The sequence below is a fragment of the Falco punctatus genome (assembly GCF_963210335.1).
Source record: "Falco punctatus genome assembly, chromosome: 5".
Taxonomy (NCBI): domain Eukaryota; kingdom Metazoa; phylum Chordata; class Aves; order Falconiformes; family Falconidae; genus Falco; species Falco punctatus.
Genome location: NC_137584.1, coordinates 69,162,571 through 69,234,659, shown reverse-complemented (window position 1 = coordinate 69,234,659; position 72,089 = coordinate 69,162,571). Strand labels below are relative to the sequence as shown.

General features: G+C 35.4%; 1 long non-coding RNA gene across 1 annotated transcript; it reads right to left on the bottom strand.

Annotated features, from left to right (window-relative positions):
- Window positions 1–25,578: 25,578 nt before the first annotated feature.
- Window positions 25,579–51,465, bottom strand: LOC308064474. Its single transcript, XR_013928398.1, has 2 exons — window positions 39,700–51,465; window positions 25,579–39,637 (listed from the first exon to the last, which is right to left on the bottom strand). It is a non-coding gene; the product is annotated as an uncharacterized lncRNA (long non-coding RNA).
- Window positions 51,466–72,089: the final 20,624 nt, after the last annotated feature.

Below are 72,089 nucleotides of genomic sequence, written 5' to 3'. Positions count from 1 at the left end.
TTATTCTTGCATGCAAGTAACAGATCAGTTCAATATGTGAGCCAAATCACATCTCTTCAACATTTTTTTAAACTCCTGTTCTGAGTCTCACACTCCATAGTACCCTGACAAGAAGTTTTGGCCAGTTTTCCATATGAGAAAACTATCTAGTTGATATAATATCTCAAGATGTTATTTAAAACTAACTGTGCTTCTGAGCTATAAAGTAACCAAAAAATGACATTAAAGTAATATATTTATTTAAGATCTGAGACAGATGCAGAAGAAATGAATATAATAAACATGAAAAAATAATATTGTCTAAAAGCCTGGAAAATTGGATGCTACACTTTCACTAATATACTTTGGGACCTGGGATGGTCTTTTTTCTTTGCCCTGGGATCTCCCCTTCTAGTAAAGTAAACAGATACTGACTAGGTCTGGTAGATCTCCCACAAGGGAGTACTTCTCAAGATTCTCTGCATTTTACCCTCTGTGCCCGTTTGATGTGCCTTTAAGTCCTCTCTGGTCTTTATTTAGACTGTGTTTCTAATACTGCGTCTTTCACCCTCTGCCTTATGTACTGTTTTTCCTCATGTCTGGTTAAGTAGGGCATTCTTTCCTGGAGCTGTAGCCCTGTGTTTTACATCTGCACCTCAGTCCAAAGTATTGTGAAAGAGAAACACACTGACTTAGTCACAATTAGAAAAGCTGATCCCTTTCTAATCAATGGAGTGACCACACCCACCTACCCTCAACACCCCCCTGCCCCCCCCCCCCCCCCCGAACAACAACTCCCCTCCCCCAAACAGGTCTAGATTTTTATTTTTTTTTTTTAAGTAGTGTCTGTTTAAGTGGACTGAATGCTCATTAGCAGGTACAGTACTTTACGTGTTCCTGGAGTGAATCTTCCAGCTTAATCAGACAGAAATTGCTTTGCACTATCCAAGATGGCCTGGCAGCACGAATCAAATTGTAGTACACAGAACAATTAGAAAGTTCACTACAGAAGTGCGCACCTGATCCAAACATAATTGCCAATAAATATATAAATGTGGAGACAAGTACAGCAACATAAAATGTGTTGGTTTTCCATTTCTCTGTCACACATCTTTTAAAGTTCACTTATGTCTTCTGAAGCTAATGTTACAATTAAGAGATTTCAATGAAATCAAGTCATTTTGCCACTAAAAATCTCAAAATTTCCAAGGAGTTTTCTGCATAAACTTTAGAGAACAGTACTTGTACTTTGTCTCAATGTTTGGGGTTTTTTTCATTTTTTCCGTGCTGTTAGGTCTTCGGCTACAAACATGGAGACAAGTTAGCTTTACCTTGTCACCATTCATTCTGTTAAAATGGTAGTCACCCAAGACAAAAATTTCTTTGCTCATCCCTCATGGGCTCCATGGCACATCAGGCACAGTCTTTACAACATACAGCTGATTCTATGTACCTGATGGTATACAGAAAAATGAAACTGAGATTTGATGAAAATTCGTTGCCTGTAGAAATATAGATTTCCCCCTGTTCTACTTAGAAGAGTGGTGGTTTCTCTCTTATTTCAAAACTAGCTGAATTCTGCTGCTGTAGCAACCAGATGTTAGTCACTTTGTCAAGTGCGTGAACAGAAAGAAGTAATACATGGAGTAAAGAATTAGTAGACAAGAGTAAAGAGTTATGCATGGCCCTTAGCTGGATGCTTGGTCATATAGTGATGTGTGGATAGGATGGGGGTCAGAAAGTGTCAGGAGATATGGTTGTACTATGAAGGAAGAGCTGGAGAACAGTAATGTAATGGAAGAAAACTAGAGATAATGCTAAGGTAATGGCAGTAGGTTAGTGCTTAGTACTAAGACATAAAAGACTAAGTACCAAGGGAAACAATGCTTGGCAGGTAAGAATCACATGAATTGCCCAAGAATTACAGGCACCACCAAATTATTTTATACAAAGCTAGCAAATCAGTGTAACATGACTAACAACTTTCAGTCATTACAGCTAAAAGCCAGGTTTCTGTACATAAATAATCTGCATGTTTATACTTTTATGAGGATGGGACTCTTAGTGTTATGTGTTATGATATGTCTATGCATTATTGGAAATTATGTCATTGCCAGTTTAACGGATTTGTTGGATCATTCTCTGCATGACTTTATATGTTTAATTTCTGTATTTTATTTTACTTCCAAAGAAACAAAATATCCTCATAGGCAATACAGATAATTGAATTTCTGTTCTGGAATCAATACAAGCTTTAACCGTTCAAGCATAATTCCTCAAATAGCATAGATTGTTTAGCTCTTTCCTGAATCAGACAGCTTGGTAGAATAGCTCCTCTGATTCTAGTGAGCTAAGCAGATAAACAAATATAAATATTGAATGCCATTGCAAAATCATAGAAGAAAATAAAATTATATTAATTCCTCTTAAAACAACAGCAAAATTTCTTTACATTTCATCATAGTCTGCTGTATTCTCTACTACTAATACTCATCCACAAAAACTGCTCAGTGAATTCAGTTAGGGATCCTAGCTTTGCTGAAATATTGTGACGTGTTGCCTGGTCAGCTAATTATTTACCAAGAGAGAATTTGAAATGTCATGAGAGAATTATATTTTATGTCATGCACAATTTATGTAATAGTTCCTGTGTAAAGCTTTTCCCACAGAATAGGTGAAAGAAATTCACTTCATTGTCATGGATCAGCCCGACAGCATCCTAGACAGGTAACTGTTGATCTTATTGAATGTGGAAGTTAACAAGATGGAAAAGGCAAATACCAGAGTGAGTAACAACTCAGAGTGGATGACACTCAAAAATGAGTATATCTAGAAATCTTGAAAAGAAAACAGGCACAAAAATAGATCAAAGTCTCAGATCAAATAAAAGCACTTCTTAGCCTTTCTACACATAAATCCAGAGTGTCTGGCAAAATCTTACACAAATATGTTTCTTCAGCTGCTGCGTATAGATGGCCAAGGGTAAATCATAGAATTCAATAGGTTTTATATTTTAAATATGTTTCTTTTTACCTATATTATACTCATCATTTAGTTATTTATTATTTTAGTTATTTCCCAAAGTTCCATTCCATTCAAAAGATTTCTCTAAAATCTATTAATTTTACTCTCTATATTTTATATACTAGGGTACATGGTAAGCATTCTAGGTTTGGCAACGTTTGAGGAAGTATTTTCTAGTGCATGGTGTTCTGCAAAAAAACCCAAACAAAAACACTTACCGAAAATAAAAGGCAAACACTGCAAAGACATTTTATCTCAGGTCACCATTTTTTTTTTTTTCATTCTCCAGCATATATCCAGGATTCAAAATGTATCCAGCCATTCCTCAAACTGTCTAAGATTGTTTTACTTTTTTTTCAGTTAAAGAAAGGCACATACTAACACAAAATCAAATTCCTGAAGGAGCTCACATCTCAATAAATGGCTGTAGAGGAGTAGAAAGCAGTCTGTCCAATTACCCTAACTTCCTAGACATAAGTTTCAAAAGTTATATGAAGTCTATTACCTACCAGATAAAAAATTAGTAGTTCTCTTCATTTTCAGAAGTAATTAAAAATACTCTTCAGTTCAGAATTCCTACAGTTTTCCCTCCTGAAATATTTCATTAAACCATATGTAATAGCTAAAATTAAATTATTTCTAGACAGAAAGGAGTGATAAAAAATACATGGCAATAAATATAATGAAAAAGCCTATGCAGATAAATACTTGAACTGTTTCATGTGAAATTAAATGCACATTTAGTTTTGCTTTCCATCTGTCCATTGACATCACACAGTAACAACAAATGTCACACTGAAAAGATTTTTAAAAACTCAGGTCACTTACATGACCTAATAATCATCCTAGAGACCTGTGAGAATGTTTTTAAAATAACAGGCAAGGCATTACAGAAGGCAGTTTTCAAAAAAACTGTGCAGGTGTATGAAAAATGAAACCTCAGTCTAAAACACACTCAATAGTTTGAAACTGGGAGAAGGATCCTTACCAGCCTCAGGAAAGAGATGACATGTAAGGTTTGGCTGAATCCTTTGAAAAAGTTTCTTTGTTTTGCAAATATTATAAATGGCAAGAAAATTGTTACATTAGCCTTTTTTCCCAGTTTCACAAAATCAGGACATGATTTAACACCACTTATTCACATTTCCTATTCACACTCTTATTACTATATGTAGCATACAGTACTCTGTTTTTAATAGAGCATCCCACTAAAAGTTTCCTTTCACTTTCACCTCTTCTCTTTGCTTTAGAAGTTAATATTCTTTTTAACCTTCACAAGCCAAGGAGAATTCTTCAAAGACAGGCATTAGGTTGCTAAAACTGTAAGTACATTTAAATATGGAATGCACATTTAGCAGCAATTAGTAATTGTATTTAGTTCTGTCTTTGCCCCCCAAAAATCTTGGTCTCTCTTATTTTTTCTTTGCATCTAAGTTATTCAAGAAGTTAGCATAATAAATCACCTTAACTTTGTCTTGTAATGTTCTAGTTGTAGCCTATAATAGCCCTTAAGATAAGTGATTAGCAAGTATTAATTTTAATACATTTTTTAAGTGTTTTCCTCTTTTATGTTATTAATATATTGATTTTCATTTTAGAATCACAGATCTCTGAAAAAAAAACGTATCTATTAACTAGCAGTGAGCTAATGATACCCATGGCAGGTTTTCTTATCCTCCTTTGAATTTTTATTAAAGAACACAATATATCAATGAACAAACAGCTGTGAAGACTATTTCTGCCTGTGGCTTGTAGTCCCCTTGCACAAATTTCATCTTACAAAATGTAGATGTCTATAACACAGTGCTAGTCACTCTAAAAGATCTCTTTCAGTGAAAGTAAGGAATATTTCTAGGTTGTAGGTCTCCTCATCCTAAAGCAGACATCTGAAACTGAACAGTTTTCTTTTCAAAAAGCTTATTTTTCTCCATTACTTCTAAAGAAAGATTTAGTGGGATCTCACTCTTGAACCCTGAAAAATCATATCATAATTATGATCCATCAAGAACTCAATACACAGCAAGACTGCAGATTTTTATCCTGTTAGCTAGAGCTGCCTGGCAGAAAACTCAGGATTTTCTTATAGAAAGCTGTAACTTCAATTTTGTATTAATTATATATTTTTCTAGGTGGTGGTTTGGATGGTGGTTTTGAAGAAAATGAGAGAAGCAGCTGCTTTAACACTCTGGTTCAAGAAATCACCAACCACTAAATTCCTGAAAGTTGAAAGCTAGCTTTCACTAAGGAAGAAAAACAATATGCTCCTTTGCAAACAATATTTTGAAATGTTCTTTGTGTTCCCAGAAAGTGCTACTGAGCAGGACAGAAGATGAGGGTTTTTTGGTTATGGTTTGGGTTTTGGGTGTTGGGTTTTTTTTCATTGTGAAGAATCTGTTCTTACTAGCATAAATTCAGTTTGTTATTTTGTCCCCCCCTTATAGAAAGTTGTGTTTCTGGAAACAACATAATTACAATGAGGTAATTAAAATGCAAAGAAAGAATGCCACTTCTTCAGGGTTTTTTTGATGAATTGTAGTATTAACCTACTCAAGAGAAAAAGTGCAAGAATCATCATTTGGATTCTGAGTTGCTGCTAGTGTTAACAGAACTTCATTAGAGTCCAAACTTTTTTTGCTTTCGGTGTCACAAATATAAACCATCTGGTATGCCAGCTGCCCGTGTTTCTTTTTACATGTAGAGCAAGAGTGGGTGGAAAGGCTCCAAAGTTGCAGATATTATCCTCTTTCGGCTTATCATCATCATCATCATTATAATCCTCTTAGCATTTTAATATATTACTTTGTTTCTTTGTGGCCTCTGAGATCTGTCAATATGCTGTGGAATGGAGTTTTGTTTTGCTTCCAGTGAGTGCTCTGTGTAATTTAAGGGGGGCAGAAATTTTCAATATATCTTATTACAGCTTTGCTGTTTACCAGTTTCAATAATTTTATTCCAGATGTTAAAAACTTTCATTAATATATTTATCCATCTGTCTGTTTTTAGAAAAGTTGAATTTCTCAATACAAAACTATTTTAAATACAGTTGAAGGGTATGTTAAGTCTAATCTGAGGCTGATTTTTGTTCTCTGCATTTCATTTCACACAGAGTTTTGCCAGAGCTTCTCAAAGTTGTCTCTTCTGCTGAAGTTCTAACAGAGAAATAATTTGATTACAAGTTAGTTACAGTTTATTGTCCTTCTGCCTGAGAAAAGCAAAAAATGTAATTAGGAGTCAAAGGTGAATATCTTGCTCGTATAAGCAAGCTGTTCCATGCACAGTTTCACTTAGTTTAAAGGGAATCCCAGGACTCTGGTTCACCATTCTCAGTAATTGTCCAGGCTGTTATTCAAAGCTATTTCCAGACAATTCTTGAGAAGACAACTTTTCTCTATATAAGCATAAAGCTATTATATTCAACAGAACTTCTCATGTACATGCCAGGGGAAAAAAATATATCCAGATGGAGACTTACTTTTCTGTTAGTCATCCCTCTGGATAGAAACAACCCTTGTTCAAATGAGGTCTATGAATTTGGAAGGCCATCAAGGACTAAAAATTTGAAGATTGATTTCACAGGTAGTTGCTCCATATCTGGGAGCATAATGTGGAAAGAACTAAACAAGCACCACACTAGTCTTTCCTTCAGAAAATCCACCCTACCCCTGAAGTCACCAAGAGAACATTGTATGGCCGCACGTCAAAAGCAAAACATGGTTTAATCAGCCTTATTAGTAAAAGTTAGAGTAATTGTACTCATTAAGCAATACCTGCTAGTAGTTTGTTCTGTGCTTGCATACTTACAATCTTGTTAACCTTCTCTGCTTGGCAGAACCAGATAATTAACTTCTGAAGGTGACATCTCTGGCACCCCCAGCACAAGAGAGACATCGACCTGTTAGAGTGGGTCCAGAGGAGACTATAAGAAAGAGCAGGGGGCTGCAACTTCTCTCTTATGAAGAAAGGCTGAGAGAGTTTGGTTATTTAGCCTGGAGAAGAGAAGGCTTCCTGGAGGCTTTTTTGTGGCCTTTCAGTACTTAAAGGGCGTTTACAAGAAAGGCAGAGACTTTTTACCAGGGCCAGCAGTGACAGCAGAAAGGGCAATGGTTTCACACTGAAAGAGGGAAGATTTAGATTTGGTATAAGGAGGAATTTTTTTATTATGAGGGTGGTGAGCCACTGGAACAGGTTGGATTGGGCTTTGAACAACTTGGTATAGTGAAAGATGTCTCTGCCATGGCAGGGGGGTTGAACTAGAGGATCTTTAAAGGTCCCTTCTAACCCAAATCGTTCTGAGATTCTACAATTCTGTGATACTGGTGGCTGGATTGTTTAGGTTATGGGTGCAAGATCTGTTTATGAAAAAGAAAGTATGAAATAGTTTGCAAGATGTCAGTGTTCATGGTAGTAAGAAAAGGACAAGAAAACAGATTATCCATGGGAAGCCTTAACAGAAACTAGTACCACTGAGAAACTGGTACCACAATAGGTACTTTTAAAGGAGGGAAATTAATGCAGGTGATCTTTTATTACCTGGAAATTGCTCAAGACAGTAACAGAAACCATCTTCATTAGGGTAAAGATAAACATAGAAAATAAGTGACCAGCATGGTATCAACAGAAGCTCTCTAGATTATGAAAAAATGAAAAAATCTTTTAAAAAAGGAATGAACAGGGGGAAAAAAAAAAAGAAAAGACAAGAAAAAATAAAATAAAATAAAATAAAAGAAAAGAAAATAAAAGAAAAGAAAAGAAAAGAAGAAAAGAAAAGAGAAAAGAAAAGAAAAGAAAAAAAAGAAAAGAAAGGAAAAGGAAAAGAAAAGAAAAGAAAAGAAAAGAAAAGAAAAGAAAAGAAAAGAAAAGAAAAGAAAAGAAAGAGAAAAGAAAAGGTAAAACCATACAGCACATCAAACAGAAAGGCTAGTGAGAAATATTGTAATTAACAATGGTCAATAAAGACAAAGAGATATATAGATAAGCCAAAGAAGAGAAAAAAGTGAAAGATGTTATAGCCTCATTGTTTCCATGAAAAGGTAGAGGCACAGAAAATATGCTTTAGGCTGTAGTTCTTCACACATGCATGAAATTTTGTGATAAACAAATAATGAAAACAATTAAAATATGGTAAGAATAGGTCAGAAGGGATTTACAGAATAAGGGATACTTTTAGATAAATATAGATTTAAAGGTGCCTTAAGAAAGCAAGAAAGGAATTTTCAAACTTTCAATATGTATTTTAAAAATCAGTGATGTTTTAGAATATTAAAAGAGGGCAATAATAATTCTTTTACTTCAAAAGTACAAAGATGATGAAGTAGTCTAATTTTATAACTGGAAAGCTGGAACAAATTATTAAATATCCTATTTGCTAGCACCTAAGGGATAATAAAGTGTCAAGAAACAGACGAATTTGTTGAGAACAAATCATATCAAACCAATACTATTTATATCATTGACAGGGTAATTGGCCCAGTGGGAGTGATATAGCTAGATTGTAGTAAAGCTTTTGACACTGCCTCAGATAACAGCTCATCAGGTATGAAAATAGCGCCCAGATGAAATTCCTGTAAAGCAAGTGCACAGCCAGTTGCAAAAGCTCACTCAGAAAGCAGTTAAAATTTTTCAGTGTTCAAAATGGTAAAACAGATAAAGTTAATTGCCCTAACTTTGCTACTATTCAGTATTTTAATTAACTGTCTGAGTGATGGAAGATAGTATGTTTCTTACGTATAGTATGCAAAAACTGAAATAAGGAACGAGATGTGAGGCAGTAGCACAGTAGAAAAGTTGGAGCATTATGGTGAATCACACCCACCAAAAGACTGAATCACAAACAGCAGTACCTGCCTTTTTAAAATGAAAATACAAGAAATGCAGAAGGTCCAGTACAGAATGATAAATATAAAACAGTGAGAAAGTAGAACTTAACATGGAGCACTGGAAAGAGAATTTATCTAATACAGGAAACAAAGAACTAAATAAGAGAAGAACAGAAGTTTGCTTTCCTGATCTTCATGTGTTTGCTATATTTGTATGAAGTTTGTAATAGATTTAGCAACATGCTACAATATACTATTACTTTACTTTCTACTTAATGATGCCTGGAAGCTGCAGTCATAAGAGCTTTATAATAATAAGAGCATAATATCCATTGAGCTAGTCTTTTTGAAGCACAGACTTCAATAGTATTCAGTGGCCCATCCATCTAATTTGTTATTTTTATGATGCAACTGTAATTCACTGTTATTTTGGACACAGAAATGGACGCAGACACTAGATATAATAAATGATGTTTTGAAGCAATTCTGTTGGTGAATCTGAGCTGCTGTTTCTAATCAGGCTGCCAGCAAAATCTGAGTGTAGGATCTTTATGGCTGATCTGAGTGTGGGCTAGTGTAAAGCTCTTTGCATTTTTTGAGCATCTGACTAGTATCTTCTCTTGGTGTAGATGTCAGATTCCACTGATGGGTTTCTAGCAAATGCCAGAAATTGCATCATAAATCAAGATTAAAACCAGTGCTTCCAAGGAAGTAAAACATGGTTAACTATTCGGTTCATCAAGAGATCTACCTCCAGTTCCTTCTGGAAGCTGAATGGTGATAAATTGCCTGATGATCCATGCCTATCAATCCCTGGGAGTCTGAGCCATGGATGCCATAGGAGGAATCAAATAATAAACTGACCTTGAACAAGCCAGTGACTTCGCTGGTCACAGAAACTTATCAAGTTTCTGTGCATTATAGAGATGCAAAAAATTTTGAAGCAAATAATTTGTCTTCCCTATATTATTTCTATGAAAGGAGTTTTTGATGGTTTAGCTATCAGTATAGGATGATGAGATGAGATGTTTGGCAAAAATACACACCTTGATTTTGTTACTCATCTCTTTAGTTCTTCTACCAGTGTATTGACACTGCCTCCAAATGCATATTATAGTCCAGGGGTCCTCAAACTACGGCCCGCGGGCCGGATACGGCCCCCCCAGGGTCCTCAATCTGGCCCCCGGTATTTACAGAACCCCCGCCCCCCCACTCCCCCCACCCCCCACCCCAACCCCGGCCGGGGGTTGGGGGGGGAAACCAAGCAGCCGCAGATGACTGCCTGCCACTTCATCTGCGTGCCGGCCCCCTGTTTAAAAAGTTTGAGGACCCCTTATAGTCTTTCCTAAGGAACAGCAGTATTGGAAAGGTGTGGGAACTGGGGAAAGGGCTGGTTGACTGATGAGACTCACAGATAGTGATAGGTAAAATATTATGAAATTTTATCAGGAAGAATCGCACATTATGCAAAAGATGAAAAAGAAAAAAGCATCATTTGTAACATGCAATGCATAAAACATTATAGATATGACAATACATAGTTCAGTGATTGGCTGTAATCTTTCAATGCAATTGTGCATTACAAATGAAGCAACGTGAGATTGTTATATTTACCTGCACAAACATATAAGTAATCTGTTGGTAATGGAATGAAAATTATTAGAACTCTGCAAGGAATTAATTTTTTAATAAATATTGCATGTTTTTGTATAAACTCCACCATACCACCATGTACCTTTAATGATAACAATCAGAGCTTATCTTTTGGAGGTTAAACCCATGGTGCCATTTTTTTCCCTTCAGTGAACAGGATAGCACTTGCAAGAGTCTAGTCAGATAAACTAGACACTTGCAAGTGAGAGGTGAAGTGTATGATGCAGATGTTGACAATATTTGCACACTTCTAGCTTACTCTATAACTCACTATTGAATACTGCTCACATTCTGTTATTAATGTAGGCATTTGGGACGTAGATTATGAACCTGATAGCTCGTTATACCAAGAAGTGTTCTAAAGAGATAATTAGTAGTGATAAAATGATAACACTTTTGACTGAGGGAGAAACAGTTTGTAGCCAGCTCATGAATCATGTGTCACTTTGTGCTATATCTATAAGTTAGCCTGCCTTGGGAGACCCTAATTGTTTGGATTTTTTTTTATGAGATTGGGTTTCATTTAAAATTAATGACAGCAATTTTCACAATGGCTGCAGAACCCCTGAAGATAACAGTTAAAAATGCAGCAGTGAAGGGAAAAAAATTGAAAGGTTTCCTAAAATAAGAACTTTCTCCTCATTTATACTGACAGGAATTGCTAGAATTTGCTTTCCAGCACTTCTCCTCTGTCACATTAATATAAAGTTACTTTTAATGAAAGACTAGGGCTATGACATAATAGATTTCTATTTTCCTTAGACGTATGCCCAAAAGCTTTTAGATCCTCAAATCAATTTATTACTAGAATGGGAAGATGCTCCATATCACCTGTGCCAAAGAAAAAGAGGTAAAGCATTTTTTCTAGGTCTGATAAAAGATCAGTCTTAAAGAACAGCACAGGGTAGCCTGATGGAGAACTTGACAAAAATGCCAATGTTACAAATGCTAAATTATTTAATAATTCTGCAGTGGCCAACACTTACACTTGTGATGAAATTTAGTTTCATGTAGTCATTTAGTACAGGCAGAGCTGAGCAGTATCTTTTCAGTTTTTTAACACCGGAACTTCCTCATGTAAAACACTTCTTCCCATTACCTGGTTTTAACAAAGATTTCAGTGATTTTCATTATGAAATTGTAGAAAAATATTTAACTATGCTAATGGTTCTGAAAACCTACCTGCTTCCCAGAATCACTGCAAATATTTTACTTCAGTTTCCTTGAATACCAGTCTGTATTTGTAAAATAAAGATAATATTATCTCCATGCCACAGAAAGGAACTGCAAAAAGAAAGTTATCAGTAGCTGTGAACTGCCAAGGTACTTCAGTTCTGTGTTCCACAGAAAATGGTGTAGGGATACATTTCCTCAGGGTGAAATATATTCTTTATGTTTCATTTTGTCCACGCTAGTCACAGGTTGAATTCAAGGTTCACAAAAAATTAACACTGAATGGCATAATTACATGACTTTGTTCACCAGTGGCAAATTAAAATTGCATAGATTAATTGCTTAAACTAATTCTGGCATTTCTTATCTTCCAAGGGCTTGACCTTGTAATCTCAAAAATATTATATTCATTATTTAGTATATTTTTACTTACCTATATGTTTTATCTTTTCATAGCTATATTAAATAGATTGTTCCTTGAATGCAATTAAAATTTTCGTAGCATTTTTAAAATTTGGTTCTTCCTTATAGAAATTTAAATTAATGCCTTCTTAAATGTTTGTCATTTAAACTTTTACATATCCTGCTTTAATTGATGAGTTATTGTCTCTGTAGCTGAAAGATAAAAAAGAATATATTATATAGAATATTTGAGGTTATCATCATCTCTTTTCAGCTGTGCTGTACCAGTTCTTGTGGAAAGAAGCACCCAGTTTTTCAATATCCTTCCACTGAGAAGCATTGCTTTACCAAAGATTTGAATTTCTATCCTGGTCTCAGCTGGGATAGAGTTGATTTTCTCCTCACTAGCTGGGGCAGTGCTATGTTTCGGATTTGGTGTAAGAACAATGTTGGCAGCACACTGATGGGTTTGGTTGTTGCTGGGTGATGTTTATACCAAGCCAAGGGCTTTTCAGTTTCTGGGGTCCTGACAACCAGAGGGCTGGAGAAGCACGGGAAGCTGGGAGGGGACACAGCCAGGACAGCTGTCCCAAATAGCCAAAGGGATATTCCATACCATGGGACATCATGCTGAGTACATAAGCTGGGGGAAGAAGAAGGAAGGCGGGGGACATTCGGCATGATGGTGTTTGTCTTCCCAAGTAACTGTTACACAGGACACAGCCCGGCTTTCCTGGCCATGGCTGAGCACCTGCCTGCCCATGGGAAGTGGTGAATGAATTCCTTGTTTTGCTTTGTTTGTGTGTGCAGCTTTTGCTTTACCTATTAAACTGTCTTGATCTCAACCCATGTGTTTTCTCACTTTTACTCTTCTGATCCTCTACCCCACCCCAATGTGGGGGGAGTGAGTGAGTGGCTGCGTGGGCCTTAGTCACCAACCAGGGTTAAACCACAACACTTGACACTCTTCAAATTGTTGATCCTTTTCTTTTTGCCCTGATTATATTCACGCTTCATCTCCCTTTAGAGATAGTACAAGGAAGTCAACATCATAATACTGAAAAAATATTGAAGAAATGGAAAATATCATAGTAGTTTTGATGACCGGTTTGATGGGGAAATATAACATTACTGGGGCCTGCTTTCACTAGAGAAATGCTAGATTAAGAACTTGTAAACTTGTATAGTTTATATAATCACAATGGGGGAAATCAAGGCTTTTTTCTGTATACTCTCACTCTTTGGACCCTCATGGTCAAAAATTGAAAATGTAGCCATTAAAACATAATGCAGAAAACTGTTTTGGCTTGATGTTAACACAAAAAAAGGGAGGAACTACTATGAAATAAAAGCCAGACTCATTTTTATTCTGATATAGACCATGAAAATAATTTTTTTCATACTATTTCATGTGTTAGGCCTTGAGTTGATACTTATTCATAAGTTGTAAGGTACTAAAGAGAGTAATAGCTAAAACGAACAGAAGAAAACCTTTTTGTTAATTGACAGATTCCATCTTAATGGCAGAAAAAATTCATTATGGTAAAGAAAGTCTCCCAGGTAGGCAATAGATCATATATCATTGGTATACCAACTTTTTCTACTTGTTAGATAACTCATTTGACAGAACTGTTTTACTGGAAGAGAGAAAGATAGAGGCTTTATATTTTTAGCATGGTTAATAGCCAAATTCTAATGATTCCATGAAATAAGGAGGATAGAAGGAAAACCCATTGAATAAAAGAACAACTGAAACCGTATCTTAAATCAAAGCAGCAAATGACCCTGAGACAAAAATCATCCTAAGAAAAAATGTTCATTTAATAATAATTCAGTCCCTTGAATGAAGTCATTAATGAAAGAAAAATTTAGGAGTTTTTTGTTCATATAGCTGTATTATTCTTAACAGCTTTTTCTGTCATTCCTGTTATCCATGTTAGTTAAACGAGAATTTTGGACTAAAAGATAAAACCCAATAAAACATGTTTATAATATAGGTGAACAGGAATGAGGAAGTAAAAATCTGCCCCAGCATATAATTAAGGTAACCATTTTAATTTCTTTCTTATCATATTTGTGAATGTTGGGGGCACATGTTGGAGGTGGTCCAGAAAGGATATTAGAGACCTAGGAGGAAAACAGCGTGTAAGTATCAAAAAAGTTATGGGAAAGAAGGCCAGCAATGGAAGCTGAAGCAAATTGGACTGTAAGTTTGTGCAGATGCTTAAATCTGAGATAGGAGAGAGGGGAGTGCCAACTTGGGACCACTAAGATTTTGATCTGAGTTAGGAAACTGATCATTCATATTACTGTGTGAATGTGAGAGGAACTCTAACTTCTCTGCTGAAAGAGCATGGTTTCACATACTGCTATGCTGATCTAGCTGCTTTGCTTCACGTACTAGCTCTCCCAGCTTCCTTCATGTTGGCATTGACAACTGTCTGATGCTCAATGAGAGGTCAGAGGAACAGAGCAGAGAACTCGTTCAACAGGCAACTAAATAGTTTTATAGTGGTTTAGCTCCTGAACGAGACCGCTGATGAGGGTCAGAGTGTCTGTGCTGACACAGGGAAAGACAGGGAAGAGGGCAAACCCACTCCTTTTGGCACATTTTATGAGGTTATCTGTATCCTCAAGTTTCACTGATAAATCCTGACTCTACATGAAACTTTGATGGAGTTTTTTGCTCTCAAATTTTCTTTTCTCTTTCTCTCTTCTAGTGAAATCATAAGGACACTTTGGAAATGAATATCCTAGTTTAAGTATCTAATTTTAGGCTTATAATTAGACAATGTAAACATACACACACAAAACCACATCTATTTTGTGGGTTTATAGGTTAAACATTTAAGACACAGCTTGTGCAGTAATGAATTTGCCATCTTGTACTTTGCTGCAATGGTCCCATGTTACCCTGTTTCAATTCACCTGCTAAGTTCAATCAGCCGTTAAGCAATAAATCTTTAAAGCCATGTAAGGGACATGTGTGCACAAATCAAATTATTTATTAACAATATACCTCAGCAAAATGTCTATGTGGACTGAAGACCTCCTGCACACCATTTTAAAATTAAGCTCCCTGGAGCCCAACTGAAAGAAATTGATTGAGGGCACTAATGTATTCTCATGTATTCCTCTTGATGCTGAATTTATCCCATGCATGAAAGACTTTTCAGGGCATTACACAAGTTCTTTATTCCTTTCTCTTGAAGGTGTTAAGCTAACAGTTTCCAAGTATACCTAAGCATGTGCAAAAACCAACTCTTAGCAAATATTTCTGAGAAAAACTCATACTGTCGGGAGTGTACCTTTGCATTGTTCCGTATTTGCTTGAATAAGTCAGAACTGTTGAGTTGATTTGCAAAAGAACTTGTTGCACAGTGGCATACAATATCTGAGGTGAAGACAGAAGTGAGGTCTGTACATTTCAACCAAAAAGATGTTTTATCTCATTCCACTTTAACACATCTCCCAGTCTAGTTTGCCATTTTGATCTCATTTCTATTCAAAATCATTTCCCCAGATTGTCCCCATTTATTTCTGGATCCCTTATCTTGTTCTTTTCTCGATTTTAACCACTTCTATTCTCTCCATTCTCTCATTTGCTGTAACATCTTCCCCTTCGTGCCTTTTGTGACAAGGAAATGACAGATGCATAGTCTGGTTTCTAGCTAAGAAAAAAATATTCCAAATTAAAATTGAATAAAGACTCCAGTAACTGGGTAGCTTCATTTAGCCAAATAACAGCCTTTCAAGAGTGATATGTCTTTATGGTGTATGTTTCTATAATGTATGTTTACGTAAGCACAAATATATTTTGGTAGCATGTTACAGGAACGAGTAGGTATACATAATGTATGTTAAAATTTCCCCAAACAATCCCTACAAGCAAGCACTGAGGCAAGTATTAATTAGGCAGCTTCTGAACTGTTCAGCTTTGCCAAATACTTTCAATTTCACAAGGCAAGACATATGGCAAATGACATTGTGTCTGCCCTAATATAAAAAATGTGATTCAATTTTCATGTAAACCTATTCTGACAATTTCCTTATGTGATTTACATATGCATTTTGTATTAAACTAGTTATCCTGAAGCAAGCATTGTGGATTTTACACTATAATTCTATTAGCAAGGGGAATACAAAAATCATCAAACTTACCAGTTTCATGCTTATATTAAAATGCCCCTGTAAGGGAAACTTCTAGAGACTAGTTAATATTTTGTTTACATTATAAATTTTATGATGGTGGATTTTTTAAATTTTCTATAATGTAATTACAGCTTAGCTAAGAGAAATGAATGCCACCTTGTAGTTAAACACTATTCCGTTTTAGTCTACAAATAACTGTGAGAATCCTGGCTTGTTCCTATGCACTGAATGTTTTTTAATATATTTGCTTCCACATTTAAAAAGTTCAAAATCGATAAGAAAGCACAATTAAAAAATAATGGGTGAGATATATATAGGACATAACATAATTTCTATAACACAAAGTTTAGATCCCTGTAATTGCTCATAGGTGATCTGGGAAGGCTGGAGGTTCACAGGAGAAATTGAGAAGTTGATTAAAATCACCATTGCTTGATAAAGTAACAAGATTTATATTAAATAAATTTTGCAAAATGGAACTACTCTTTCTGTCAAATTTATTTCAAGCAAATGTAGTACAAAGCTTTTGCCCTTTTTTTGCCTTTGTGAAACTGGAATAATAAAATAAAAATAACTATGCATTTTTTCATAAGAAGTAATATATTTGAGGGCAGCAGATTCCTCAGAAACGGTATACTCCAGTTTCCCACCCTTCACTACCCTGAATCTTTCCTTTTCTCACTCTAATTTAACAAATTTTTCTCTCAATATTTCAAACAACTAGTCAAACCCACAAAGCTCAGCTGCTTTTTCAATTTTCCTGTAGTATTGAGCAGCTTTTTTAAAGAAAACGAGAAGCAGAAAATACTAATTAGTTTGGGTCTGCTGCACACAGCTTTCTTCTGTGGAAACCTGAAAAGCATTTGCATAATCCTTCAAAGGAAGCTTCCTCCCTCCACAAGGGTTCCTGGTCAGCAGTGAACCTCTTGTAGTGTCCCAGTTTAGCTCTAGCATCTTGATTTCCTGGTGATGCACATGCAATTCCACCTCCAGTCTTACACATTTAAGAAAAGCTGACTTCTAACTCTTTTTGATTCATAATAAATTAACCCCCCAGGCACTAATGCATTTGTATATATATACACTCTGCAACTCATATGGTTTGAGTTCACAGTCCTGTCAATATTTTCAGAACTTTAAAGCATCCTTTGTACCAATATTTCTAAAATCCAGTATGTCCATTTGCAGAAATATAGTGTATGATTTATAAAATAAAAAATCCAATTAAAAATAATTAAATATTTTTAAAAAGTACATTTCCAAATGTATTTTTTCACATCAAATTCAGCAAAAAGCTTCATATTTCTTAAAGGCTTTACAAAAAACCTGTTGAAGGTTAAAGGAAATCAGTATGTCTTGGATAATATCTTAGGAACATGTTTCAGTAAAACACTGAGGAACTTTATCAAGTATGTGCTTAAGTCCCTGTGATTTTTCTGGAACTTAGGTGACTAAATTGTTGAAATGTCTCTTTTCTTGTAATTAAGTTATGCATGATTTTAGCGATGTTTGATGGTTGGATAGAAATAGAGCTGTCTACCCCTGAAGTGTCTTTCATGTATAATTCTTTTATGTTTGTTATTGAAGTAGCTTTGATGCATTCCCTCACTATTGCAAGAACAGTATTTAGAAAATAGCCTCACTAATAAATTATTGCATTTTAAAAAAGTAAATTTATTTTAAGAAAGTTTCTTATCTTGATCACTTTATCACTGGTCACTTACTACAAATGGGAAGAGCTGGATTACTGGAGTAATTATCGGCTAGCTTGTTTCAGTCTATGAAATGAACTGTAGAAAATCTACATCACTATGCTCTACCAAAAAAAAAAACAAAACCCCCACCAAACTAAAAAGCATAAACTCTGAGATCTGGTAGGTGTTAATATAGCCCAGAAAGATGACATAGAAGGTGGAATGCATCTGTTACGAAATACAGATACAACATATCTCCTTTGATGTAATGAATACATAAGGTTCAAGCAGAGTCACAGGAATATTCATTGAAAGGGGCACTGAAGGTCATTTAATCCAATTGCCTCTTCAAAGTGGGACTATTATCAAGGGTAGATCTAGTCACTTTGGGGTTTGTTTTTTTTTTAGTTCAGGAAAACTTTTTAATATTTGGAAATTAATTATAAGAGCCTGGACTCAATCATCTTCTCAGAGCCTGAGTTGAGGATGACCAGCCTCAACCAAGTAGATGTCTGTAATGAATATGTCTAAACACAGATGAAAGGAATCCCATAGTTCAATCACCTTTAAGTGAAATGAGCTCAGACAAAACAACTTTTAATCTAAACATAATTTCAAAATTCTTAAATGCTTTTCTTGCAAATAGCCTCAAGCTACAGCCAATAGTTATATTTTCTCTTAAAAACCCCAACAATATTGTTTCTCCTAAGCAATATTTAGAAACTTTTACATCCAATCCTTCAACCCTAATTGAAATCCTATTGTCATCAAGCTTTCAGTCTTTGTAACAGCTGTTACAGAACAAAAAGACTGTCTAAATGAATCCTATTATGATCAAAATAGGACATCAATATAACTTGAAACTGCATTCCTTAAAAACTCAAACTTTGAATCATTTCACTTCCTAGAATTAATTAAAAAGATTCACGGTTATTAAACGGATGAACTAAAGTTCATAGATGCTGTTTTTCTACAGCCATCTCAACACAGTTGAAGCTCAGAAGACAGATTTTTTCCTGTACTTTTTCCTTTTACTGATGTCTACTTGCAGAGAAGATCACAAAGAGTTTCAATCATCATATATGTGTTAACATTAAACCAGAATATGAGGTGGTGATCCAAATGGTTTCTTGGATTGTATAAGCAGCTATGTCTTCAATATGAGTTTCTGTCTAACTGTAAAAATTAAGAAATGAGATAAAATTAGTGTATCTTAAAAGTTCTGAAAAGGCTTACTGTAGTCAACAGTGGGAATATTTCAGAATTGCACGTCCAACTAATACTTAATGGTTTGTCTCACTATTATGTTGGTAAAACATATGTGCTAACTGTGGCTTTTGCAGGCTGGAGCTTGAGGAAAAAAAACAAAAAGCTAGGACTGTTTGACTAACTAAAATAAATCCTGTCAGCTACTACACATAGGTATATATACATGCGTGTATGTATATATATGCAGACTTCTATACATACGCATATATATTCTATGTTATGTGTAAGAACAAAATGATCAGGTATTCTCTTTTCATATATGCCCTAAGATTGTAGAAAAGTTTCTGGAACTTCAGACAAGACACTGTTATTTTGCAAGAAATCAAACATCTAAATGAGAACTAAACCTTAAGGAAACCTAGAAGCCCAGCCCGGTCCATGGTCTGCAACAGTGACTTGTTTGCTTTTGGAACAACAAAAAAATACCCAACTTAGTAATATAGGGGCTATGACACTTCCTAGTATTGCATATAATAGATCAACTCCTTTTTACAGGTACTAATACTACTGAATGTTTCCACCTTGGGCAATCTTACCAAAACAAATATTGATTCTGAGGTATGGTAGTACTCATTGGCTATTCAGTCTTATTTTCATCTTCCTTCCCCCCACCCCACCCCACCCCCACTCGCCCTGCCCCACCAAGGAAGTATGTTTATTTTAAAATTTGGTTGAAACCTGAGTCATTGTCTATTTTACTGATTCAGAAGCAAAAAAGGGTTTATGTACAGTTGTCTACTTAAGTAGTCAGTTGTCTACTTAAGTAGTCTCAATTATAATCAAACAAAAATCTTAAGAAAAAAATGTACTTAGGATGGCTGATTTACTGTTGTTTCAAGCTTCTAAGTCCTCTTCTCTTACCCTAACACATTTCAAATATGATGATGAAATAACTCTTTATGAATTTAATTTGTTATGAAGAAAGTTCTAAGATAATTGGTTTTTGTCTTGCATTTTCTGACACTAACAACTGATATATATATATTTATGATATATATATATAATGATATATATATTTAGGAAAACTATTACTTTAATCCTAAATCAATTATCCTTTGCTTGATTTATGATACAACAGAATAATTATGCTCAGAAGAATAATCCAACTTTCAGATTTGATTACTTTTACATTGGTTAGATTTATTCCGCAGTACAGCAATTCACAATGGTCTACTTGCCAATACCTCTTAAAATGCCTGTGCTGTGCGTTTCCTAAACTTTTAGGAAAATTGGATGTCTTAGTCATTTCCCTCTCTGCAACACTTTTTAAATTTTCCATATTTAATTTTCTGAACCAGAAGGAAAACAGAAGGTTCTTAATCCTCAATTGAAGACCATTCATGAAATATAAAAGTACAGGTGTGTGAATGCTGGAGTGCTGATGGCATCTTTTGATCATTATCCCTCTTTGGGGTACTAGTTCTCATTTTGATAATGAAAGGATAATTCTAATGTAAGAGAAGGACTAGCTGCCTTTCTTTTTGTTTGGGCTGTCTTACAATTATAACAGCAGCCTTGAGCTCATTGGAAACTCAGTGTGATATTAATACTATTGCCTCCTTCGGTTCAGAGATCTGAAAGTTGTTGGCTGAGGACTTTAGTGGTCTTTAGGCTCAACTGACAGAGACTTTACACCATGTTTCTCAGCCTGGCATCTGTGAATACATCTGCTCTAATACACTAAATAGTGCCATGTCTTTTGTCTCTGCAGTCAACTGACAGTGTCCAGCTGCATCCATACCAGCAGACTCCCTTAGCTGCTCAGAGAGGTGGGCCACATACACAGTAACCTGCTGGAAATGTCCTTGTTGCTCCTGTGTTCAGAAAATGTGTGGGGAAAAGAGAGTGAGCCACAAGTATCACAGCTGTATCCTGACATGGTTTAGGTTGTTTATTATTGTCTTCTCTTTTTTTTTTGTGCAACAGCAGCTTAATTAACAAAAGTAACCACATGTGAGAAAGGCCAGAGGGATTATAGATATGATTGTCTGATTTGGCCTTCAGCATTTGACAGTAACTCTGTAAAACCTTAATTATTAGTTATGTATGAACATTTTTGAAAGCTTCCTCACGTAATTCTTCTATGAGAGTATCAGTGGGGTATTGGCCTTTAACTGTAATTTGTTTCTTGACACTAAATTTATCTTACTATGTCTTACTGTGTCTTAATGTTTCCAACTGCAAGTATGAGCCTGTCAAGAACATAAAACATGGTACTGTTAAAGTATCTGTTCTTTTTTTTTTAATACCTTTCAGCTATAATTGATTTTTCTGTTTTTGAAACACATTCATTTTATTATTATGAATAATGTATACCAAGTCAGAAATTAAAACAATTTACATAAAGGTACAGAGAGAAAGAGATGGAGGAGTTGACTAGAGCACAACCACACTACGAACAGCTATGCAGAATCCACCTTGCAGAGGGGATTCCTCCTGGAACATGGCAAACAATTTGAAAACTTGCTACCTCCTATATATGGAGTAGAAATCATTACAATTATGTCTACATAAACAGCTATACTTAATTATATTTTACTGCAAAACTTTACTTAGCAAAACTAAAGCATGTACCTAGTGTGAAGCAAGCACATAAATATTTCTGAAATATCCCGAACTACACATCAGATAGGTTATTTGAAGTACACAGTGGCTGAAAATACTTGAAGAGAAGGATATTGCACTTGCAGCACTTATCTACAGCCATGAGCTTCTAAAGAAGTGGGTGTGAAGCTGTGAAGAAAAGCAATTCCATTCTCAGTAGGCTACCACAGTACATTTTCCAAAGTTTCTAATTGAAGATATGCTTCATTTGCCTTAGCTGTAAAAGAAGTCACATTTGCTCATGATTATGTCTGTAAATGACCTCATAAAAAGTAGACTTGAAAAAAATGTGAAAAAAAAACCCAAAAAAAAACCCAAACCAAAAAAAAAAGTAACATTTGGAAAGCATTTTTAATTATGTGAAATTTTATATTTATTTTTTGTATTATCTATCCAATATCAAGAGAGTTAAAGTCCATGAAGCTCAAGAATTTAAAACTATTTTGATTGCAGGTATATTAACTGTATTACGAATATACTTCACTCTAAAATGAAAACATGTATTAAAGATCTCAAAAACTATATGAAAACAATGATATTACTGTGATTAACAGATACAATCAATACATACAGTGCATCCTTCAGAATGTTGTGATGAAAGTTTTGATAAGCTAACACAAAGCTATCATGAAACATGCAAGCAAAACCAAGAATTGTGATACAGAAAATATATAGATTTTATTGACAATTAATTCTACTTGAATATGAGGACTAGAATGTTTTTAATGCCATAGCCTAAGTATGCCTAATCTCATCTTTAAGACTGTCAGCCATACTTGACCACGCAGAACAGAGATTTATGGTTCATTCTGTTAAAATAACTTAAAATTATACATCTTTAGATTATTTAGGTTTTGGGGGGTTTTAGTTGTTTGTTTGTTTGTTTGTTTTCAGTACACTACAAGAAAATAGTTTTAGTACATTTTAAAGAGAAGTATTACATCCTAGAAAAAGAAAAGAGTTATTTAAAACCTTGTAACTACTTTGCATAATTCAACTTCTAGAAAAGTATAGGAAAAGAAAAATGTACTGGTAAATTAATTTATACAAGTTTGCATTTATTTTTTGCATGAATACGACATGACTGAAAGATCCTTCTACTCAGAACTCTCGTCCAGCTACTCTGAAAGTAAGACTGACATTGCCTAATTTATATTTCTATCAGTCTTAGCTAATTAGGTCAACTCCTTTAGTTGTCAATGGTGAAAAATAGTTGTTTCTGAGATGTTGTCTAGGATATTAAAGGTAGCTATACAGAAATATATTTTTTTCTAAAATATGCACTTCTTTCTGCTGATTATGAAGTCTGTTTTGAGGCAAAGCAGATATGTGATATGGGCAAGAAAAATAGTCTTTGTTATGTGCACACTTACAGATCTGTACACTCCCTTGGCCAAGCACTGCCAGAAGTCTTCAGTGAGAGCATTAGGTCATCTGGACCTGTCCTTTGCCAGGTGCATAGTGGTTTCAGTCAATCCAACCAGAATAAAACACTGTAAAGCCTACACAGAGGTTCAGCTTGCTTCAAACCAATGAACCAAGACAAACGTGAGTTTCATGAGTTTTCATTCATATTTTTTTTTATATTTCGTGATGGGAAAAGAGTATCTCTCTTCCTGACTTGGAACAGAAATAAATAATGAAATATCAGCAAACTGAATACCAATTCCAAACACATTCAATTATCTTTTCTTTCAAGCTTCTAATTTTTAATTTCTCTATGGAAAGCCTCCAGGAATGTAGATACTGTGTGATAAAAAAGTTCTCAGAATTCAGATCTGCTAAAGATAAAGCAGCATGGTTCAGGGCTGATGGCTTTGTCCTTCATGCTACACCCCCCCATCTGTCCCAGTGCCCCAAATGGATCACTATTAGCTATTGAACTTTACTTCAGCAAATAGCATGCATATTTCTGCAAAAATAAGTACCACTCTGCAACTGTGATTCAGAGGTCAATTTATGGTCCTTTCTCTGAGCTCAGAAAATGAAGGAAAATACACACAGTTTCCAATCCTTTCTCTGTTCTTGCTAGAATAAAAGAAAATATGCTGTATCATCTTTTGTATCACATAATTGTTCATGTACAACAATCTAGGATGTTTTTCCTACAGAGTTTAAATTAATGTTGTTTCCTATTTCAGTTTCAGTTGAACAAACTATATATTTTACAAAATAAGCTTTTGAAAGAAATGCATAAGTAAATTAATAAATTACTAATTTAACCCATTTTCATTATTTGACCCCTTTTTTCTACTGAGAAAATTTACCATCTCTCTTTGCAACAATTCATTGAAATTACTCTGATAGATTCCAACTCATATCTTTGAAGAAGGAAGGGTGTTGAGTCAAAGGGAGCTTGTATGTGTGTTATACATGGTGTGCACATGTGTCCCTAAATATAATTATCATTACAAGCTGCATTTCTACATAGCTTTCCAGGTTTTGAGCTGGTTGAACCAAGACAAAAAAATTAAAGTTGGGAAGCACTATAGTCTGTCAGTTTATTTCACTGGCAGTTTCAGTAAGTTAGTCAGTTCATGAAGTTTATGGCACTTTTCTTTATTTATTTAATTACGGGTACCCAACAGGCCAACATATGCAATTTAATGGTGCAATTTGTAGAAGTTCCAAAAAGCAGAATCCCTGCTGAAAATTTAAAGAGGGAGTGTACCTATTTTCTGTTTCTATTACTTCATATAATGGCTTCCCAGATGAGACAGAATAGCAAGCAAACAAAATGCTGATGATGCATGACTTACGCCAACTGTTTGTGAATTGAAAGCAGATGTGGACAATGGGAGGCTGGCCATCTCTGAATACAATACAAGTAACTGGAAAAAAACCCCAAAGCCTACCAGTGCTTTCTGTTCAGAATGTATCTCATAGTTAAAATCTGTCTCCTTTTAAGCATGCAGTCAGAATGACAGACACCACAATAACAAAAAGGAAATGGTATCAAAAATATAATGTAATGAAATATAAATTATAAATGTAATGTCAATAAATAAAGCACAGTGGCATCACTGTGGTCATGCATGCTGCTATGTACCTATCAGATTTATTAAGATTTTCAGCTTTACATTAAAACCACCTATTCAAACCTAAACACCTCTAAGTATCACTGCCATTGCACTGTAATCAAGCCATTGTTTTGTACAGAAACAAAATCTTTGTTAAAGAAGGAGCAAAAGATACACATTGCTTGTAAGAATGGTCTTGAATATATGTACATTCTCTGGAAAAGGGGAAAACAACCAGTTTTGATTCCACTAGCGCAAATTTCTAAATCAGTATAGTACTCATTACCTATATTTTCGTTAGAAGTTTTCATTTCCAACTGCTCCTTATCATAGTACTCTGATTAATTGCAATTCTTTGCCTTCCCAGGTTCACTGTATTTCTCTTTTATTGACCCTTTCACAAATCAACTTTATTTACTGGTCTTTGGTGTTCTATCATAGCAAAACTTTCTCTAAAACAAGATACTCTAAGAGATATTAGTAGCTTTTATCTCACCTATTCTTTTTGGTATCTAAATAAAATAACCTCTTTCCTACCCTCAGTTTACTAGACTTCTATATTAAAGATTAATGTTAAATACCCTTAATTAATGTCAAAGCTCTCTTGGTGTTTTCAGGCTGTACCTGATTCAAGTTTATATTCAGTATACTGCAGTGAATGTTACTGGTCTTCCGAGACTATTTTACTAGAGCCACATTAAATCACTTTTTACATACTGTGACAACATTTAACTTTCTCTACTCACATTATTTTTCCAGCTTTCAGGAAGTTTTTGTATATACTATTAACCGTTGCCCTTTTTTTTTTTTTTTTTTTTTTTTTGCTCATTTCAGATTAACGCTCCATTTGGCTTGGGCATTTTGGCAGCTTTCAGAGGGTGAAACCATTCATCCTGGTTTGATCTTCATTTCAACCATCTATATATTTTTTCTTCCTGTGAAATATATGGGTTTTTCTGGAATATGGAACTTTTCTTCCTTGCCTAATACTACTACTAATAAAAATTATATGACATTTTTGTGTCAGCTGATTCACATTTCAATAAATTATTAACTTTATTTTTTAGAAGCCATACAAATTCCATCAGTAACTTATGCCTCTTAAAAAGACTTGGGGAAAAACCCCAGCTATTTGCTTCTATTAATCTTCAAGCCATTTTCTTTGCACATGTTATTTCTAGTGGTTCTCTTTATTATTATTATTAGTAGTAGTAGTAATAGTAATAGTAGTAGTAGTGGTGTTGTTGTCATGTTTGCACTATGATTTTTCTACTCCTCTAAACAGGTTTCATCTCTCTCTCTCTTTCTCAGCTTGCTTTTCCTTAAACTTAGAACATTCTGGGATCTCATTAATGTACTCAGAAAAACTGCCACAGACTTCAATGGTAGCAGAACAAGGCCGCAAAATATCTTGTAAAATTCTTGATACATAAATGTTGCAATTTTTACAAACTCTTGAAATCAATCTTATCCAATCACTGTTATTCAGTGGGATCTTTGCCAGGGCCTTAAGTAAAGCAACGATAGTGAATTTTCAGTATTACTTAAAAGCAACAACCATTTTGTACCTGGGGGAAAAAAAAAAAGTTGTATTTTTGAAACTAAGTAACGAAGCTGAGAAAAAACTGAAGAGAAAATGAATAGGAAGTTCTTGAAATATGCAAGGAAAAATAAGTTTGAGGGGCAGATGGCTGTCTTCCATGATTAAAGAACTTAGTGGAAATACAGCTGGTTTCAGTCTTCCTTGTAGTATATTTAGACTACTAATGGGAGATAAAATAGAATATTTTGTGATTTCCATGGCGAAAGACAATTCATCTTCTTTACAATTTAGAAGAAAAGAAATACAGACCTTCCTGAGCATGTAAACTACATTTTAAGTGTGACTGCAGCCCGAATTATATTTAACTGTATATCTAAACTCATCACATATAAGATAGTGTTGAATTTTGTGGGTATGGGAAATCTTTTCTATGACAGGTCTCAGCACCCTGGATCTATCTGTGTGGCTCTGTATTCATCCAGTTGTACAGCCCAGGCATTTTGAAGTAGTTCGTTTCCAGGGATGTCAGAAAATTGCAGGTCTCAAAAAAATCCAGGAATCAGTCATGTTGACCCATGTTGCCTGGCTTCAAGACTCATTGATCATAGACAGTCGTATCAAGAGGAATGACTGAACGCGTGGTCCCAATGCCCCCCACATCAAGGATGTCTATCCCTGGTCCAAAATATTAGACCAGATATCAAAACTAGGGAGCACAGGATGACACACAGTATGAGTGAAACCAAGAAAGGTCTTACCTTTATCTTTACTGCTGTTTATTTATTTGAATAAAAATCACAAGAAGGAACACTAAGATAGATTGTACATCAAAATTTTATATTTTCTATTCCATTATGCATCCAGAGTTATAAATACTTTTATATATATATATATATATATATATGGTTGGTTGGATTTTTCAGCACAAGAATACAGGGCACAAGGCTCAAGATCTCTTGATCTAAGAGAGATCTATATCCCTTCTTTTGTTTTCTTATGTGTCTTCACAGCTGTCTGGATGGTTCAAGCCAAACAATATCTGTAATCTGTGCTAGACCATAGTCCAGAGAAGGCTTGTATTTAGAGGACTGGATTTTTTTTTAATGAATGCAGTAAAAGTACCTTAAAATAAAACTGTAATAGTTGTACACAATACAGGAAAAATAATCTACCAGAACATTTTTTTACATGTAAGATATTTATTTAGGAAAAAAATATTGTTACATGTAGTTAGCAAACTAACTTAACTGTTCTGGTTACTTTATCCTCAAAGATTTTAGGACTGGTATATATTGTCATTACACTCTTAGTCTGTATGTATAGCCTGAAAATTGCTCTCCTTTTTCATTCCCATTTGGTTCCTCAATTTTGAGCAAACTTGTCATTAAATTGATGCACCAGATAACTTAGAATAAATAAAATGTTCTCTCTGCACCTGCAGAAGGAGTAGATACTGTAAGATGTGGTTTAGCACTTCAACAGACTGCTGCTGTCTGCATAGCCAGTGACTTTTGCTAGTTCAGTAGTCTGATTTCCTTAAAGCTTTGGCAGCAGATATGTTCTACTTCATATTTTTGTCTTTTAAATGAAATATAATACACTCTAAAAAGTTTAGGCTTCACTGTCACAGCAATCATCTCAAACTAAAGGCTTTTAATGTATGAAATAAGTACAAATTTTAATTTAAATAAACAATGCTGGATCTGTTTTGGTACATCACTGCATTTCAAAGTAATGCCACAGTTGGTCTGTGGTTTGTTTGAGATTCTTTCTTTCAGGTAATGAGAAATGTGTGACACAGTAGGCTTTTGTTGATCAAGGGCCCTCTTGTCCTTACTTGCCTTCCATGTAAAGTATTGCTATTAATCCCTTCTCAGCGGAGTAGGCTGTCCTCATGTCCTAGAGCACAGGAGGCACGAATGACAGGATAAGCACCTGTCCCACTCCTTTCCCAGAAGATGCAGGACTGTCTAGTTTCCCAGAATACATCTTTCCATATTTCTATGTCAACTTTTTTGCTTCTTTTCAAAGTCTGTCCATCTTGATCCTACAGACTGCAGGAGGGACTTGCTAATTTTTATTCAGTGCCATGATAGTTCAGCTAGATGAGCTGACACATCTGCCTAGTACTGTGTCTTGTAACTCAAATCTTTGTACCATGCTCCTTTTCTCAGAGTAGACAAGATCTGTATCCTCACAACACATCACAGAAGGTACTTAGATATCTAATCCTCTTTAGTCTCACTAAGATTTATGGCTTAGGGCCTCAACTGCATACAGATATTTCCATTCCCTGATCCTGCAGCAACAAGGTTAAGAAGTTCTTCATCAGTGGGTTAACTGAGGGTAGAATTGGATACAAAATATGATTTTAATCAATTGATAGGAAAACATTATTACAGGCTTACCATAACATTCTCTTAAGGCATCAGGAAATGGAAAATGTACACCTACTGTTCTTAATTCCAATATTCAAACTAATAAATTTTTCAGTATTTTTCTGAGTTATTGCATAATGTGGATACATTAATTACCTTGTAAATTCAGAGTAATTAACTCCTAATTTTTGCTGATGTTATGAAAACAAGTGAGTTAATCAGAATAGCATTGTTTAAATAAGGGGAATTATTGTGCAGTACATCGCTTCTGAAATGAGATCTTCTGTTTGAATTCAGTTAAATTATAAATTGCATCAAAGTAGTGGTTATTTTTCTGCTTTTTTATCTAATTATGCTTTATCTTTCAGCAAACTGCTTCTCAATACCTTTTTTGCACTGAAAGCAAGCCCTCCAGAAATAAAAGAGGCTTATCTCCATCACTGTGGCTTATGCACTTATCTTCATCTTACAGAAATGTGTGATGTGCTCCCTATCCTATTGGTGCCTCTGTGAATGACAATTGGATGTTTGTATTTCCAGTCCATAACCAATGGATTGTATGTATCTAAAACTTCTGCTTTCTCTGTTATTTGAGATGTCTGCATTAATCTGTGTGACCATACTATTGTATATAAATGTTAATTACTGACACAGACATACACTATGCATTTATATTCATAAGTATTGATCACACTTATCAGCTTGGCTTCCTACTATCATTCAGTCATAACTCTTTAAATTCCCTAAATATGCATTTGAATATTTACATTCTGTGTAATGAAGTCAATATATTTTATGCAAATTTATCGCTTTTTAGATTTTGCTTAACATGTTTTTTCAAGAATGAAAGTTATAATCTTGAATATGTGTACTTCTAATTTACAACTGCTTGATGTATGTGGTCAGCCTGATTTTCTTCTGTGATATGTGCAGGAAGATTTCCCTGTCTGAAATATTATTGCTGAGACACTATTAAAAAAGTAAAATTGCAACCCCACAAATAATTAACAGTGGATTTTGTATTCCAGAAATAATTGAGATAGCTGAATAACAACACATACTACAATTCAGTAAGAATGTCTTGTATAAACTACATCAATATTGTAAGAACTAATATTGCAGTTTTAAAGGATAGTGGATTTTTGACCGGCATAGTTCCTGAGGTGGTATGTGTGAGTATCCAGTGCATTACAAACTGATTGAAAAGATTTATTACTAAAGCAATGTACTCAGAAAGGTTTTGTTCTTTTTTTTTGGTTTTTTGGGGGTTTGGTTTTTGTTTTTTTTTTAATATCTTTTTTTTCCTGTCATTCTACTACTAAGATGGCAGTCTGAGATGACTTGAAGGATTTTTCACACAAAATATATTCATTTGACACAAGGAAAACTATATATATAAAAGCTTTACACTTACTTGCAGCCTATAATAACATTCTCTCAGAGATCTGAATGATATAATGCTGTGAGGAACAACTTATAACAAACTAGACCTTTCTTTTTACTGTCCTCCTCCCCCTCCCCCTGCCCTGTATATCATTGCCTACAAACGAAAAATTGTAAAGAAGTGTGTATTAAGGAACTGTTTGATCTATCTTTGGATGAAGATGCATCATGAATGATTTAAATGGTATGAAAAAATATTTTTGGTTTCCATTTCCTGCTTGTAAAGATTTGCAGTTCCATTGCCTTGTGTCCACAGGTAATTCTCAGTGAATCATTTCACAGTATTACATTAATTTTAAATGAGAACAGCTGGGTAGTGTTAGCTTCATCGGAAAATAGGGAACTGTGCTGTTCTTGTATCTTCTATGGGACTTGAGAGATTTTGCTGTTTGGGTTTTTTTTGTTGTGGGAATTTTTTTGGGGTTGGGTTTTGCTTTTTTTTTCTTGTTGTTGATGAGTGTTGACATGCATGCCACCACTGATAACAAAGCCATAATTTACATGACAGCTTCTAGCCTAGTAACATTTTGAAACAAAATTCCCTGATGAATCTTGCCTGAATATTTATGGTTACAATTCAGGAACACGTGGATATGTTCCAAAGAACTAAATATGAACATGTTTTTTCAGGTAGAATGGTAACTACTGTGCAGATTCCTGTAATATATGTATGTTAGTTATGGGCAGAAAATAGTTTAGACCTTTTTTTAAAGCTTTGAGGTTGGGGATTTTTTGACACACACCCCCTTTTTTTTTTTTTTTTTTTTTTTTTTAGGTGGGAATAACTATGTAAAAATGCTATTAGTTATTTTATTATAATTTGATGTGCAATTATTATTTTGGTTGAATTTTTTTCCTAATGAAAACTGGTGAGGAAATTAAGTTGTTCATTTAAGGAGGATTTGCTGTTTTCTTTACACTGCAGAAACTCTCACACACATGGCAAATGATTGTAAACAGATTACTAGAATAACATTGACTCAGTACATGAATTTACATCAATCTGAACATATGATTGGTCCAAAACAAAAAACAGATACTGCACTTCAATGTTACATTATAAATTATTAAAAATAATGAGGTGGCGTGCAATTTGCACTGACAATTTTTTTTTTTTTTTTAATATTGGCTATTTGGTATAATTTCATGTATTGGAGATGTACAAAATAGACCAGAATGTCAATATCCCTTAATTTCAGGTTCCTTAATCCTTCTTTCACCTTTCTTATTAAGGTTTAAGGTCTCGCATCCATCTAGGAATAGATGCACTAACACTACATATCAGAAATGCTGTCTCTAAGACACAGTTTTGTAGGAGATTGCTGATCAACAGGAACAAATCAAAGGGAAGAAAAATAACTGTTGATGTAGAAAGAAAAAACTAAGCACTGTGTATTGCATACTGAAAATGGAAAAAAAATTGAATTAAAATTATTTCAAGATAACTAGTTATTTGAAGATACTGACAATCCAGATTCTTAATACTTAACTCAATTAGTCCTGATAAGTTCTAAAACCTGTGCACATTATTTTTTAATGCTGTATCAGCTAGGACTCCTACTGCACTAAAAGTAGAGTAGAGATGAAGTATATAGTGCCTGCCTCTTTCTCTTAAAAGTGCTGTGTCACTGAGTTGGATGTGGTAATGTTTTGATTAAAAACCTACATAAAATGCTAATCCTGACACATCTTCAATATATATCTGGTCTCTTTCCAGGTAATAAACTGTAGTATTTTATATTCTTTGAGCCACTGGAGAAATCAACATGGTTAGATATTTTTAGCTGAAAAACTTCCAAAGGCAGTACCTTTTCCTCTGTTTAATAAGATCTCTATGCTATGTAAGTTAAGGCTACAAGACCTCTTTTCTACCCAAATTCCAGACTCGGAGCCTTTGCATTCCTTCTCTACTAGCTTCACAGGAAAGGGACATACTGTATTTTCCCACTGAGAAGCCTCTACACTGAGAAGCCTCTAACTTCCTCTGTTTCCTCACTTGCAACCTACAACTGTATTGCCCACCTCAAATATTACACAATCATTACATAATTTTTCTAGAGTGATTTACAGGTGCCTTTTATTGAAATGCTAACCTTCAAGTAGAGATGCAGAATCCTGGACACAATCTGAGTGCTTCTCAAAGGCAAGAATATTTCCTCTTTCCCTTTAATTGTGGAAAGGGCAGTCAAACCGCTCCCAAATACTGATCACAGCATAGCAGTAGTAGCTCCCCATAGGACCATAAGCTGAGGTATGGAGGAAGCTTATTATGCATAGTAGCAGCTTTCTGTTAGAATAACTTGCAATTTGCATTTCTTGGAGCTGTTTTTTCAGTTGCATATAGACTGGGACAGATTTTGTTTTAAATGGTTTCTACATATCTCCACAAGCTAACAGGAAATACCATTTTAATGAAAGCAAAGAATTTGATTTTCACTGGAGCTTAAGTGGGAAATGGTTTTCAAGTGACATTAAACTGAGATTTCAAATTTTCTTATGCTGTTTTAGGAGTGAAAAAAAACCCACCCAAATTTTGTTTTGCTTTGTTTTAGTCAGAAATAATGGGGGGAAAAAATGAAAAATACAAAATTACAAGTATCACATTGATAACTATGTCACCAGAATGTGAGAGGCCCAGATGGCCCAGATTTGGAGGCTGAAAGTAAGTGGAGCTGGAATTTACCTCCTGAGCTTGTTTAATTCCTGTCCTCTAAACATTCTGATATACCTTGTTCATAGGGAAACTGAAAAAAAATTGTCTAAATTGTTTATAAACTAGTGATAAACTAGTGACACCTCTGCAGCCTCCTTAAAATGTTTAAATATTGTCATCATTACCTTTTTTTTTTTTCCAAAAAATGGATCTTAAATTAATTTTTCTGCCAGTTACATTTCTTGTTCTATGGATGTGAAGAATAATTATTTCCCTTGCCTTTGCACCCACTTCTTATGTCTTTGGTTATGATGTTTGTCCCCAAGCTATATAGCATTGAATATTTCCATCTTTTTTCTCTTTATCATATTTTCTAGACCTGTAATCACTTTTGAGGCACTTTCATAGTGTTCCCCATCTCATACATCTACACTTTGTTTTTCTGGCCTAGCAAAGGGACCTGAATGTGCCTTTTGACAAACACTATTATAGTTATTCTGAGCGAGGTCTTTTAATTCTCTCTTAATCTTTCTTAGACTGCAGACTAAGATTAAGAAATAAATAACCATTGAAAAGACAGTTAATATGACTTCTTAGATCTCAGGCAGAATACCCAAAAATACACACAACAGCAATTAAGATCATTCTCCTCCAAGTTTCCTAAAGACTGCTGTAGTAGTGGGGAGTTTTGGGGCTGGATATACATCTGTTTTCTTTGATGATTTGCCATTTCACTGACAAATTCCAGTCTTCTTTTAATGCTGTAACTTGCATACAGTGGTCTCTGTCATGTTATTATTTAAAGTAAACACCATCTAAATCTGATTTCCAGGTATTAGGTTGAAATGTAATGCCTAGCAAACAAGAAGATGACTAAAAATAGAACTAAAATTCATTCACTACTTCCTTGAAAAGTGGTTTTCATTATATTTCTTGAATTATTACATAAAATTTTCGAAATACAGTCCTGAAACTGCTTCTTATTTTTATTTTTCAGATCAGTACATAAGAGTTTTAATATGTTTAAACATGTTACTGTTATTCACATCTGCCATTCTTAGTGTTTAAGCAAGGACTGGAGAATAGCATTCACTATTTTTGGATAATGATAAAGGTCTTCAAGTTAGCAAGGAGTGCCATTTCTCTAGGTAAAGACGAATACATTGCACGATATACAAAGTGCAAGAAGGTATAATGACTCTCACTTTTTAGCAAGATGTCAGACAGCATATTTCCAAATTTTCACCATTGCTTCTCTCAGAAAGATACATCTTCAGCATCCTTTATCACCACTCATCTTTATTAAAGGGAGACAGATGCATAAATATTTTCAACATTAAATTAACTACTACTCGAGTATATCTGCTTAACTATTTATTTTGTAAATTCATATCTGGTCGTATTATAAATGAAATATATAATATTTTTTGCATAAAAGCTCTTTATTAGTAGTTTTATGTGCTTTCTGCAGTCATCATTAGATTTGATCTTGACCATCTTAAGTGACAGAACACCATAGAAATATGAGCAATAACCTGTGTGATTCATTTGATCTACCTTAACATGTTCTGATAGTCTAGCATTTCTTGTTACTGTCTTGCACTATCTGCACTACCTACACTACCTGCCACTCTTATGTCCTTCAGTAAAAATGCTAGAAAAGGAGCTCAAATATCTAGCAGTGTTGCTATGGTAATTTAATAAGAAGCAAAAATGAGTATTTCTCATGATTTAACCCCAGCTGGTGACTAAGCCCCACGCAGCCACTCACTCACTCCCCCCACATTGGGGTGGGGTAGAGGATCAGAAGAGTAAAAGTGAGAAAACACATGGGTTGAGATCAAGACAGTTTAATAGGTAAAGCAAAAGCTGCACACACAAACAAAGCAAAACAAGGAATTCATTCACCACTTCCCATGGGCAGGCAGGTGCTCAGCCATGGCCAGGAAAGCCGGGCTGTGTCCTGTGTAACAGTTACTTGGGAAGACAAACACCGTCATGCCGAATGTCCCCCGCCTTCCTTCTTCTTCCCCCAGCTTATGTACTCAGCATGATGTCCCATGGTATGGAATATCCCTTTGGCTATTTGGGACAGCTGTCCTGGCTGTGTCCCCTCCCAGCTTCCCGTGCTTCTCCAGCCCTCTGGTTGTCAGGACCCCAGAAACTGAAAAGCCCTTGGCTTGATATAAACATCACCCAGCAACAACCAAACCCATCGGTGTGCTGCCAACATTGTTCTCACACCAAATCCGAAACATAGCACTGCCCCAGCTAGTGAGGAGAAAATCAACTCTATCCCAGCTGAGACCAGGGCAATATTAATACAGACTTTATCCATACTGAAGTAAAGCGTATTTTACATTTAATATCTAGCCAATAATGTCTGATTTTATCACAGTTCTTCACATGTAATATTTACAGTAAGGACTGTAAAGTTAAGTCACTTTGTGCCTTGAAGGGAATAGTTCTTGGAGGTAGAAAACTTCATCATACTTCTATATATATAGGAAATACACTTCCTATATTTTCTTTCACTAAGAAATAAATCTTAAAATATTTTTCAGGTGATATTTTTAAAAATAATTTTATCTTTTTTCATTTTTTCATTATTTTCAGGTGTCCGTTTTGCTTAGAGTACATAGACACTTCCAAACCAAGCATATGAATCACATCATAACAAGAATACCTAAAAGAAAAGTATCATGGGCACACTAAGGCAATCCATAGAATACATTCCAGAAAGTCCATTTGGTCTGAAAAACAATACTTCCACTTCTGTTAATACACTTTAAGGAAAAGTTATTTCCATTTTATAAGAAAATATATTTTCACTATTCCACTTACCTTGTCTTGCATATATACACATGAAAGCATGCACATGCAAACAATAATATGCTAGTGCATACATTCAAAATTATGTTGTAAGAACTAAAGTTTTAATATATGGACTGTGTTACCCACTGTAGAACTTTCAGTGTTTATTTTATTGAAGAAAAATGAAAAAAATGTGTATGGTATATAGATCTTGTCAAATATTGGTAATCCAGTGTGTATCAGTATCAAGGACAGAGATCAAATAAATGCAGAAAGCTGTGGAGTTGTTCTAAATAGACAGCACTGATGTGTTAATGTAGCTTTAAAAAATATGGGGGGTGGGGGGTGGGGGTGTGGTTCCTCCTTTCTTCTAGAATTCCTAGTTAAGTAATTGGGAGGCTTTTAAACAAACATTGTTTTTAGGAAAAAGACAGAGCAATCAAAATCTAGGACAATTCAGTAAACTGATCACCTTTGTTTGCTTGCATACTTGCAGATAGCCAGTCATACCCTTTGGACATAGTAAAACATTTCCATATAATCCAGGAAGTCCAAGCAAGTAGGGAATTACTAAAAGATAATATATACTGTATCTGTTATTACACCCCATTTGGTGCTTTACTTTTTAATTTTTTTAAAATCTAATTTTTTTTTTTATTTAAAAATTTCCTGCTTTGTCTCATCCAAATGATTGTCAGTTATCAAGTTACTAACCAGTCACTTAAAGTGACCAACCATCCCTAAAATAACCTCACCATACTGTGTAGAATCTTCAGATCCTTGAAGGTCCCTGACCCAGCAGCTTCTGTCACAGACACGTGATTTCCCAGGTGAGCAAGCTGCATACCTTTTTCTGATTCTAAGGAATAGATAAAATCTCTGCTGCTCTTTCACTGGTTTGACTTGCATTAACAGTACACTTAGTCTGTATGGTCACAACTGTGACTCCTCAGAACTATCATGCAATACATAAAAACATGTGATAGGTTTTGAAGCTTTTAGGGAGAAAGGACAGTCACCATAACCAAAACTTTTCATGAAAAATACTTGTGATTGTCCCATTCCTATGGGATCTTCAGGAACAGGCAGGTAAAGGGATCTATACATTGCACTGGACACCTTTCTTTATGCTCTGAATGACTAAAATAAAAATTTAGCAATGAACTTCTAGAGTCAATGGTAAGAAAATGGCACCTCCACAGAGTTAATCACCACTCCTTAAAATGGGCATTTAAAACAAAGAAGTTGGCTGTCCTGATGGAGATTAACATGGATTTAGAGCATTGGTTTTTGGAATTCTGAAACTTGGCAAGATAAATGTCTTCTTAACTGTAATAATATCAGCAACATAGTAGTTTACCAAGTAAAATAGTTTGGTATAATTATGACAAAATAGTTTTACATCCCTAATTATTTTTTTAAAAGTGGCATATTTCATTCAAGTTAATTTATATTCTGTTGTGGGTATAGTTCTGGGTTTTCTTTTGCTGTTTTTTGACAGCAAAGAGTTCCCTTATCTGAAGGCCCATTATTATGCCTTAGCTCAATCCCTCAGCTGTACTAGTTAAATATATTCTTATAGTAGTAGTTTAAACTACAAAATATGGACCAAGTCAATAAAGCTCTGCTTTAGATATTTTATAGAAATTTTTTGAATGCTTTTCCTGGTAGAAGCATATACTTAGGGAATATTCTTTAAAAGTTAATAGTTTATAAATATTCTAATGCCAGAAAAGGTAGCTATTTATTTTAGACTATTTCTTGCTCCTACATGCAGAACCACTGTACCAGAATGTATTACACCTTTTTTTTTTTTAATTTTGGCTGATCACTGTCAGTGAACAACTTTAAGTTGATTCACATTTATTCTTAAAGTTTGCTTTTACTCTTCCATGGTAACATTAGCATCCAAAATTATAACTGCAGGTCTTGCCAATTTGTAGAATATTCTATTAATTTATCCTCCAAAACCACTAGATTAACATTTTAATATTCAGAAACTGTATAAGTTATACAACTTCCATTGTTCCTTGAGAGAGTACTCAGAGTCATCTTATTCATCAGAGAGCTCTGAAAATTTTGATATTTATGCTTAAAACTTCTCTGATGAAATACATGTACAGTAAACTACACAAAATTCACCAACATAATATTAACTATAGTGGTAAGAACTGATGTAAAACCAAAATTGGCATTCAGTTTTCTTTTTAGGAATGATCTTGAGAAAGCATCTAATGAAGAAATACCCCATGCAAGAATATCATTACTCTGTATAAATAAACCAGTCTGTCTCAAACCTATCTGCTTCATATGAACCCTTTGTCACCCTGGCTAATAAAGAAACATTATAAGATTGAAAAATATGTCCAGCACAAGATGGAAAGCACATTTTTTGAATCAGCTATCTTATGCAAAAAGTAATGATTCCAACGCTTTCTAGGTGTTACCATATATGAAATATATATGCTGGACAGCTTTCTAGTTCTCTCCAGTGTTCTTGGACTTCAAAAGAGAATAATAACAAAAAGGGCATAAAGCAGCTGCTACCGCTAACATTTTCAGTTCTTAAATGCCTTAACATAAATTATTGCAGTAAACTGATAATTTTCTCAAAAACTGGAAAAATATATTGACTTGGAGATCGCTAAAGTTTAGCTTAAGTTTAGCTAATGCTTTAGACACTTAAGTTAATTTCTCCTGTGAACAACCTCTTTTCTAAAAATGGATGGGGAAAAAACAAAACCAGTGGGAAAATAGTTCCTTTTTTGGAAACATCTTTTTTATCTTTTTTGGAAACATATTATTTGGTATGGTTTTTTTGGTGGTTTTTGTTTGTTTGTTTGGTTGGTTTGGTTTTTTTTTTTTTACTTTACTTGATTATGTTATTTTATAAAATCAATTAATCCTTGTAAAAACTGAATAGACCCTCTTCCTTAAAGACCATGTGGAGACATCACATCTCAGAAAAAAACACTAAAAACCATTGTTATAAAGGTATGGTACAATCCTCTTTTAGATGTAGCTTACGCTTTGAGCTATTTTCTTTACTTAACCCATGGCAACCACTAGTAGTAAAAATATTTTCAAAGTTGGAAGGAGTTTTGGACACACAGACATACACTTTAACTTTGTAAATGAAAAATGAGAAGTTTTATTGTGTGTTCATTACCTTACTCCCAGACTGCTGCAGGACAAATTCAAGGAATACAGCACAGAGAACTTTGGCTTAAGACCAGACACATGCTTCCAGGCACATGCTTCTTTTCTTTCTCAATATGAAATAAAAGTGGGTTAGACTGAAAAAAGATTTTCTTTACAAAAAAGTGCAGTTTCACCAATTTTTTGCACTGTATTCCTTAAAAAAAAAAAAAAAGTTTAATATTTATTTGAACAAATTATTTTAATTACTACTTTTATTTTTTTTTTTATATATTCCAGAAAAGTTACAAAACTAATTGGTTAATGATATTTATAGCTCAAGCATTTTTGAAAAATGCGAGTTTTGCTGCCAGTGTTGTCATAAACACAGCTTTCATTGCAAATGCATACTTTGGACTGCAAATAGAACTAGAAAGTGAATTATGCTTCCAACACATAAAATCCCAGCAACTAAAAAAACTATCACATGTAGTTGCTGACCTCCCAGATAAAATTGTGGTTATCTTCAGGAAAAAAGCTTTGACCCTACACATGCATGTGCTTAGTCTGATGTAAAGGGATGAAACTTTTTGATCCATCAGAGAAAACAGAACATCAGTTAATTAGGAACTGGCCTGGTAGAATCCTTTTACCTGAAAATCTTTTATTATTCCACAGGCTTACAAAACTACCAAAATCAACAAACATCAGCATTAAGAGATTATATCATCCATCACTAGAAATACAATCTTTGCTAGAAAGCAGCAATATAGAACCTGCTTTATCCCCCATTCTCACCTCTGTATTTTCCTTTCCTCTTCCTCTGTTCCTAATTCATTTCTTCCACACCAGCTAGACTCTCATGGTCCTCAAGGGTCTTGTCTAAATTTGCACTTTGGTCAGTAATGTAACACAAGCATGTGTTAAAGTCAGGTGCTGTGGACCTGATAGGCATGCCACTGTAATTCAGGAGGCAGGGGTTCCTTTAGACTCCCTCTGGTGTGTCCTGTGGTCTGACTACCCATCTTCTGTTGAAGCACTTTGTGCATGCTCCTGGAACACATTCAGCTGCACACATACAGACATGCATGCACATATATATACACCCACATATATATATCTAAGGTATAGGTACTGTTAGAGGTACTCTTAAGTAAGCAGTACTGTTAGGTAGCTTTTACACTTACCTTAATTTTACAAAGACTGCTCCCTTTCTCAATGTTCAATTACTTCCAATTTTTATGCTGCAGTTTCTTTTAGTGACAGTTAAATTATTTTTTCTATCCACATGTTTATATAACCTAACAAAGGTTACACGTTTTGGGGTTCCCCAGAATGAAAAGAAAATTATAATATCCTTGTTTATAAAGGCTAAGTTGGAAAAAACTGTCTTTTTTTCCTGAAATAAAAGGTGAATGTTCCTGAAAATTCTTCCCTCAAACACTTCTCACAATAGCTACATTAATAATGGTGAAAATCCAAAGGTAGTTAAATCTGACTGATTAAGCCTTGGAGTAAAGCAAAGAAATATTATATTCTGTCTATAGATAGACTGATACAGGGGCATTCAGGAAGAATGTGTTCACTGCATTTCATACCTCTGTGAGCTTGCAATATTCTTTCTTGCAGATAGATCACATACTTGCCAGCAGTCTGTTGTTATCAACAGTCCCGCCCCTTCTGAAAAGAATAAACTTGGACCTTAGGAGGAATATACCGTAGCTCAACTAAGATTTGAATATGAGCATACAATAGCTCCAGGGAGAAAAATGCTCAGAAAGATTTGCTCTCAAGACTTCAGAGACTTCATTGAATCCTGAAAATGAATAAGCAGAAAAGAAAGTTCTGATTTACAAGAGTGTTTCCTCAGAAGTATTTTTAGCAGAGTTGCTATATCTGCCAAGCTGGGTAGTCCAGTGACACTTATTTTGTGAGTGTGTTAATACCCAGCATATAACAATTATACCTTGTTGGATTTTCTCTCAATATAGAGCCTACACAGAAATGAGTTTCTTCTCTCTCTTCTTTATTTGCTACTGCTGAATTATTTATTTTTCAATATCTAGGCTGCTATAAGGAAAACAAATTCATTCATGGTGGTTTGTTTTTTTAGCAATACCTGGTTTGGGGATTTAGTTCCTAACATTCCCATCCTAAAAAGATACTCTTTGTTCTTGTTAACATTCATGGACATGTTTTTTTCCTTGGAATTTTCAGTTATTAATTTTATGGGTTGACCACTTTTATGGGAATTACTCTAGGGCAGTAGCACACTGTCATATGTTTAAAATTTGTCACTATGTTCTTGATTCTGTTGCTTTGATTACAAGAGCTAAATTCTGCTTCAAAATTTGTAAGTGTGAAAGTATTCAAAGAAATGTCTGCACAAGTCTGCATGAGTGAAAAATTGTAACCTCATCTATCTTTTAGCTGAAAAGTGCTATGATTAAAACTGTAATCATGACCGATCCCTGGTGAATACAGACTGAACATGACTCAGACCTGTCTGGTTATGTCTTTGTGGTCTTTGATCTATATTTCTTCATTTCAGCTAGAGCAGGCACTGAAATTCTCCTTTGAAAGCAATTTGGCTTCTAGCTACTCTTTTATTTATTTATTTAATTATCTTTTATTCATTCGGTCACTTATCATAATCTAAAGCATAAATATTCATAGAAGTGGCATATAACTAAACCAATTTAAATTAATCAAAAAAGTAAATTTCCAAAGATTTGAATGGTTTATTCATACTGCACCTACCACTTTCTCAATTCACTGAAATGCTGTAAAGTATTTAGAACAATCTGTTTTTTTCAAACTAGTGTTGTTAAGAGTTACCTTTTTAACTGCCTTCACCACAATAACATTTCCAGAGTGTGCAGTCACCTGCTACTTAAACAATAACATTTTACTTCACTTTTTTACACTTTTTTCTTAACAGGTAAACTGTTTTATAATTTTCAATTTACATTACAAAATTAATCCCTTTTTGCTACTGACATTTGTATGTATATTGGGGATTTTTAAGTATGCCATTACCTGCTTTTCATCATCTGCCATAAAAGAAATTTAATGTATACAGTTTCAGAAAGATCTAAATGATCACTTTCTACATAAAAAAAAATCTGTTTTGAGCATTATTCTTTTGTTTGATTCAGGAATACCTTCGACCATAAGGTTTCTACACTTTTCCCTGGAAAAAAAGGTCAAACTGACTGCTTTGACAGTCCCAATAAATACAGAGCTATTATGTTTCTATTCTGTGTGACAGACATTATTTCTCAGGTTTGAGTGGAGCTGTCATGCTTTATAATTCTAATCTTTGTTAAATATTTTATACTTCTGCTTTTGCAAAGTTATTGTTTCAACAGCCATGTACTTAATCAATGGCTATACTCATATTTCTTTGGAGGTTTCTGAAAAGATTTTCCATAAAGAACTGTATTCCACTGCTTCCCATCTCCAAAGTCAGAATACTGTTCTGATTTTATTTTGCCAGAATGTGTCTTTTCATGTCAATACATTTGTTTCTGTCATAACTTCCCATACAATTTAATGATAGAAGCAACAATTCATTTGGATAGGTCTAAAGCAGAATTTTTCTATTGTGTGTCTGTGAAGAGTCTCTACTTATAGTCAGGTCTTCCGTGTTCTTCTGTTATTCATGAGGCTCTGAAGATCATTCAATGTTTTTTAATTCCAGGAGCTAAACACTTAGGCTATATAACAGACCGCAGTGAGACAGCATCATGAATCATAGTAGTGTTATGAGAAAGGACTACTCAAGGTTATTTTGTGTTTTGTTCACAGAGAAGAGGGTGAGAATAGTATCTATTCTTATACGGCCAATTATAAGGCCTGATTCATACGAATCCCTTCAACACCATTTATAATAAGAATTCTTATTAAATCTCTTCTTACATGCTCCAAACCCATTTCTATTCATCTGGCTGGTCAATATGTTCTGCTACACCATCTGGGAACTTGTCATTTCAGATCATGACTTGTTTTATAAATGTTGCATACACAAATTACAAATAACATCATATAGTGCCTTAAATTATTGCTAACATATTCTAGTCCTCTAACATAGATTTTAAGACAGTGATTCACAGTTCCTTGTGTTTTTTTTTAATTGTTTCTCACTCCATTTTAATCTGACTGTATGTTAAAGAAATGTGTTTGTGAGAATTCAGTCATTACTCACTGACAGTTTCTATGTGGCCATACTAGAAAGTGTCTTCTCCTTTAAAAAGCATAGCTGCATAATTTTATAATTCAAAAATCAAGTTATTTTTTTAATAACATGTCCTAAGAAAGACTGAGTTTAACCCTAGAATACTATTTTTTTACATTCTATGAGTATTTTATCAGAATAAACTTTATAATCAACTTCACTTATAACAGCTTTGGTGAAAAAAACAGAACCCAACTTTAAGCTTTTTAATTTTTATTTGGTATGTGACATCACTGATAATGAAATAACACCAATTAAGATCTTTTCCTGATTTACAGTATTATGAAGTTCAGGGTCTATGAAGCCATTCTCAATTAATGTTATATCAATTACACATTAGAATTTTACACTTTGTGTATTTTCCTCTCTATGTTTTCAACAGTTTTGAAAGATTGGAGAGCTATAAGCCGGCAATGCTGCAGAAGTTTAATTTTCCTTATATCTTGCTAACCAGCAATTAAATTGAAACAGAACAAGGTCTTAAAAAGATTGGTCAGGATGAGTTTGGTACAATGCTCTGAGTGATGCTCTGTTTGTGTTGAGAAAGGAATGTACTCTGAATAATTAGAAAAGGTTCAACTGACCGATTTTAAAGGAATGTACTCTGAATAAGAAAAGTACTCTGAATAAGAAAAGGCTCCACTGACAATTTTAAAGTAATGTACCATTGACAATGTTAAAGTAATGTACTCTGAATAATTAGAAAAGATAAGCTGGGCACCTGAAGGAGATAAGGAGACCATGAGTCAGAAAATCGCTGAACAAAGAAAGTTGAAAGGTTTACTCCACCTAGATCCCACCTATCATGAATAGAATGATTAGGTGTCAAAATCAAATGAATATGTATGTGAAGATGTTGTAACATCTCAGGGAAACTGTATAAATTGCCTAACTTTTCACTGAAAACTTCGGAGCTTGTTTGTCCGGTGTGAATCGTCTAGCCCCCCAGTGTTGCACGAGATAAATACCTTTGCTGCTTAAAGACAAAATTCGTATCTGAGCCGTTACTCTTTGCCGTTTTGGCATCAAAATATATCCTTCTGTCCTTCAAAATATATATGGGGAATTGAAAACTTAGGAAAATAAGCAATATGGAGTTCATATGACATAATTCTTGCTCTAACAGATCATGTTTCTCCATTTGATGGCCAAAAAGAAATGCTGTGAAGAGTGTGATCAGTAAGGTTTACAGTAAATAATTTTGGAGAAGCTGTGAAAAATGTAAACACAAAATAGAGTTCTCAAAAGAAAAGTTAGCTGCCAAAATTAAAGTGGATACATTATTCAGTACTGAAAAGTCGATTCTGTTTTGCTTTGGTTTTTTTTTCAGTTTTTCAGCTACTTGTTTGAAGTTTAACATGTTGACTAACAGAGTGGAAAAGAAAATGTGTATTTAAGATCAGCAAAGCTAAAAGACTGTTCCAGTATCACATGCTAATGTTGAACTCTGAGAAAAGCAAATAGGTTTTGTTGGTAGCAAAATTAAAACCATGCAGTTTCCTTGTTTAGATACCCTAAGAAACTTTGAATCTGTGCTTGGGACTGGAAACACTCCTAACATGTACAGTGCAACCATTGATTAGGCTTTTCCTGTGGTTTGGACATCTGTAATGATGCTCTACTATTCATACTTTCTGGTGTTTATTGTGGTTTGATGTAATGCTTAGCCTTTATTTCTGTGAATACAGTAAAAAAGGTCGCTCTTGTCTACTTAGTCAACATTTTCCTGATATAATAAAATCTAAGAACTTTTGAAATTACTATACTTTTCTCTTTTTGATCAAATTTGATCAAAATTCACTATGTTTAAAATTTATTAGAAGAAATAAAGTATAAAAATTTAAAGTTTATTTTCTTATTAAAACACCTGAAAATAAAAGCAGTAACAAATGAAGAGGAACAGGAAATTTCAAGGGGAATGGGAAAAGGCAGAGATTTTCTTGCAACCATGTGGCAAAATAAGGAGAAAACATGGACTGGTTGGTTAAGTGACCCTTAATCTGCTAAAATTTAAAGAAAAGATTTTAATAGTTTTGTTATCCTCTTTTACTTACTTTTTTCTGGACATTGTAAAGCCTTTGACACATGAGGATGAAAAAGCCTTGAACTGAATTATCAGCTTGTGTTTGGATGCAATACAATACTTCAAATGCAACCTTATATTTCAATAATATAGAAATATTATCTCCTGTTTTTCAGGAAAAGCCTTCTTCCTTATTCATGGAGGAGCTGATCAAAATACAATTACTCTCCATAAAATATTTTGAATGTCTATAAAACAGTGCCAGGTGGGGGAAAAAAACATCCAAACAAACAAAAAATCCACCAACAAACCACAAATACTGGAACTGTATACCATTTCTCAGCAAAGGTTATGTCAAATATATACTACTACCCTCTGTTCAAGTTCATGATAATTGATATTCCACTATAACTTAAAACATGTGCATTATGGCTTATCATTAAATATAGAACAAAATATTTTTTCTTTCTGCCACTATCATTTGGTGTAAGTTATTTAAAGCTAGGGTGGCAACTAGTTTGAAATCAAAACAATGTTTGTGAAACAAAGTCATTTTAAGTTAAGGAAAATACTTTATTCTGTCAAGCTGTGGTTTCAGAATTTTTTTATTCAATACTGACATATTGCCATGAGTATTACAATAGCAGTGTATCATAACTTTTTTGCATTACTCTTACAATTTCTAGCAGAATGCAGCAAAAGAATCTTGGTAGTATTTTGGAACAACTTTTTTGCTTTTTTTTCTCTGTTAATATCACTTTATACTGTTACATTATTTTTTACTAAGTGCTGCAAATGTAGGCATTTCTTTGTCAAACTTTGCAATTTCTTACCTTTGTTTGAAATACTTCAGTTTTCACGGAGTCTCACAGGATCACATAATCACAGGATGGCTGAGATTGGAAGGGACCTCTGGAGGTCATCTGGTCCAACCCCCATCATCATGCAGGGCCACCAACAGCCAGTTGCCCAGGACCATATCCAGGTAGCTTTTAAATAACTCCAAGGATGCAGACTCGCATAACCTCCCTGGGCAACCTGTTCCAGTGCTCAGTTACCCTGACAGTAAAAAAAAAAAAGTTTTTCCTGATATTTAGACAGAACTTCCTGTGTTTCACTTAGTGCCTGCTTCTTCTTGTACTGTTACTGAGCATGACTGAAAAGAGCCTGGCCCTTTTCAGGCCAGACAAATCCTTTTTTCACGCCCACTTCAGATATTCATATACACTGATGAGATCCCCCCCAGAGCCTTCTCTTCTCTAGGCAAAACAGTCCCAGATCAAGGTGATATCTCCCTTTCACACTGGGCTACATGAACACTTCTGATAGATATTCAAGACTCGAACTGTAGGCTGCCTGTGAGGAGCTGGCTGTAGTGATCACATCTTCAGTATCATCACCATTATTAACTTTTCACAAGTAATGCAAAGAAACTTAAATCCATATGGAAGTGTCACTATACATAGTTTTGATCCAATACAAGGAGAATTTTTCATCACCTTTTAACAAAATGAGCCAATGCCTCTGCAATTTCATCTACTAAGCAGTACATGCACATGAAAGTTACTAAAATCATTAAGAGGAATGTAACATAATCCTATGTCTATTAGAAAGAAATCGAGATCTGGTAAGAGCTTTGCGTTTAAGACTAGAGATGTAAAAGTAGCTGCTTTGTTGTGTAGCTGATGTTTTTTCTTTCTCTTAATTCTTATAAGTAGAAAAGCACAAACATCAATTGCAAAACAGAAATTTTGGATTATTGCTTTTACAAAAGAAGTAAAGGATGTAATGCTTACTTTTTACACGTTTGGGGTTGTAAGGAGTATAATGAGTAAGAAAATTGATCTTATAATGAAATCTGAATACAAGACTCACCTTCCAGAAGAGTTTTTTTTTAATAGATAAAATATATATATTTTATATATATATATATATATATAATATATATATATAAAATTATCTTTATAGATAAAGACAATGCATTTTCATTGGACATATTGTATAAATAGACAGACTCCAGGTATGAAGTGGAAGCATCAGACTCCAAAACAACAAATGCTATACCTTACCACCTTTTTTTCACTTTTCCCCTACTGACACCTACTCTAGTTCTCTGTTTCAGCTGTGTTTCCTTTCAGAGATGGACCACTGCATAATTAAACATGCTCTAAACAATTTTTTATGATTTATAAAGCTTTGAAATCTGCTTCTTCTATTTCTGATATGAAGAACTGTTTGGGTGTCTGAAAATGTGGCTAATTTCTCATATACAACAGCTGGTGAAAACCTTCATCTCTAGCTACAAATCCTGTACTGTCAAAAATTTGAGACCATCAAAACCACATCAAAGCACTAGCATTGTTTCACAATGAAAATAATTCCCTGCCTATACAACCACAAAAATCTCATGTTGATATTTCACACTTTACGTGAAGTACTGAGCTTTTCACTGAGGCAACAAGAAGTGGCTCCACATGATGTTTCAACTTTTCTCTATTTTACCCTTCCCTCTTCCTAACTATGAGGAAACAGAAATCTATGTCAAGGTCACTGCTACTAAAAAGAGGATGAGTGTGGGTGGGAAGTAGACAGCTTTTTGTAAGGCTATGTGCTAGTTTTGGCTGTGATAGAGTTAATTTTCTTCATAGATGCTAATATGAAGCCATGTTTTGGATTTGTGATGAAAAGAGTGGTAACACACTGATGTTTTAGCTATTGCTGTACAGTGCTTGCAAAACATTAAGACCTTTTCTGCTTCTCATGCTGCCTCACCAGTGAATAGGCTGGGGATGCACAGGTGTTGGGAGGGGAAACAGCTGGGACAGCTGACCCCAGCTAACCAGAGATGTCATATACCGTATGAAACTGTGCTTAGCAATAGAAGTTGGAGGAAGGGGCAGGGGAGCAGGGGCAGATGTTCAGTGTGATGGCGTTTGTCTTCCCAAGTAACCATTACACGTGATGAAACCCTGCTTTCCTAGAGATGGGTAAACATCTGCATGCCAAAGGGAAACAGTGAATTAATTCCTTATTTTTCTTGCTTGTGTCCTCAGCTATTGCTTTACCTATTAAACTGTCTTTATCTCAACACATGAGTTTTCTCCCTTTTACCCTTGTGATTATCTCCCCCATCCTGCTGTGGGGAAATGACCGAGCAGCTGCGTGGGACTGAGTTGCCTACCATGGTTAAACCACAGCAGACTATTAAAACTACAGCAATAGCAAGACAGAGTTTTAGTAGGTGGCCTAAAACCTCAAGGAAAGTTTGTACTTTCTAGGCTTCAAGTGAGTAGGGAAGTCAAAACACCTGTTTTATCCGCATTGGACACTCAACTGAAATTACCACAAGTTTTTTATCTTCAAGTACTCCAAAAAGATTTTGACCTTTGGTATTGTGCAAGATAGAACATTATCCACTGCAATTCCAAGTTTAAAATTGTCTTTAATATTTACCATCTTCACAGCATGAAAAGTAAGGGGGTTTATATGATATTATATAAATGATTACATTTCTATTGTACACATCTTTGGGAAATGGTGTTTATACAAAGATATTGGATGGATTAATAAGTCCTCATGTGTTTGAAATAAAAATAGTTGGGTTGCTAGCCAATATACCAGAGTTTATAAAAGAGCTGAAATTAATTGCAAAACCCACCTACATAGTCATCTAGCACAGTTTGCTTTTGAACAGAGATGAGCTCTGTATACCCTTATTTCAGTCAGGATCAAATGATGGCCACGGTATTTTCCTTGGGAGGCTTTTTCAGAATGTAATAATGTAATCATTCAGAATCTGTGTATGAATATTTCACCCATAAGCTTCCCTCTGCCTCATATACACATACCCCCCTCCACCCCACCCCCACCCCCCACCCCCCCACCCCCACCCCACCTGCAAGTGTTTCATCATGCTTCTAGTTAAAAATGACCATACTTTTGGTTGGAATACCGATTCAATATTTAGTTTAGGTAATTTTTACTGGTTCTTTTTCTTGCTTGTAAGCATACATTTTCTGAATGTGTCAGCTGAGGGAAAAAAAAAGACAAAAAAAGCTTTCTTTTTCTATTTCTGCGCAGGACAAAACCTTATTTTCAAATACAAAACTCCTCCCAGCATAGAATAACTTGGATCAGCTAAGAAAATTACTCTTTGGCTACTGTTCACACATTTATTTGTTTTCAACAGGAACTGAAGCACTTACAGGCTGATTTGTAATATGTTTTCCATACCTTGAGTCACAGCTAAACAGCTCCTAGTTTTGATGTTGTTTTTTTCTTTTTAAATTTCCACATAAATTCTTTCCTGAACCTATTATCATCTGGAGGTGTCTAATTACCTTTGAGAAGTGCTTGAAAACATTAATTTAGAAAGCAGCTTTGGTGATCTTATCACAAGTAATCACTTCTCACTATTTTCCTAAGGTCATCCTCTTTATTGACAATTTTAAGAAACATTACTGAAATTGATTAGAGAGAGAAAAGTATAAAGATTTCAAAATTTATCTTTAAAAAAATGCATTTTAAGTTGAGCCTTTCACAAAGTTCAAAATGTTATGCCCCATATGAGAAATGGGATAGTGAAATTAGATTATTTGGTTTCTTCATCCAAAATACAAGGAAAAAACCCCAACCAAATCAGCAGAACTAATAGATGAAAATAAATGACATTTAAAAAAATTGTAACATTTTAAAAAATGAATTTTCTGCTTTTTAAATGTGATTTGGCCAAATGTAATACTGTGCCCTGCACATTTTGGTCCATTTTTTCTGCTTTCAAATCTTAACAAGGTTTATGTTAGAAAACTTTATTGACCTTTGTTTTTCATATTGTAGTATTTTGATCTTAGTGCCTACAATAACATTATGTCATATGTTTTTTTAATCAGCATATCACTGGGGAGGAAAAGAAAGAAGGATGATATAATGCTGCTAAAATATGATAACACCATACAATCTAAGAATTTATTCATAAGCCCTGGTGTCTCTGTTCCCCACCCCTCTTAATAAGCAAGCTATGCAGAGGAACAGACTTGGAAATTCAAGATAATTTTAGTTATTTACTAGCTGAGATTACAACTCTTGAAGTGTTGATTTTGGATTTTGATCAATTTTTTTTGTCAAATGCAGACCATAATTTGCAATGAAAAAAATCCATTTCCTGGGAACTAGATCAGAAACTTCAAAAACACAGAAAGGATCATATTTCCCTGAAATGTAACACTTCTTCCATTTTTATGTATCTATTTTGATTTTCTTTAGTAAACTGATAATTTATTACACTCTGAGTAGAAGCAAAAACTGAGACAGAGGTGACATCTTTGCAATCCAGAATCCTATCTGATCTGGCATTTAGAAAGAAAAATGTAATAACACCTGTTACATTCAATACTAGTTCAAATATCCTGAAATTTACTCCATTGTTTTGTTACGCTCTTTCCTACCTTGTAAAGATACACTTTGTTTTAAATTCATCAGTGCAAAATTTAAAAATTATAACCAAATCTGGTAAGCATTCCAAGAAATCTCAAAGTCATAGAAGACTGTTACAGAAGACTATCAAAGCATTTCATAGAAATACATAGAAAAAATGGAAGATCAGTGGTCAGTTGGTCTGATTTTGAGAAAACTTAACCGAGATGAATTTTACATCTCTGGTTTTGAACTTTTTATTACTTTAGACTAATTAAGAGACAGTTTAGATTAAAATTTGGTATTATTTTTAAATGAAAACTAAGAATAAATATGTTTTAATAAAAATATAATTTATCTACAGACCCTGATTCTCCAGTAAAGATTAAACTGGAGACTAACAGTGCTCTTAGTCCAGTTCTTTCAAGGATTTGGCTCCAATGGTCCAAGTTATTTGTGGGTATCTTGAATGAGAGAACACAAATCATATGGTTATTGTTAGACTTCATGGCCACTGTCCAAATTTAAGATTCATCTTTCCTCCTTTTTCTATTTACAGTTCTATATGGTCTTATAAGATGATTCTTTGTTCTGCAGATTGCAATTCTGCTTCTGTGCAACATGCAGAGGTACACACCAGATTAAAGCTAAATATACTTCAGGTTAAAATCTGTTGAGATCCAGAAAGTCCAATCCGCAATGGTCTACTCCACAAATCTTGCTTTGAGAAGAAAAGAGAATTTGGTCAGGAAGCTGTGTTATCAGAATGATTTTATGGACTCCAAAGGGGTAAATATTACTTAATCAATCCTGTTACAGACAGTAGGAATGCTAAATTTCATTGGGATAGACAGTGCCCAAGAGGGACCATGGTTGTATCTTGGTAATTAAAAACTTCACATAATAGCAGGAAATTCATACTCTGACCTTTACTCAAGGCTTTTAATGTATTTTACATGCAACATCATTGGATAAAAGCTTAATTAATTCTGTGGGTAGGAAACTGTGTTTACAATGCACTACCCAAAGCATTAGACTAGAATAATGTACAACTGAGATAACATGGCCATGGTGTTTGCTAGAAGCATAACTCATAACTTCATGATTACACTTCTGCAGTTCTATATACATTATTGAAATAACTTCATCACAGCTGTTACAGAGAAGTTTCTGTAATATCAGATTTCTTTGGTCCCTTTCACTTTTTTTCCCATGCGGAGAAACTATGCGTGTAGTTCAGTGTTCTGATATTGATGTTTTTGGGGTTTTTTTCTTTCTTTCCTAACATAGTATTGCTTCATGGAAGTAAAGGTAAAGAAGTGCAGCATGTGTTCAAAAAGAAGGAATTTTGCCAAGACTATTAGTTCATATAAGAAATGTATGAGTCACTAAAAACACTTAAATTTCCACTTTCAAAAGTGATTTTTTTCTTTTTAGTGACTGATCTGGGCTAATCCATTTCTTTCATGAAAATCTTGTTCTGCCCGAAACAGCAGATGTTACTTACCTCTTTCCAAAGTGGTTTAGTTTACAGTATGGAGAAGAACAAGACCTATCTACAAGATTTTTGGATGTTAAGATCACTGATAACCTCAAAAAACTCTTTTAGATTAGGGAATGAAACTGTTTAAGCAAATTAAGTCTTAGGAAGACTCCTGAACTCCCTGGGGAGTTATCACCATAAGCAGATGGCACTAGACAGGAATCACACTGGTGTCACTCAGAAAAGAACAGAAGAAATAAAGTTTGCTTCCCTGTGTATGGCTTTATACAGATGTCGATGACAGAGGAGGGATGATTTCTATCATTGCTAGAATTTGCATGAAAAGGACAAAAGAACAATGATACTACCTGGACAGATTCAGAGAGGAGCCCACAGCTGAGAAAACAAAAGTTTGCTTTCTTTTGGGCACCTCAATGATGAAGATGTTGGACTTCTTCATCTATCTTCATCTATGTCTTCATCTATCAGACAGATAAATCCTGTCTGAATTATAAAACCTTGAACTGCCTGTTTTATACATGTACGATTACAGCACACTACAGCTTTCAGTCTACTGATCTGCTCTGACTGTGCTACATTACTTGGTAAAGTAAGCATAGCTTACAATTCAAGATAACCTATTACCTATTAACTTACTACAAATTTGTATCCATTCTTACTTTGTGTAACCTACAAAGAACTGGAGTAAGTCTTCTTAATCACTTCAGCTGTAATTTTAAAATGAGAATATTGCTACATATACTTAAACTACTTAAATGATTCTGCCTATTGTTATACTACTTTCATTTCAATTTAAAAGGAAAGAATTACTTTAAAGTGAAAACATGAAAGGTTAGTGATTTCTTTGTCATATATTGGTCTTTGAGATAATTAATCTTCTCACTCTCAAGTGCAATGTGACCTTAAGCGCTCAGTTCAATTGCCCACTTAAAAGAGCCTAACAGCATGCAAAACATAGGGTCCACAGCTACTTCTGAGGGACACAGGTACAGTGGGACACATGAATACTGTGTCATATGTGGATATGTAGCTGGCAAAATAAGGAGTAGCCATTTGCTTGAAACAGGCCACAGGCCTTGGGTTAAGCTATCACCAAAGGCCTCATGAATTGTTAGACCTGGACTGCCTGGAGATTTGTTTTGGCTTGTAATGTCAATAATTGAACAGCCAGGGTGCTATTACCTACTTTGGTTTAACTTTTGCTTGACTTTGTGCAATTGTGTGTTATAACACTCATTGCTTGTGGGTTTCTTGGTAGCTTAATGATGGTTATAGCAGGTAGCTATTGAGTATGGAATGAATTATCTATGACCCAATGATAAAAATGCAGTGCAAGGCAATAAGGGCATGGGGTGACACCCCTTGAAGAGGTCTTGAAAATACAAGCATATAATACCGGAGGCCCAAGGGGTGCAAACAACACAACAGCAGTCAGTAAGCAATGCAGCCCTGGGAGCAAGGTAAAAAAAGTTCAAAAGAAACAAGGTCAAATAGCCAAGATACATAAATCACATCATCTATAGTTTATTTGCGCAAAAATGTGAAGTTGCAGACAAGTAAAGATGTGTTTCTATATTGTAGCAAACATAAAATTTACCCTGGCAAATGCCAAAGCAAGGAGGAAGAAACCATCAATGACAGTGTCATGCTACCCTAAGTGAAGGATTCTTGCTGAAGAGGACTTGCCATATATCCCCTACACAGGTGGAAACCCTGGACATTAATGTCCAGAGGGGCAGTATAAGAGTGAGCATAACATCACAGTAAGAGATAGATAGTTGAAAGTTTGTATACATACAATATCAATCATGTATAATTTGAACTATCAATGTTTGAACTTCATAACTGGGCTGATAATTCTCAGTTTAGACCCTTATTACTTTAATTAGATTAACCTGAATTTCTTGTTTATAAGCTGAGTTCCTTTTACCCATGACAAGAATTTGTTTGCAACAAACTAAAAGGATTTCAAGCAACCTATTCTGTCCATTGGATATAAGACATTAGTACCACATACACCATGTCCATCTGCTGTTCGAAATTACTGGTCACACGTGTGGATAACCCAATCTAGTCTTTAATATCATCCAAGACATTACGTGGGACAAGGAAAGAACTTCTTTATCTTTTGCCATTGGAAGAAAAATGCAATGGAATCTCTCTGACAAAGGCAGGAGAGATTGTGTGTAGCTATAAACATGTGGAAATAGTCTGCTTGATTGCTTCAAATTTACTGCTGTCAGTAAATTGATACTTGGATTTTCATTATTAATTACAAAACTTTTGTTTCCTTATTTAGGAGAAGACAATAAAAGGGCTTTTCTAAATATACAAAATTAATGTAAATTATTTATTGTGGAATTTGCTGTTTTCATATATGAAAATACAGTTTCTGTGTTCAAGAAACCGAAGAAAACCAGCAAAAGCAGACAAATGTGAACGTGCTATAAAGATAATAAAGTATCACACACTTCCAAGGCAACTGAAAAGTTGTGGTTTTTTAACATTAAGGAAAGCTAAAGAAAACTATAGAAATTGAAGTATAAAAATAAATCTCTATAAGAAATGTAATACTTCTGATAGACTACTTTTCTTCAAGAATGCTGCCTTCTAGGTTTTAATGTTAATTATCTTGAAGTGACCCTCCAGCTTCTTGTCTCCTTTATCTGAGACACTTCCCTAACATAATATAGGTAGTTGATTGGCTTGACGTTATATTAATTTGCAGTTGCAGAGACCAAAATCATGGAATCATAGAATGGTTTGGGTTGGAAGGGATATTCAAAGATCATCTAGTCCAACCCCACTGCCACAGGCAGGGACACTTTTCACTAGATCAGATTGCCCATCCAACCTAATCTTTAACAATTCCAGTGATGGGACATCCACAATTTCTCTAGGCAACCTGTTCTGTTGTCTTACCATCCACATTACATAAACTTCTTCCTTATGGCCCCATTTAAATCTGTCATCTTTCAGCTTAAAATTATTACCTTTTCTCCTGCCACTACAGGCCTCGGTAAAAAGTGTTAATCATTTTTATAAGCCCACTTCATATATTGAAATGACACAAGGTCTTGCTGGATCCTTCTTTTCAGAGATACATACTATGTGTTAGGTTTGTACATTGGGTCCTTTCCCAATTGATCTTGCAGCATATTTCTGTATCTGTTTTGAACAACACTTTAGAGAAATTGTCTTTACTGTAGCACTGGTTATAAAAACAGTTGTTCCGTAGAAAACTGGGTATTCCAGTTAAATAAAATATTCATAACTATTCTAGGAAAATAACTGAACAAAAAATTTATTTTCATGAAATAGTCATCTGACTGTATTGCTGGGAGCTGTGGTTTGATTCTTTGTGCACCTATTCTGTCTCATAAAGAAATTCAGTGTCCTGAGGCTGATACCATCCATACTCTCCATACCACTTGGGATGTTATGGTATAAAGGAAGCTGTCACATGGTTTGTTATTATATTTCACATAAGAAAATAGGAAAAATAACCAGAAGAATATCACCTCCTTGAATTTTCTCACGTAAAGAATATTTAAATTTACATTTTGTGTTTAAAACCTTGAGTTGCTTGAGAAGCACCTTAATTCTCAGTCAGATCTCCTTCCTGTATCTTGACTCCACTTTCAGGTGAGATGTTGCTAAACACCATCTTCCGTTACACCCTTGTTTGCTGGTGTTTTTTGGGTTTTTTTTTTGTGGTGTTTTTTTGTTTGTTTGTTTGTTGTGGGGTTTTTTTGTGGGTTTTTGAAAGGTTGTTTTTGGTTTTTTTTGTAAGAATACCAGGGCTTGTGCAGAGGTATTCAAGTGCTGAATATAGTCTGGATAACTATGGGATCAGCACTCAGAAGTATACTGCAGCTTGCATCTGACCCAGAATTCAAACGTGTCCCAGGGGTGTACCCTCAAATCAAGACACTGGAGCACAACAGTTAAGAGGATATCATAAATATCATACATATTAAGTTATATATAATAAGTGGTGCCAACATGAGTCTTTTTCTGCCCAGTTCCTTTTCTAGCTTTAAGCACACACATCCACTTTTGCCAGGATTATATGAGGTCATAGTCTGAAGAGAAAAATATAGTCATACTCTGATTTTTTTTCAGTCAAGATAACTACAGAGCAGAGCTGGGAGCACAGGCAACAGTTGTGACTGCCTTTCACTGCAGTCGAGTGTTCTTTCAAACTCAGCACTCAGAACCTGTTGGGTGAACAGTCTAGAAGAGTTATTTTGCCACCAGTGCTGTGCCAGGATATGCCCAATATAGTTCTGAAAAGCCTGGATAGTGCATAGATCCCTCTGTCATCCTCTTTCCTTTTCTCTCTTTCTCTCTCTTAGGGATTTGATTTTGTTACACCTATCAGTATGCCAACCATGGCAACTACTTTCTTCTTTTGCACCTGTTTTGCACAGGCAGAAAGACAATTATTCATTTTTCTAGATACAATTTATAGGATTTTTTTTTTTTTTTTTTTGACAGACATATGAAGTAGAAGGCCTCTGACCAAAAATTTATCCGCGCTGCTTTCATATACATCTGAATTAGTCATCATAGCTTCTTTATATAGCTAATGGAAGGAAATAGGCATTCCTAACACATGAATCACCTCATGTAAACGTCTAAAATAGGTCAGATGAATCATGTCCTAAAACTGTCTGTCTTTTCATTGTCTGTAAAGACTGGAGAGCATTGCTAGTTCAGCTGTAGATGACTAAGTTAGATTAATATTCACCAAGGAATCTTTGAAAGAAAAAACTTTAAATATGTGTGACTACCTGCTTCTATATCTACCTTTCAGCCACAGTCCCAGATGAAAATGTCAGTTCCCCAAAATTTGGGCTTGCAAATCAGAAGTCCCTTTCTCATAACATTGACTCATGCAAAGCGACAATTCACCATTCATCATTGCCTGTTCTGAACTGTTGAATCAGAAGAGAAATCAATGGTCAGTAAAGGCAAGGAAACAGGTGTTTAACACTTAATTAAATGTATACATAGTTTGTATATGGAAATATTGCAAGCTCCTTACTATGCACTACTGCATTGAAGTCAGGGTATTCCCCACCATTGCTTTAGGATTAGTTTATTATATTATGTTTTATGCAGCTAGAAAGATATTTGCAAAAAATGGAGTAAAATGTGCACTGAAAGAATGTTCCTAAAATTACTTATCATACAAAGTACATATTTTTAAAGCATAGGTATGTGCTTTCCCATTGCCATCCCATATGTCACATAAGAACTTTCCACCTTCAGCCTGCCAATGTTTAGTATATGCATAGCTGAAAAGGAATAACTGGAATGCTCTGTATGTCTTCCCCCTGCCCAAAGAATCCAAGTTATGTACATAATTGTGATATACAGCAGATAAGAATGGACTGAATGACTGCAAAGAAATGAACATGACTCCTACAGACTTGGAGGAAATAATTTCAAAAGGGGCTTTTAGCAGAGAGCACTGTGTTGCCAGTCATTACAAATGAACTTCAAGGGACTCATAGGTGCTGTATATAAATGAATATTACTCTATAGAATTATTTGACCCATATTCCACAGAGGACAAATATAGGACATGAATAAGTCATTGCCAATCCTAACATTTAAATTCACTGCATTCATAGTTGTAAACCACCTGCTTCTTATCTACTTATGCATCATTTATGTGTTATTTATTTCAGTCACTTTGGGGAGTTAGAGCTTTATTACTGCATTCTTATTCTACTTCTGAGAAATATGATGTGCTTTAATTTGAGAAAAAGCCTATTAGTATATAGCTTTTATTTTGTGCGCCGTACCTTTGTTCATCACAGTAAGGAATTACCTACTGAAGCAGAAAACTAAAGCAATCTGGATTTGTTTTATAATAAATTGTATCAGATTATGCCCAGAGGCCAGAGTAGAAAGAGTTTGTTCAAAAATAAGGTCAGTTCATTAAACATTAGAGTATTGTGTTCTCTCCCAGAGTTGCATGTTGATTTCACATAGAGTAATAGTGTTTACTTCTGTAAGTACATGTTCCTATAAGGCATGGAATTAACATTTTATATACCACCATCAATACTCAAATGAAGGAAAAATACTGCTTCCCTAAAAAAAATAATCTGTACAACTCTAAATACCTGTGAATTACTAAATGACATATTCTGAATTTCAGAAGAGGAAAGGAGAGAGGAAAAGATTGGTGGTGTTTATATCTGTCTTGCGAAAGAGCATCAGCTAATATATACAATTTGCAGAATTTACACAGCCATTTTTACTCCCTTTTTAGGTTGAATAGCTTAAAAGTGTGATGGCAAACAGTTCACTGATTTTGAAACCAGGCTTCAGCTGGACATTTTCATACTGCTTTATTATTTACAGCTCATATTTTTTTCATGCTTTTTTTTTTAAAAAAAAATATGGTCTCTGTATATGCATGGATAACTAGCAGCACATTCAGCTCCCTAGAATTAATCTAAGCCAACCAAGAGTTATTTTCACCTGTATCTGAAAAGTGCCAGGCTTGATATATGGGCTGGATGTAGAAGGTGTTGAAATCCAGTGTTCTGTTCTTAGCTCACTGCTGATTAGCTCCAAAAATCAAATGTTCTTCTCAACCTTTATCGAACAGCATTTCACACAAGTTTTAGCTTCTTCTGCTGGCCTGCCACATACTAGTCTGACACTTTTTTCTGTGAAGAACTGTTTTCATGATGTTCTTTGCAAAGTGCTTTGGAAGAAGCATACAGTGTATTTTAAATGTTACATTTGCTGGATAGTAGTTGCCAGATATGTCACAACAACCTTTTGGAATGACTGTATTAAATGAATGAGGCTCATAACAGCTAGCTAATACTAGTTACAGTATATAGAAAAGAAAAAAATGCTAACACAGATTTACTTTGTAGTGACTAAAGACAGTCAAAGTTCTAAACCAGTCAAACTGTTAGCTTCAAACTTTGTTAGAATTCAGAATTTTTAAAAAAGTCTGTAAAATTCTGTTTCAGAAATACCAGTCCATATGATTTTTTAAAAGTAAAATATATAACCTGTGTAAAGCAACCCAGAGCATTTTCTGCCTCTTTACTCTGCAGTAAGGAGCCAGAAGTCCTTATCTCATGGATTGAACTCAGATTCTGAAGTGTGCCAGGCTTAGGGCAGCTGAAGAAAAACACAGTTTCATGTATAGTCAGTCTGACTACTCTGAGTGTCATCTAATCCTGACTGATTGTAATAGTCATATAGACTGTGACAGTAAACATGGACAGGGACAGACAGAGCATATGTGAGGCTGCTTTGGTAGTAGCGTGCCTACGATCTAACAAAGCACGTATAAATCAGTTACATGACCAGACACAGAGAGAAGTGATGGATGGGTTAGGTAAGTATCTGATGGTAAAAATTTACAAGTTTATTCTACCCACTGGTCTACCTCAACTTGAAAAGAATAAACCAATGCTTGTCTGCAAAATATGTTCCAAATGTTAAAACATTATTTTTGAGGAAACATGGAAGAGTAAATGTGTATGCTTCAAAAGTTTGACTACATTGTTGATAATTGTATTTCCATTGTGGAGAAACCCAGTTTAAACAGAACTTTTTTCCACCTTTTCAGCAGTTATGCACGAAATCATGGCTTTACAAATTGTGGAGTAAATTATTCCACAATTTGTAAATCCAAGATTTCATGCATTGTGGTTTTGGTACTTTACTACCAACATTCAACTGGACTGGATTCTTCTCATTCAGCTTTAATTATTTAAAAGTTCTGCGCCTGTCCCAAACCACTAGGCTGGGCAATTTGTGCAGTCATATAGTAATGCTAAAGAGGTCATTTGTCAGCCTATGACTGATATGAGAACGGGGTGAGGTAAATTGTCCTCTTGAATCATGTATTTTTCTTCACTTATTATAAAGATCTAGACAATACAACAAAACTCGGTGAGATGAGTATGAGCCTTTACTGTTGAAGTAAAAAGGAGACATGAGGAGATAGGAACATAGAAATATGTTTTATTATGAGGGAGCAAACTGATTTAGCTAGATGCTTTTGCAGCGGACTTGTAAAATAGTTTTTGTCAAACAAAAGAATGTCTGTAGGTGGGCAGTGGCACGAATGCCAAGCAGAGGAAATATAAAAGGATATCTTATTTTAAAAGTCCTCAACTCACTCCCTGTAAAAGGATAATATCTCCTTCACAAATCCAACAGTTAAGATAAAGAAAGGCAATTGGAGGAATTGAATTTGAAATATGAGTAACTCATGACAGATTTTCTTGGAATGCAAGCTCTACAAAATCCTTTTCACCCATATAAGAAGAGAGAAGAAATAACATCATGATGGAACTAAAGACACAGTTCAATGAATTAACAGTACAGAAGAATGATGTTCAGAAAAGGATGTGAATTGCCCTGTCTTGGAGAAGATTGATCTTCACTGTGGGAATGTAAAAATCCTTGCTCTGATAACCAACTGGAGGTCTTACAAAGGAAATAGTGAATCATGTGAAGTATTCTGATGATGACAGCAACAAACTGTTTTTTTTTCTTTTCTTTCTGTGATCATGAATAAAATGTGTAAAGAGATCAAAGAGGGAGGGAAGAAAGAAAAAAACAAGTCTCCAGGACCATTGTTAAGACAGTTTGTTAAAACATTGTTACAATGTTTCCTCCACAATGGAGAAAGGAGAAGACACAACTAAGATGTCCCAAAGATGAAGGCATATTCACAGCAGATGTGTCACTGGGCCTGTGGGAGAGTTATGAGTTATTGGGTGGCACTAGGAGGAAACAAAGATATTCTACAGCTACTAAAATAGCACTAGAGACTCATGTGGAGAATTGACTCAAATGAAATGCTTATAATCTTCAAAGAAAGAGGTAGCTATAGAGTGACAAAAGTGATCTTTGGTTTAAATTTTTTAGTGGCTAACCAATCAAATATATTGCAACTAGACCTCCAAGATGTTATGCATTGCTGTAATTTATGACATAGATGCCAACAATCAACCTGCAGGCAGGGAACACAATAATATATTATTCTAATTGATGGAATGTTTGATGGAACTGTTCCCAGCCTGACACAATCTATCTTCAGGCAGAAATTTGAAAAAAGGGCTTGAAAAATATCCGGAAATATTCAAAAAGACAGTTTTTTTGCTTATGAATTGTCAGCTGCAGACAAAATAAGAATGATTCATTTAAAAAAATATATATTTGGCAGAAATATTTCCACTATTAAAAAAGTTTATTCACACAATGAGAGAGAGTCATACTTTTTTTTTTTTTTTTTTAGTTCTTTTTATATTACACTTTGGGAAACAATAGATGGGCATAGTTAGTTACAAAGTCACAGAATGGTCAGGGTCAGAAAGGACCTCTGAATATCTAGTCCAACCACCTGCTAAAACAAGTTTTCTTAGAGCAGGCTGTGCTGAGTTGTGTCTAGGTGGGTTTTGAATGTCTTCAGAGGAGAATCCACAGCCTCTCTGGGCAGCCTGTTCCAGTGCTTTGTCACACTCAAAAGAAAGACTTTTTTCCTTATATTCAGAAAGAACTTTCTGTGTTGCAGTTTGTGCCCGTTGCCCCTTGCCCTATCACTGGGCACTGCTGAAAAAGAGCCTGGCCCTATCCTCTTGACACTCATCCTTAAGATATTTGCAGACGTTGATAAGATCCTCTCTCAGTCTTCTCTTCTGCAGGTTAAACTGGCCCAGTTCTCTCACTTTCCTCATAAGAAATATGTTTAAGTCCCCTCGTCATCTTTGTAGCCATGTTAGGGTGCATCTGTTTGAGAAAAGAAGGCACCAGCCTGTTAGAAGCCTCTTCCAATGCAAGAATTTAGCAGGCAGCCCTAAACCAAAATACATCAGTACTATCTAAAATAAGAAGCAAAAGGTCACAAAAATTACTCAAAAACTGTAGCAAGATTCTCATACAGAGAACTTCTGGAAAGAACAAGAACATATGATGAAGTATCAGGGGAAATCTTAAACTGTGAACTACACTGAAGCTGTAACGAACACTTCTAGAATGTGCACAGCAGGAAAATTACCCCAAAGAAAAAATAGTGTGTTAAAGTAATTTCAGAGAATTGAATTAGTGTTCTTGGCCAAATTAAATGACTGATCCAGTAATATATATTGTATTTTGCCACAATATGAGAAGGCAAAGCTTCCAAGAAGCACTGACATATCTCAACATGGTGGTTGAATTTATAGCAAGACATCATGCACCATGTGAACAATTTTTTGCTGTAGATATGCCCCACCAAAGAAGAAAAATTTTCTTGAGATTTCAAAGAAATCTATAATTAATCTAGAATTCAAATTTACTTGATTAGAACTTTCTAAAACTCATAAAGTGGAAATAAGCACTTTCTAGTGATAACTGACTCCTTTACTACGTGGGAAGAAAGTTTTTAAATGAATTTCCAAAATAATAATATCCAGAGACTTCAAAAGCCTTCAGTAAGAAAATTGTGCCCAGAACATGCTCTAAATGTAATAGAATCAGACAACAGTACTCATTCTGTAAAGGCAATTACTAAAATATTTTGTAAAATGTGTGAAATAAAGCAACAATTTAATGTATCCTACCATGTACAGACAGGCAGGCAAAAGTAATAGACCATTAAGAAGTCACTAGGGAGAGTTATCAAAGGAACAGGAAAAGCATGGCATAAAAATCTCCTCTTGATCTTGATGGTCTTACAGACAGCACTTAGAATCTCCACTGGATTTTCTTGATTGGAAGTCATGGTGGGGAGACAAAATGAGGCTACTGAAAATGTGATATGTACCAATATCTCACAAAATGCAAGCGATGAACAAAAAAAGAGTTTTTGACAAATGTTGAATGAAAAAGATTAAGGACACAAAATTACTGGCGAATGCTCGTTCCTCATCAGCACCGTTGTGGTTTAACCCCAGAGAGCAACTAAGCACCACACAGCCTACTTGTTTTCTCCTTGCTGGGGGCATGGGGTAGAGAAATGAAAGGGTAAAAGTGAGAAAGCTTGTGGGTTGAGGTAAAGACAGTTTAATAGGTAAAGCAAAAGCTGTGTGCACAAGCAAAGCAAAACAAGGAATTCATCACCACTTCCCATCAGCAGGAAGGTGTTCAGCCACCTCCAGGAAAGCTGGGCTCCATCATGTGTGGTGGTTACTTGGGAAGACAAACACCATCACTCCAAATGCCCGCCCCCCCCCCCCCCCCCCCGCCAAGTTTTAGTGCGCCCCCCCACCCCCACCCCCACCCCCACCCCCCCAGTTTTATATGCTGAGCAGGATGTCATATGGTATGGAATATCCCTTGGGTCACTTGGGGTCAGCTGTCCTGGCTGTGTCCCCTCCTATCTCCTTGTGCACCCCCAGCTCCCTCACTGGTGGGGTGGGTAAGAGGCAGAAAAAGCCTTGGCTCTGTGTCAGCGCTGCTCAGCAGTAATGAAAAACATTCCTGTATGATAACACTGTTTTCACCACAAATCTAAAACACAACACTGCACTAGCTACTAAGAAGAAAATTAACTCTATCCCAGCCAAAACCACTTCTGCAAGCAACGCCAAGGTAGAACGTTTGGGAAATGTGCTTCTCTTTCCCACTGTAAATGAATATGCAAAAGTTGGTTCAAGTTTATCTGCAACTTTTACTTAGAGCAAAAAATAAACACAAACTATAACCAAACATCTGAAATGAGGTTGAACAGAATCTAAAGTGTATACAGTAGGACCTTTGAGACTGGCAGTATAAATAAAAAAGATATATTTGCTTGGGAAAAAAGATCAAGTTCCATAGCACTGGATGTTAGGCAAGAAGAATAGGCAAATACAAGGAAAGTAAAGTTGAAACCCTTAAAAGTAACATAATCCAGGTGGAAAACATTCATTTTGAAAGGACGTATTAGGTAAATCAAGTTTTTCAGAATGCAGCCTAAAGGATTATGCTGTGTAGGAATGGAGTCATAGAATCATGGTATTATTTAAGATAGAAAAGACCCTTAAGATCATCAGGTTCAGCTGTAAACCTAACACTGCCAAGTCCACCAGAAAACCATGTCTCTATGTGATACATCTATATGTCTTTTAAGTACCTCTGGGGGTGGTAACTCAAGCAGTTCCCTAGGCAGCCTGTTCCAATGCTTGATAACCCTTTCAGTGAAGGAATTGTTCCTAATATCCAATCTAAACCTCCCCTGGCACAACTTGAGGCTGTTTCCTCTTGTTCTGTCACTGGCTGCTTGGGAAAAGAGACTGACACCCACTCACTAAAACGTCTTTTCAGGTAGCTGTAGAGAGCAATAAGGTCTCACCTCAACCTCCTTTTCTCCAGGCTAAACAACTCCAGTTCCCTCAGCCACTCTTCATAGGACTTGTTCTCTAGACCCTTCACAAGCTTAATTGCCCCCCTTTGGACACAGTCCTGCACTTCAATACCTTTCTTGTAGGTAGGAACCCAAAACTGAGCACAGTATTTGTGGTGCAGCCTCACCAGTGCTGAGCACAAACGAGAATTAGAAAGAAAAATATTGCACAGCAGTTAATAATCATATTAGTATAGGTTCAAATAATATTATATTTTCTATTGATTCTTCTATCATCACTTTAAATTTAAATTTTAGTGTTATTAATTAGTGTTTATAATTATAGCAATATTCATAAAATAAATACTTTGTAACTCAGTGAGTTTCTATATCAAACTACTTATTTCCTCTTGTGACTTGTCTTATTCAACTATAAATAGTGAATGAGAATGCAAACAGAATGTTAGATGTCCAGATCATGGATTTAATTAATAATTGAAGAGAAACTTTAGGGAATAGGCACTTTCCTAACTAAAAAATTCCAACAAGATATTGAAAACAGAAGTGATTGTTTTGCAACTCTTAGAGGCCAAGAACTGTTTGCAAATGAATTAAGCATAACAAATGACTCCTAGACACTTACAGGTTTCTGGGGAAAATTACTTTTATTCTAACTGGGGACAAGTAGGACTGCATCCTGTTTCAGAACAGAACTGACTGAACTTCAAGGTGAAAAATTAAACTGGTTTACCCTCTCTACATACTTCAGAGAAGAAACTGTTACTTATAAATCTTGATTGAAGAACAAGACCAATCCATTTTAAGGATATATATAGGTAACTCTTATGGATACTAAGTCATATGGAATTTGTAGGTGGTTGAAAATATGAGCCTGATGCAGTAAAAATAGAAAAAATAATGACAGGTGGAGAACTGGCAGACAGTTAGTCAAAATTCCAGACAGACACTCATACTTGGCTCTAATATCAAATTATATTTCCTTCCCAAATTCTTCTCCTTCTTGATCTCCTAGCTGAATCCAGAAAGCTAAAGCCATAATGTGTTTTTACATTCTTCTGTTGCATACTGTTATAATACCCACAAAGGAATACAATAGCAAAGGTGTATGCCACCACGACTGGATGTCATTAAGTCAAACTGCAATTACCCTGATCATGAGGAGTAACAGCAAGGAGAGTGGGAGACCGTGAGAAAGTTTTCATGACTTTCCTGTCCTTGAGTATAAATATCACAGAGGTCCAGACCATCCTACCAGCCTACCAGACAAGCTGGTGACTGCAGCATCAAAAGTGTTGCCGAGGAGAGGATAACGTTCATGGCTCTCCCCTCATTTACTGAGCTAGTCATTTAGTTGTAGAAGTCTGTTAGGCTGGCCAGGCATGGTTTCCTCTGCATAAATCCACGTTGATTATTCCAGATAACCTCCTTGTTCTTTTTATGTTTGGAAAAAAACTCCAGAATTATTTTTTCCATCGCCTTCCCAGGAACTGACTAGCCTGTAGTTCCCCAGATCCTCTTTCTTGCTTATCTTGAAGATGGGACAGACATTTGCTTTCTTCTAGTCCTCAGTCATTCCACGGGTTTCTTAGAAGATTTTATCTTCTGATGTCTGGGGCTGTGATTCTGCTGTTTGACTTCCTCCCTCCCTTCAGGATCCTGTACTCCACCACCACACAGTCACGGCAGCAAAGCCAGCCCCCAGCCTTCACATCCCAAACTACTTGGGTTAAAGGGAAGCTTAGACATCTCCTTTAAAAGCAGAGAAATATTTCAAGTTCTTGCACTTCTAACTAGAAGATAACTCAGCATATCTCAAATAAAGCTTTTATTCTGTAGCTTTAAAACAAATTAATGTACAGTGCCCACAGGTACACTTGTAAATAAATACACATTCACAGTGTCTAAGAAAGCCCCAAAGAGAGTTTTGTAACCAAAGCATTAAATATGCCTTTATTGCCCTAAGGAAGTAGGATATCAATGTTAAGAAATGTATATAAATGGGAAAAATGTATTAATGTTTGTGGTATTATATTTGCTGCCTTTAACACACTTTTGATACCTGCTGCATTCAAACTTACACAAAAACCTTGGAAAAGTTATTACAAAAATGCTGTGCATGATCACAGAGAGAGTATTAAACTGAAAGAATGTGGAGAATGTGGGTTATATGTTATAAATATAAATAAGGAATTTACATTTCTTACAAATATCTGACCAAAACTTGTTGTGAGTTTCATGTAATGAGACTCCTTGACTTAGATTGGGACATTAATATATATTCCAGACATTCAATACAATATATCAGAATAATGACCCTGTTCTCTCTCCCTTCAAGCCCTAGATTGAAGCATAAATTTATTTTGATTGAATATGCTTTCTCTGGATAACATGTGCTACCCCTGCAGAACCTATTGTCAAAATTTAGTATAACCTTTAATGCAATTCTGGAATAATCAGAAAGACAGAGATAGAATACTGCATTAAAATAAAATCTAAAGAAGCCACAGTCATTGCATTATTATGAGGACTAATTGCTAGAGAAACAGGAAGAGACTGATGTTTTTTTAACACTGCCAATAGTATTTCCCTCTTAATGATTCCAGAATGGAAGAGGCCACAGTCTTCATAAAATATGTCCAATATGATTTTGTTTAAAAATAAACAATGACTAGAATAGGAAACATCTGCTACTGGTATTGTAAAGAAATATTTCTTCAGTGCTTCTTTATATACCTAACATCTTTTTAGGACATTCTTTTGTCCTTTATAGCATACTGTTGTGTCTTTTTGCGATACCTTTATTAATAAGTATTTATTGTCATTCAGTAAGCACACCTTTATAGTGATCAAAGCCTTCTTAATGATGATGGTGTCAAAAAGAACATTCCAGCAGATGCTCTTATCGCTTATGTCAAGTCAATTCAAGAGGTTTTTCATCCCTTATCTCTGTCATGACTTAAGCTGCCCTTGCCCATAGCAGAAATAAGGTTGTCAAACTGAATTTTCAAATTTATCAGTTTAAAGCCTCTTTTTAGGGCACTCAAAATTATCTGTATTGAATTACACAAATCTATGCTTTATCTACAGTCTGAACACACTGAGAGCAGGTGGGTGAGGTGACTTGCTGACCTGTCTCGGTACAATTGCTGCAGCATTCCTAGAAAATAATTGACTTTTTTTTCTTTCTTTTCTTCTTCTCCAAACACTATGTGCTTGGCTGTAAAACTACCAGCTGCATTTTGACTCACCATTAAGTCTGACAAGGGAAAAAGAGATTAACAAGATTTCAAAAAGGTTAAAATGCAGTACAGTGTGTCGACCTTGGCTGGATGCCAGGTGCTCACCAAGCCACTCTTATCACTCCCCTCCTCAGCAGAATAGGGAGGGGAGAAAGTAAGATGGAAAAAATCTCATGGGTCAAGACAAAGACAGTTTAATAAAGCAAAAGCAAAGGCTGTGCATGGAAGCAAAGGAAAGCAAAAGATTTGTCCCTTACTTTCTGGCAGCAGGCAATATCCAGGCACTTCCCAGGAAGTAGCACTTCAGTATGCATAGCAGTTGTTCCAGAAGACAAATGTAATAACAAATGCCCCCCGCTCCACCACCTTTCTCTTAGCTTTTACTGTTGAGCAGACAACATATGGTATGGAATATTCCTTTGGTCAGTTTGGATCAGCTGTTCTCACTATGTCCCTTCCCAGGATCTTGTCCACGGTCCTGTTTTTGGCTGGGACAGAGTTAATTTTCTTCCTAGTAGCTGGTACAGTGCTGTTTTCTGGATTCAGGGTAAGAATAAGGTTGGTAACACACTGATGTTTTAGTTGTTGTTCAGTAGTGCTTACCCTAGGTCAAGTCAAGGACTTTTCAGTTTCCTGTGCTCTGCCGGTGAGGAGGTGCACAAGAGGCTGGGAGGGGACACATCTGACCCAAACTATCCAAAGGGATATTCCATACCATGGAACATCAGGCTGATGAAGTGGGGGCGGTTGGCCAGGAGGGGCAATCGCTGCTCGGGGACTGGCCAGGCATCGGTCTGCGGGTGGTGGGCAGTTGTATTGTGCATCACTTGCCTTTCTTAGCTTTTATTCTTCTCTTTTTGTTATGCCCCTTTTCCTTACATTTGTTGTTATTTTTGTTGTTGTTGTTATTATTATTAATTAAATTTTACTTTATTTCAAAACCCATGAGTTTTTTCTTTTTTCCAATTCTCCTCCTCATTGCACTGGGGTGGGGATGAGGGGGCAAGGGAGTGAGGGAGCAGCTCCATGATACTCAGTTGCCAGCTGGAGTTAAACCCTGACACACACCCCCAAGCCTGCTGGTGAGGGGGTAAGTGGGAGAGGCAGCCCTGATACTGTGTGAGCACTGCTCAGCAGTAGCCAAACCCCAGTGTGTCATCAACATCTTTCTAGCTACCAATACAAAGCACAGCACTGTAAGGGCTACTAAACTAAACTCCGTCTCAGCCACACCCGATACAACCTCCACTGCTTACACAATACCATTTGTGTCATACTCTGGTCCTACATAATTTAATATATCTTCTAACCATCCCATTCTATTATATTCTTATTACTGAAATCCCTTCTTACCAAGACTTACAACTTAAACTACTTAAACCACCTTTATATCCAACATAGAGATTTATACATTCTCATTAACTACTATCCCCTGTCCTTTAACAGACAGATATTACTTTCCCATTCCATGGATTACCTCTGCTCCTCCAGATGTTCCTAAGAACAGGCTATGACTTGGGCCCCATCTGTCAAGGTGGGTGCTCAGAACAGGAGAAACAGTATCTTCTGTTGGGCACCAACACCAGCTTGGTTTGGGTCATCACTGTACTCATTTGGTTCCTTGTGAAACTACTCCGTTGGTTCTGGTCATTCCTGCTGCATTACTTCCTACAATGTACAACTCACATCACAGATTCTTTTTCCCCCAAGTTAAAATATCATTGAGGCACACACTGGGTCTCCCCATACTTCCACATTAACCTCCATGTAAAATTTATTCTCCAGTTCCCATCAGCAGGTGATGTCCAGACACTTCCAGGGAAGCAAGGCTTCAGTACGCATAGCAGCTGCTCTGGAAGGCAAGCATAAGAATGAATGCCCCTTTCCTCCTCCTTTCTCTTAGCTTTTACTGCTGAGCAGACATCATATGGTATGGAATATCCCTCCGGACAGTTTGGGTCAGCTGTCCTCACTGAGTTCCTTCGCAAGATCCTGCCCACACCAAGCCTGCTGGTGAGGGAGGAAAATTGGAGACAGCCTTGATGCTGTGTGAGCACTGCTCAGCAATATTGAAAACACCAGTGTGTTATCAGCACCTTTCTAGCTATCAGTTCAAAGCACAGCACCATGAGGACTGCTATGGGAAAACTAACTCCACCTCAGCCACACCCAATACACGCAGGGTTACTTTGGGAAGGCATTCTTTAACAGGAAAAAAAGAAATAAAGGCTTTCATATCACTTCAGATTCACCAGACTTATTTGAGTAACACAAAAGAAATTCTGAAATCTTTTCTTTCAATTTTTACATGAATTAAAGTATCTTTCAGAACAACATATTTTGATATTCCAGATTCACTCTAGGACGTCCATGGAGGTTAGAGATGGTTAACTCACACCATGTATTTCAGTCCATCAAAAAATTCAATCATTTACTCTCCATGGGGGTCAGTTCCATTGAAAACAACCACTCTGCAACAAGCTGTCAAAAGGTAACTTTCAAAATGAGCTTATGGAATTTCACACTTCACCAGATAAATGCAGTGAGACATTAGTGATGACAGAGGATTTAGCATTTTCCTTGTAGTTATTTCAACTTTCATTAATTATTTTTCTTGTTCTTTGTTGTTCACCAGCCCCACCACCCAATAATAAAAAGGTATCATAGACATCCAAAATGTTCAAAAAGATTCAGAAGACACTGTTCTAGTAGGCTGAATATAACCACCACAAGTAGGAAAGTTCTCTGTGCTCTGGTTTAATTTCTGGTCTGGCATCAGAAATTAGCAGCAAGATAACATCATGAAAACAAGAGAGGACTAATTTAATACTTATTTAGTATTTTCATTCCTGTCCTTGTCTTGGGCCTGACTACATTTTGTCTGCAGTTCTGCTCTTAACATAGTATAGCCTCTAAATTATCATGGAACTATATAAACTCTCTGCTATTTTCCTTCTCATTTTACAGGGGGGGTGAGTTATTAAAGAAATGAAACAAAACACTGTGGAAGTAAATTATGCATTACAATTGCCCATGAAAAAGGTTTTAACACATATCAAAACACAGGAAAAATTGATTCTTCCAACACATAAGTCTTAAGACTACAAAAACACATAGTTGTCTTGATCCATCAGGCATGAAGGAAATTTAGCACGGGTGAAATGTTGTAGTGGCACCTTTGCCAGCAGGTAGTACCCACCCAACCTCTCTTTCACTCCCTCTCCTCAACAGGACAGGGGGATAAAATAGGATAGAAAAGCTTGTGAGTAAAGACACAGAGATTAATTAAAAATTACCAGCACAAGCAAAATAGACAAAACTTGGGGAAAACACATTTGATTTATTGTCAATTAAAATAGAGAAGGGTAGTGACAAAGAAAGACAAAAACTAAAACACCTTCTCTACACATACCTCCAAGGCTTAACATGAGTCCTTCCTTCTCAACTCCTCTTCCCTCTCAACCCCACATGGTGCAGAGGATGTGAGTCATTAGGAATTTCAGTCACTCCATAACAGTTCCTCTCTGCAGCTCCTTCCTCACAATTTTCCTCTTATCCCACGTGACGTCCTCCACAAACTGCAGAGAAACACCTGCTCCACCATGATCTCTTCAAAAACTTTTATGGGCTGTAGGGGAATCTCTGCTCCGGTGCCTGGAGCAGCTGCCACCAAAACCTTGCCACCTACACCCAGAGCAGGTACAAATAATATTCATTTTTTTGACCATTGCTATAAAGTCTCTGGTTGCTGTTCTCAGAACTCATACTGACATCCGGGGGTTTCTACCACTCCCAGTGTGCACCCATGGGTACGCTCTTGTGCACCATAGGTCAGAAGGGGGAAAAGAAACCAAATGCTTTGCCCATAGTCAGGGAATATTGAACATATTTCATAACATTTGCTACTAGTCTTTTTTTTTTTTTTTTTCTTTTTTCCTTTTACTGACAGAGTCTACTGGTTGAATAGGATTTATGAAAACATGAACCCTTTAGGCTAAAAATGACCACATTACCTCATCATGAGTGAGGGAGGTAGACATTGCTTATGCATCATCAGTCTCAGAAGAACAAAGATAGCACTTAGGATGACTGCATGCTTTCCCTAATGGCTCTAATACTCCATATGATATTCAACGTACACTTGTACCTACAGCTAAGGGCTTACCTTGAGCTGCAAGCAGAACCCAGTTTTCCAAAACCTCAAAAGCCAAGTACCTATGAATTAATTTGGTATATAAACGTAGCTAGACTGAGTGGACAGTTTCACTGCTTTGTTTCCTTGCCATGAGAAAGATTTACTGCCCTGTTTTGCAACAGATTAACGTTGTAGTGATTACCTGACCATGACAGAACTCAGCCACAGAGCATGACACCAAAACCAGATCTCATTAGCTGCCAGTTAAGGCTGTGACTTTGTATTGTCCTAAATATAGACATTTAATCGAAAATGGAATAGCACACTTAATTCAGGGCTATATTCTGAAGTAGGAAAAATAAAAATTTCCTCTTAACTTCTATACCATTTAGCCCATAATAAGAATAATTTCTGAAATGTACATTAAAATGATTGAATATTGGGATATTTTAGTTTTGAAGT